This window comes from Protomyctophum bolini (assembly GCF_963924005.1).
Source record: "Protomyctophum bolini genome assembly, chromosome: 19".
Taxonomy (NCBI): domain Eukaryota; kingdom Metazoa; phylum Chordata; class Actinopteri; order Myctophiformes; family Myctophidae; genus Protomyctophum; species Protomyctophum bolini.
In genome coordinates, this window is record NC_137880.1 from 31,300,017 (window position 1) to 31,363,148 (window position 63,132).

General features: G+C 41.1%; 4 protein-coding genes across 6 annotated transcripts; 2 read left to right on the plus strand and 2 right to left on the minus strand.

Annotated features, from left to right (window-relative positions):
* The first annotated feature begins 6,001 nt into the window (after positions 1-6,001).
* rpl7l1 (ribosomal protein L7-like 1) lies at positions 6,002-11,554 on the plus strand. Its single transcript, XM_080791710.1, has 6 exons — positions 6,002-6,077; positions 7,164-7,272; positions 7,429-7,589; positions 9,988-10,125; positions 10,348-10,463; positions 10,954-11,554. The coding sequence occupies exons 1-6, from the start codon at positions 6,064-6,066 to the stop codon at positions 11,160-11,162; spliced, it is 747 nt and encodes a 248-aa protein (XP_080647836.1). The 5' UTR covers positions 6,002-6,063; the 3' UTR covers positions 11,163-11,554.
* Positions 11,555-12,409: 855 nt separating this feature from the next.
* slc5a6a (solute carrier family 5 member 6a) lies at positions 12,410-39,034 on the plus strand. 3 transcript variants are annotated; one of them, XM_080790918.1, is made up of 19 exons: positions 12,410-12,446; positions 12,872-12,941; positions 23,036-23,157; positions 23,997-24,249; positions 24,468-24,689; positions 25,703-25,768; positions 26,607-26,658; positions 26,895-26,962; positions 27,604-27,758; positions 27,867-28,007; positions 28,731-28,860; positions 29,021-29,109; positions 29,694-29,806; positions 30,197-30,264; positions 30,378-30,464; positions 30,819-30,994; positions 31,362-31,465; positions 32,962-33,089; positions 33,339-39,034. In XM_080790918.1, exons 4-19 carry the CDS (start codon positions 24,124-24,126, stop codon positions 33,504-33,506), a joined length of 1,893 nt encoding a protein of 630 aa, XP_080647044.1. In that variant the 5' UTR covers positions 12,410-12,446; positions 12,872-12,941; positions 23,036-23,157; positions 23,997-24,123; the 3' UTR covers positions 33,507-39,034. The 3 variants fall into 3 exon arrangements, with proteins under 3 accessions (XP_080647044.1, XP_080647045.1, XP_080647043.1); XM_080790919.1 differs by lacking the exon at positions 12,872-12,941; XM_080790917.1 differs by lacking the exon at positions 12,410-12,446 and having other exon boundaries at positions 12,808-12,941.
* Positions 39,035-48,958: 9,924 nt separating this feature from the next.
* ephx1 (epoxide hydrolase 1, microsomal (xenobiotic)) lies at positions 48,959-58,257 on the minus strand. Its single transcript, XM_080790233.1, has 9 exons — positions 58,119-58,257; positions 56,226-56,425; positions 55,548-55,728; positions 54,828-55,046; positions 53,613-53,742; positions 53,103-53,314; positions 52,625-52,733; positions 51,359-51,481; positions 48,959-50,943 (listed from the first exon to the last, which is right to left on the minus strand). Exons 2-9 carry the CDS (start codon positions 56,412-56,414, stop codon positions 50,742-50,744), a joined length of 1,365 nt encoding a protein of 454 aa, XP_080646359.1. The 5' UTR covers positions 56,415-56,425; positions 58,119-58,257; the 3' UTR covers positions 48,959-50,741.
* Positions 58,258-58,983: 726 nt separating this feature from the next.
* srp9 (signal recognition particle 9) lies at positions 58,984-61,207 on the minus strand. The gene is made up of 3 exons (XM_080790955.1): positions 61,011-61,207; positions 60,798-60,866; positions 58,984-59,875 (listed from the first exon to the last, which is right to left on the minus strand). The coding sequence occupies exons 1-3, from the start codon at positions 61,080-61,082 to the stop codon at positions 59,756-59,758; spliced, it is 261 nt and encodes an 86-aa protein (XP_080647081.1). The 5' UTR covers positions 61,083-61,207; the 3' UTR covers positions 58,984-59,755.
* Between the last annotated feature and the right edge of the window lie 1,925 nt (positions 61,208-63,132).

A 63,132-nucleotide genomic window follows, 5' to 3' on the forward strand; every position in this document is an offset into this window, starting at 1 on the left:
CATGTTTATTGTAATATTGTGTAATGACTTTTGCTGTTTAACGTATCAGCATGAAGGACACACTAGAAACCATAAGAAAACAGTGCTACTGTAGCTATAGCCTAAGTGTTGTTCTTATCAAACATATGGGTCAAGAGGTGCACACACAACTGTAAATTGGCTATTTAGACGGGTGCTAGATCAGAATAAATAATAATGTGGAGAGAGAGAGAGAAGGTTTGCACACCATTATAATGCTCCCAGAAAAATATTCACGTCAATCACTAAAAGAGGACACCCGGCCACAACGGGGCGCAGATGTTGGTTTCCGACATGCACTAAGATTCCAACACCACCGCAATGTGTAATTAATCACAAAACAGACAATTGGGTAACAAATGTATATAGTCAGACTGTGAGCAGATACTGTACACAAGCCATTATGGTTCCTACAGTATATAGCCATCAGAAAGAAAATAATATAATACACACATACCTACAGACATCAAGTGTCCATATACGATACCTGTCCACAATGTGTAAAAACAGCTTGTGTCATCAAGAGACACATGGGGCAGTGTTTTGATTTAGTTTTAGTCATAAAACTATACTATATAACATTCTGTTTAGTCATATTTTAGTCATCTGATATGTTTTAGTTGACTAATAAGATTTTAGTCACCTTACTAAATCTACAGTTTATTTTTATTTAGTCGGCCTAAATGTATTTTTGGCGGGCCGTGATGCCATAGAAATGGCTGATTTTCACTTAGCTGCATGCCGGAAATAGCTGATCTACAAGCTCACAGCGCATCGCGACTCGCGCTGCGACACACCTGTGCACACCCATGATGACTTGACATGATGAAAATCAACACTGACTTGTCACTTGGGATGAGCTACTGTACTTTTGGCGTGTAACACCAATCAATGCACAAATCAGGCTTAGGACAGTGGTGCGCAAACATTTTCAGCAATGACCCAGAAACGGGTGGACTGGCCACAGAACGTACCAGGCATGCCGGCATACTGGTGGGCCAGTCTGGGCCAAATGTTAAATTAGTTGTCTGTTGGTACTTGGTTGTGTATCATTGATGTTGTACTGTAAGTGTGGATGTGGTGGTGTTAAGGGCTTGTATTTGTATTGTTTTTGTATGGGCCTTGACCCGAAAAGACACGTCTCTGTGGAGTATCTGCGCGCTGGTTCTGGTGGGTCAGTCTGGGACAAATTCTGCGAAATTATCCGGGCCGAATTTTTGTGTCTCAGTCCCAGCTTTGCTTTTCATGATGCTACCCAGTTTAATTAGGCTAACAATTAAATGCTGACATTGACAACAACCATGTTTTCGATAAGTAATGCTAAAAAGGGATAAAGCATGTTTGTCCTGTGCACTGAGGACAAACAATATTATTTGACCAAAAAATATTTATAATAAAATAATGTTTTCTAAGATTTGCATGTAATGCAACACAAGCCAGTAAACAATTAGCTAATTATATTTAAAAACACATACCCAACTGTTATCATCTAACATCTATTGTTGCTGTACACCATTTCTGTTCCAACTTTAAACAACCATGTGAGTAAGAACTACTGATATTCTGGGTTTGATTTGTAAAATGAAAATTTGTTAACCACTTGGGCCCAAATAATTCGACTTAGAGCAATAAATAGCACATATATAAACTCACAATCACAATACATCACATCATGATGCATTGTGATCTTGTAATCTGCTAGTTTCACTATTTTCAACATTTAGTTTTATTGAAAATATGGTTAAACATTTTTAATTATAGTTTAAATGTGATAATATATAAGAGAAGGAGCAAGTCTGCATACCGTTTTGAATACTCGCAAAATAATTTATTGCCAAAGCGGCCAAAAAAAACACACAAGCTTTCGGCCTCTATGGCCATCGTCAGGTATACTCGAAGATCTATTATATATTACTGGGGGAAGGTGGGGGCCGCCAGTTGCCCGTGCCCATGTATGCCATATACTGTATAGGCTCTGATGCAGCCTATCGGCAAGTCCTGGGTTCCATTCCAAAGCTTGGCTGACCTTTGCTGCGTGTTACGCACTCCCTGACTCTCTCCCTGTTTCCTGTCAATCTCCACTGTCCTACCAAAATAATTAAGGCAGAAAAGAACTCTATAGATGACCTAAAAGTTGATTAGTACTTTACTTTAGAATCTACTGTATGCATCAGATGAACTGTTTACATAAGATATTAAAAATATTAATAATAAATAACGCAGTACAAATCTGCCCGTGTTAGTTCAACACTCAAACAACATCATATTAAGGGCTTACATGTCAATCTGAAGCTACGACATATCATATATCATATCATATTATTAAGAAATGTAATTCATATATAAAATGTTTATTTAAATTTTTACCTGTCGTACTTTTTTACTCTGCCTCTGCCACAAAGGATGTTGCCGTCAATGATGCACAATCATGATTGCATGCACAAACCTCCGACAATCATCAACGTACAAATGGCTTTAATACTTTGACGTAGAACATTCTTTGTGTTCCAGGAAGTTGTACAGACACCAGTTCAGCAGGTTATTATTCATCCTTCAGTTAAAATGATATAACCATCAGGAGGCTCATGATATATGTGTCTGTATGTAATCACAGATACATGCGTTTTCTTAATGGTGAATGTTTAGATAGGCCTGTGTATATGTGTTTGACGAATACATTTGGTGAGCAGCTGAAATTTTAACTTGAACCATGACGAATAAGATGGCAGGAACATGATGGTCGTAATTGGTGTTATAATTCTGTCACACGATAGATTACAGGTATAATACTATACTATACTGTCCCTTTTCATTCCTATTAAAATAACTACAAATTTACTTCAACTTCAAATGTATTGTCATGTTGCATGTTTACAGGTAAGAAAGAAGAAAGAGTGGGTGTATTTCCACATTGAACCGCTGATCTGGAGGGATACTGTGATTGGCTTGGCATTAGTGTTGATTTTGACAGCAAATTTAGATTTTTGTATATTTAGTATTTTCTTTGGAATGAAACTTCATTTAGTTTTAGTCATATTTTAGTCATCTGAAATGTTTTAGTATTAGTCTAATTTTAGTTGACTAAATATCATAAGATTTTAGTCGACAAAATTCTACAGTTGATTTAGTAAACAATTTTTTATTTTGGCAGGCCTTGATTGGGTCGTTGTGTCTGATTTCTCTTTCAGTTCTACTGGTCTACTAGTCCCTCCCTAACATTTTCTAGTTTAGCCTAATTTGTTGACAAAAGTGTCAGTACGGTATTTTAGTATTAGTTTTAGTCATCATAGCTTAGTTTTTATTTTGTAAAAGAAAACTGTTCCTCATAGTTTTTAGTCGACATAGTCAACACTACTTGGCATGCCACATATGGGGTTGCAAACACAAAAATGTATTCTGCAGTTCCCCATGCCATGGCATGCCATGATTAGTTTCAAACTATCCAATGGCATGGCATGGCACCTACAGCTGCAAATCAATCATCCCACCCCACCCCACCCCTCTTCCCCGTCACTGTGTGACTAAATGTTCAGATTAATTTAAAATGGTGGACCCTATTGTAAACAAGTGTATAATGCTTTATGGTGTCGTCCACAGTTTGTGCTTGAAATCAATCAATCAATCAGTCGGCATACTGATACTACTACTGTATAAATACGCCACGTCTCTGCGTGCGTGTGTGTCTGTGTGTGTGCGCGGTTGTAATGCATGTAACACACGCGTTCCACACCTCCGCAGGGAGTGCAGTGCCCTGACTCGAGTCGGTCAGACCCACGGTTCTCCAGAACCACCACAAAAGGCTCTGGTCAGGCTCTGCCAGTGGGCCTAATCAGCCTAAATCCCCTCACCTGTGCAATTTCCAGCCTCTGCCTCAGCCAATTGATTGCCATGGCAACCCCACACTTGCCAATTGATTACTTAACCAGTCCACTCTTCAGACACAGGCAGACAGACAGATACAGAGATCTCCATGTGGGACACAGACAAACAGTTAAAATGGGTGGTATGGGTATGAAGGGTATTGCATACTAGATCTCCATATACAGTATGGGCACAAAAGGGACAGACAGATAGTTAAAACGGGTGCTATGACAACTGGTATTATTAGGTTCCCAAGTTGCATCGTTCACAAGTAGGCCAGTGGCCGACGGGCACGTACAGGTCTAGTCACATTCAAATGTTCAACACAGAATAAATTATGAAAGTTTATATATTGATATATTGGTGACATTTTTTAGGCGTCTGTCCGTCCGTGGACAGCTAATCTCTGCAGCCATACTCTGCACACACACTCCCTGAATGCTACAGATGAACCTCTGCCCCAAGGTTTTCACATTGGCCTCCAGGAGGCCGCTTTGTGCAAAACAAGTTTTTGGACAAATCTGTCATCTACAGATTTTGTCCAAACATCACACAAATTGGCCATTCAACGAAACGGGTCTTTCAGATTTTTCAGACTCCATTCTGATTGGCTAAGATTGGCTTCCAAAGTTCGCAGGAGTGCTCAGTTTCAAACAAAATGCTGCAAATCATGAACACATCGTGTGATTTCCGTGAAATTGAATTGTACATACACATTCCCACTAGGCCGAGGAAGAAATGCCACTTTAACATTTTCAACTCAGCCTCATGGTGGCGCTATAACTGGCCGAAAAGTGTTTTTACCTCTAACTGCACGGATCTGTGTATAAATTTGTATGCCAACTCCCTAGAGGCCATGGAAAAACCTTTGCCTGGAATTTTTCACATCTGCTCTTTATAGCGCCACCAGGAGGCCGACATATGTAAAACACATTTTCAAATATTATTCCTTCAGATTTTATTCAAATTTCACGCAAATCGGTACACTTGCTCTCCATAGTCATGTGATCAAGACGGGTTTGTTTGAGTGTGTGTGTGTGTGTGTGTGTGTGTGTGTGTGTGTGTGTGTGTGTGTGTGTGTGTGTGTGGGTGTGTCGCTAGCTCAAAATTCCATTTTCTGGCATGTAGGACAACACATACCCCTTTCTTATTTTGCAGTGAAAGCTTCGCCTCATGCAGTGGCTTTGATGGCTTGGTACTTTTTTCTTCTTTTCAGGAGATTTTCGGGAACCAATTTTATGACCCGTTTCGCTCTAGAACAGAAAGTTGGAACAATCAAACACTGATTGATACAGTAGAGTAGATAAGTCATTCAAACAAACATTCACTGTTGATAGGCTGTACGTCCATTTTATGTATTCATTGTGGGTTTTGTCCTTAAAGCCTATATATACTTAGTTGATCATATTTCCCTCCTATTTTTGCATTACAAAGATATGTTCACACAAAATAGCCGACCAACAAGCGCACAGAGCGTCACATTGTAAGCTTGAAATTGGCTATTTTTGCCAAATGTTATCCCCAGAATACGGAATGCTATTGTTCAAGACAAGTGGTTAATAATGAGATGTTGGTTAATAATGAGATGTAGACTGCTTCCAGACAGTGTTCCTAAATGTAGTTGTGAGACATGTGAATCCCTTGACTCCTTCAAAACCGCTCTCAAAGGGCACCTACGGACGGCTGCAATTCGAAACTGGCCCCCGTAAAATCTGAATCCCCCCCCCCCCCTTTCCCCTCACTGTATATGTTTCTTTTCCCTTTTTGCTTCTTTTATGATGAATTCCTGTTCTGTTCTTTAACTATATAGAAGTGTCTATATTTGTACGTCTCTAAATGTTTTGATGAATTGAACATGGTGGACCCTCTTGTAAACAAGTGTAATGCTTAATTCTGTCGTCCACTCACAGTTAACAAGTCTTTGTACTATTGAGTTTGTGCTTGAAATGTAGGCTACTGTAATTCTCTGTAATTCTGCAAACTGCAAAATGTATTTCAATCAATCAATCAAAAGCCAGTACTTCTTTTGGCAGATATTGATATACTGAAAGTATGAGGTTACGGTTACGCGCGCGGCTGTTTCGGACGCGAGCATTGAATCCCCGCCCCCACACTGAGTGTAGTGTCGTGTCGTCATATTCTGTGCGACCGAAGGCGCATGCTTTAGCGAGAGTCCCATTCACGATGGCAGAATCTGAGTACGTATATGGTTTTGTTATGATTTTAGATTAGTTATATCTATATCCATCCGTCGCTATTTCCATGTACTTTACATTTGTCAGTGTTTTTATAAGTCAGCTAAGGATGAAAGCATACCATCAAATCTTATATTTTGTATTTTAACAGTAGGATTGTGGAGATATCCAGCGACAGTTTAACATGGGCTTTAACTTAGCCCCATATGTGGGGCTATAGCTTTAACTGTGTACTTACTGTCTTCGTAACAACAATTGGGCTATAGTATTTACTTTTGAACACCGTCGTGTGTTTGTTGAGGTCATTTTTTAATGAATCTGCGTGACTGCGTAAATGTTGCGAGCTTGTTTTGTTTTTAGCTTCAGTTGTAGCCATGGTGCGCATGACGCTCGTACTCAGGGCTAGCTTCAGTTGGCTCTTGATGTCTAGGCCAATTCTAGCATTGGCACTTCAGTGCTGTAAAATTCTTACATACCTATACATGCAATGCTGGGAAACTGAGCTAGATGCATGCTGTATGCTTGGAACAGATATTTGTCTTTAGTCCATGTTCAGTGTAGAAAGGTCCAGCTTCTTATGTAGTGAATTATCCAGCCAAATATAAATAAACAGTGGTGATGAAAACAATATACATTTAAGGACTGTATTTAAGTTTTTAAATGGAAAACCCTTAACTGAAAATGACCATACTCTTAACTGTGAGATTACCACTTGAAAGTGAGTGATGGTTATTCATGTTCTGTTCAATAACTGCGAGCTTTGACATCAAACAAATAAACACAACTTGTTTCTCAAACAATTATCACTGTCACTATTACTCACTGAGATTAGAGAATAACTCAAAACATCTCAGTCTCGATGTACATCCAGAGATGTCGAAACTTGGTTAATGAGAAACACAGAACTCTACTACTACTAGTATCATCAGCTTTATCAACATACACATAAGGAAAAAATGCAGTACATTACATACTATTGCATTCTGTTTTACTGTAAATAAAATGCAGTCAGGTGACAGTGAATGTTTGTTTGAATGACATTATCTACTGTATCAATCAGTGTTTGATTGTTCCAACTTTCTGTTCTAGAGATAAACGGGTAATAAAATTGGTTCCCGAAAATCTCCTGAAAAGAAGAAAAAAGTACCAAGCCATCAAAGCCACTGAGGCGAAGCTTGCACTACAAAATAAGAAAAGGGTAAGTGTTGTCCTACATGCCAGAAAATGGAATTTTGAGCTAGCGACACACACACACACACACACACACACACACACACAGACCCTGTGCACACAGCAGAAAAGTCGCCTTAATTGTGCAATTGTTGTTGCTTATGTGTTTTCTATTTTTTTCTAGGATTCAAAAGGCAAACCTTTGAAATTCAAACGCCTGGAGTCCTTCTTGAAAGACAGCCATCGAACATGGCGTGATGAAAGTCGCCTCAAGAGGTTGAAGTGCAGACCCGCTCCCCCAGTGCCTTCTAAGAACAAGCTGGGCTTCGTTGTTCGTATCAGAGAGTGAGCAACTTATCTACTCGGTTTCCTTTGATTATCTATGACCTCTCTTTCTTTCTCGGAAATAGAGATCCACATGGGAACAGCGTAGCTCCAATGTGGATCTTGCACTTCTTGTGGCCAGCCTGTGACATCAGACATGTCTGTGGAGTAAAACACTATATTTGGGCAAGCTTTCAGCTGATCTGACCTCCATTGACTTTAGTTTATTAAAGTTAACTATTGTTAAAGAATATGAAACATAATGTTAAGAAAATGCTTGAAGCTGCTTTGTTGGCCTACTGGCATTGTGTGCGTTGGCTTGTGAGATTAGCTGCAGACGAGACAAACACACAGTAGATATACACAAACCTAGACAACTATTCAGTCTATTGACTGCCTCTATGGGAGAAAAATAAAAAACTCAATATAAATGGTAAATTTATATAGCGCCTTTATCCAAGGCGCTTTACATAGATTGTGCATTACATTCACCCATTCATACACCGATTGTCGCGGAAGCCATGCAAGGTACCAACCAGCACATCGGGAGCAATTTCGGGTTCAGTGTCTTACCCAAGGACACTTCGACATGTAGACAGGAGGAGCCGGGATTCGAACCGCCGACCCATGGATCATTGGATGACCTGCTCTACCGCCTGAGCCACAGTCACCCCCATATATACTGTAGTTATAGTATGGAGTGTTACCTGTTTGTTTGTGCAAGTGTGCAACATTCTTCATTGGGTAGTGACGTAGCTCAGTGAATTGTACTGTTGCCTCACAGCAGGAAGGTCCTGGATTTAAACCTGACTAGGGCCTTACTGTGTTTGCACAGGGAAAACCCCTGTGTCTGTGTGGGTTTCCTAGGAGCTCCAGTTTCCTCTCAACCAAAAGACATGCATGTTGGGGACCATAGAAAAAATGTATGCCTCATTGGCCGCTGCAGTTCGTTAGAGCGAAGGAGGGGCGGAAGAATTTACACTGGGGAAGGTGGTACGCCGGAAATGTGGAAGGCACGTTACGTCACGCTGCCACTCAAGTGATTACTGGCCAATCACAGCGCATCTTTTCCGGGACTTACAGACCCGAACATGCACTCTGTGACGCACGCTCATGCTTCCGCAGTGCTTTGCAAGGAATCTCGGGAAAGTTTTGCCCTCCCGACCCTTGAGGTCTGTTGGGGACATCATAGACATAAAAAGGTCTCTTCTGGCTCTGGGGCCAATGCTCTCAAGGGAGGTCAAGGTTCTGTGTCGGTGCTTTACAGAAGCTTCCGCGTGCATCACAGAGCGGATGTTCGGGTCTGACAAGTCCCGGAAATGATGCGCTGTAATTGGCCACAATGGCCAGTAGTCACTTAAGTAGCAGCGTGGCAAAGTGTGCCTTCCACACGTCCGGCACACTTGTTCCACCCTCCCGTCGACACACATGGCTACAAAGCAGCCAATGATGTATTTATTTATATTTATATATATATATATATATATATATATATATATATATATATATATATATATATATATATATATATAAATAAATAAATACATCTATGGGGGACATACTCCTGCCAGGGTCCTTGACACAGGCACTGCTTTAGAGCTGGTCCCTTGGTGCCACCTAGTGGCTGCTCACTGCTCCTAATAGTATACTTAACCCATTTAGAATGAAGGATGTCGGTTATGGCCCCTACAGACTAGGGGCTGTATTTTGCGTGTCTTAAGTACCCGGTCTTATTCCCTAACTTGAGTAAACTAAAGACCTGGAGGCGTGATCAATGCCATTTGGTTATTCTGAGTGGCCAAAGAGCATTGACCACGCCTCCAGGTCTTTAGTTTACTCAAGTTAGGGAATAAGACCTGGTACTTAAGACACGCAAAATACAGCCCTAGGAGTTTTAAGGTTGTCGGCGAGTCATCAGATTGTTATGTATTTCACACTACAGGAGTCTTTAAAAAAAAAATAGTCATATCTTTGTGGCTTTCACACTAAACAATTGATAGCGGAGTAGAGATTACACACTGCAAGAGTTCATCAAGATGCGATCCAGACCTGATACATATAGGCTCCATAATTTGTTTTTTATTCCTATTCATTTTGACATCTCACATACGTGTACATTTATTTATTTTTATTTTTTGAAGTACTGTTATCCATAAATCAGGCTGTTAACAATCAAGAGGGATATTGAGAGATTATAGTGATGTTCACAAAGGATGGAGCTCAGTACATCTGGTGTGCCGGTTCTATCCTTTGAGAACGGAACCCTCTTTAGCCCAGCACCCACCAGTAAATTCTCTTTCAGTTTTATAGTGTTGGGAAATAGATAAGCGATGGGAAAAGTGAAAAGATGTAAGCTACAAGATCGACAATGTACCAGTTTAGCTTTTTACATTGAATGTATTTCTCCTCCCCTGTGTAGCATCAAGGGTATCAGTCCAAAAGTGTTGAAGGTGGCACAGATGTTGAGGGTGAGGAAGATCTTTAGTGGCGCTTTCGTCAAAATCAACAAGAACTCCATGGCAATGATGAAGGTTATCGAACCTTATGTGGCGTGGGGGTAAGTAACCATAGTCATGCATAGAAGATGAGCATGTGTGTTAATTTAGGAAAACTGCGATTATAATGCATATTATTGGTAAAATACTAGCAGAATTAATGGGAAACTGAACTTTATTGAGATAGACCAACACAATCACCTGGCACATGTCAAAAGCATACATTTCATTAAGAGTGACACAAACTATACAGTGAAATTAAACTTATTGTACCCATTCAACAGTTTTCCCAATCTGAAGTCAGTCCGTGAACTGGTCCTGAAGAGGGGGCGCGCCAAGATCCCCGGTAACCAGCGACCAATTCCTCTCACTGATAATGCCTTCATTGAAGAACACGTGGGTAAGTCTGCATACATACATACCTGTATATTGCCTCTTGTATATTCTTCTGAAATGTATGTTTTACGTTTATTTTTATTTGTAGTTATTTCAATAGTTGTGGAATCTAAATTTATACTGTGATTTTTCTTTTGTCGAGAATACATGTCAACCTGTTTGTTCAATACTCATTCACTTTACTACATATTGTTGCACTGTCAGGCGTATTTCATATTCACCAGCACTTATATTGCCAAATCGATATGAACAGGACGCAAAGTTGATTGGGTCGGGTTAGCCAGTCAGGGAACATAACAAACACGAACTATTTTCAGCTGACAGCAATAACTTTAGTTGGGTTTGCCTAGTTATTTTACCTGCATGTCTTTCTTTTCCTCCTTTGTTGGCTGCCCCTTTCCCACTTTCCACCTCATTCTTTCATCACTTCGCCATTTTTCATCAAATTTTCTTCCTCCACTTCACTAATTATATATCTTTTCACCTTTCCTCAGGCAAACACGGCATCATCTGCCTGGAGGACCTGATCCATGAGATTTACTCTGTGGGGAAAAACTTCCAGGTTGCCAACAGTTTCGTGTTGCCATTCAAGTTGTCAGTTGCCCGTCATGCCACGAAGGACAAAGCCGGCATTCTAAAGGATCTGGGAAACCCAGGATTCCGCAGTTCAGATATCAACTCCATCATCAGGCTGCTGAACTGAGGCGGATCACCGGCGAGATGGACGCTCTAAACTTCAAGGATGCTTCATCCAAAAGTTGACCAGCCTTTGAGACTTTGGCTCACGAGTTTTGCTCCAAGGTGTACTTTTGCAATTTAGGGTTATCCCATATGCCTGTTCTACCGTTCTACCCTTGTTTCAGAGTTGCAAATAAACTCATGCGATTTCAGGACCAGACCATTTTCTAATAATTATGGGGTCCGTTGCTTTTCATATGCCATTTTTAAATGGTGCATTTTCATGGTTTTAAAAATAAAACCATGTATAGCACCTACATTGGACCATGTTGGAAGCCATTGTTTCTTTTTTTTGGATAATCTTTAACTAGCTTTTTGTGTTGTTTGCCAATTATAATAAAGTACCATTAAGAGTAAGCTAATGTAGCCTGTTGGTACTATGTGTATGTGCAGTATTTCTCAGTTTGTCAGAGGGATGCATCAGTGGTTACAACATACAGCAAGATTAATCTAATAAACCTGCTACATGGGGCTCTATCAGAAATAGCGCACTGCAATGCAAACTAATAGTGTGCTCCGGTGTGGTATTTCCGAACGCGCCTATGGTGTGATGTGACACCAAAGCTCTATTGAACCAATGGGAATTGATTTGCTATTGGGTTCAATCAAGATTGATGTAAATACTGTTGGCATCTGGAAGAACAATGTTCTGGAATTATTGGGGAATTTGTATTAAAAAAAAATTTATAAACTAAACTGACTGTTGTCATGTAGGGTGCCAATGGCCAATTGGTTATATTTGCAATGGGTGGTGGCATGTCTGAATAGTGAATATTGTGCATATTTAAGATGCAATAATGTCAATGTCCATATGTCGTGCATAGGGCATGGCATAAACCCATATAGAGTAGCACAGCTATTTCCTTATTGTTGATTAGAGGTAAAACTTGTCGTAAAACTGAAATGGTTTTGTTGAGGCTGATGTTTCTGTACACAGTGTAGTTGTACCTTTCCCCCAGCGGGTGGCTTTTGTGCCACCACTGGGAGGACATCGATCATGACTCATAAAAGGCAGGACTCAGGAGGAGGAGGAGAGACCAAAGAAAGGGATGCTGCGGCGTGTGGGTGCGTGTTTATTTTTCAGAATACAACCAAGGGACGAATTGCAGTCGTGCCCTTGAGAAATACTGACTGATGTTTGTTGGAAATGTTGGATACATTTGGCCATATCCAAACGTAATCCAATGGAGAACCTGGATCATCATGACCTTTTTTTGCCTGGTACCCATTTTCCAACCAGCGGTGACGGGTAAGAGAAACTGGTGGCAGTGTTGATGCGACTGCACGGTGCCACTGTAACATGTAAAATGTGGCAATGAAGCCAAATAGCCAAGGCAATGACGAGAAATTGAGATTCTCTTGCTAAAGTCAATGTGCTCAATGACAAATCGGGCAGTTGCGCAATTTGATCAGCACATGTTGACACGATGGGCTCAGATCTTATTTCACGTACACGTTTATGGCTGTATTAGACATAATTGGCCTAATATACTCTCATCAGGCGAGGGTGAGTGAGATGAGAGGGGTCGGAAATGTATGTGACAGTGACGTGTTTCGCTTGTGGCTATTTCTGTCATGCGTGACGCGACACCGCCGTCCGTCCTACTGGTGATAAATTAAGGAAGTTATGGATTTGCACATCAATAACTATCAGTTGTGACTGTGCTCTGTCAGCCAGTAATACTATACACATGTGGAGAAGAGGCGGTTCGTTGTTTGACCTCATTCATTCCCCCCAGGCAAGGTAAGAAGATATTATCCCAACTTGCTCTTGTGAGTGTCAGCCATTTAATGCTAATATTGAACATAATTTGAATAATATTCTCTCTCTACGCTCCTTCATTTGAATGCTTTGTGAACTCTTGCGTCAGATATATAGATAGGTCACGACTCGATCAATAAACCAGAGTTAATTTATTTTAGGCAATAGTGTGAGCCCAAATTGGCGCTCCACAAAAATGACATTTACAAATTATTTCTTTGCTCGGTTCGTTGAATATACGCACTTGTCATTGAGCGAAAGGGTCGCGCGACGTATACATTTATCGATAAGGCTCTGTCTGCTGTAACCTAGCCATGAAACGTGAACGTCATGTGAACCATGGCTAACTCACTGTAACCGTAAATGAGGACCATGCGGACGTAAACACATGGAAGGAACTTAGGAAGCGAGCTAACTTGAGGTTAGGTGCTTTACTAGTGTTTTGTCACTGACTGGGCAGAATATCGTTCTTCTGTGACAGCTTAAGGCCCGTGGCAACATATAACTGGACAAGGACAACGTCACGTTAAATGCGGATATTGCATAGCATGTTGCTAAGGAGCCGGTTCGGCTAACGTTTTAGCGCATACCAAACACTACTCCAAATGAATGGCATGCTGCCGGAGCGCCCATGTGTCATTAGTTAACTTGGCTTGTGAGGAGGATGTTTGACATACGGACGGTAGGTTTCAGTTGTGTAGGATGGTTGATGCTTGGTGTGTGTGTGTGTGTGTGTAGGACGTGACCTGTCAAACTGAGGTTACTGAGCACGTGTACGCAAACCGCAAACACAGTCTGTTGGTTGATTTGGGCCAAGTCACGTGTTGTACTGTACTGTCTCAGTCTCAACTTTGTGTAGTGTACTGTGTATCCCCCAGAGTAGGGACGTTGGCTGCGACCCGTCCCCCCCCAATCTGAAAATGTTACTGCCAACAGTGCCATGAGTCATGACCCTATGACTCATGACCTCCATTATACAAGATGTGTTGTGATGAATGTTGCAAGCTGTAGATCCCCCTTGGAGTGGGGTGTCCTGGAACCAAAAATGAAAGATATGTTTGTTACAGAAAGTTTCAGTGACAGATATTACTACTGTATTACTTGTATCTGCCAAGTGCTCACAAATTGAAAGTTTTACAGACCAGTCAAATACCTTGATTATTTAATAATACAGTGCTCACAAATGTACAGAAGAGCACACAATAACCTTTGCCGTACACTCTCTCATCTCACGCTCTGTTATAGTAGCCTACTATGTGCAGGCCAGAGTTCAGTTTGTGGTTTAATGATTACTCGAATTGTTACCCTTTTGGGTTGCTAGGATATACAAATCCCAAAGAAGATGCCAGAGGGGGGGGGGCGTGTGCGTGCGTGTGCGTGCGTGTGTGTGCGCGTGTGTGCACGATGGCCTTACTGGCCTACTGCTGTTTAGTCATTTGGCAAAAAGACATCCTGGATATAATAACCTGCCATTCCACATGGCTGAGTATGTAAAGATCTGTTTATTTTATGTAAATGGTGATAATTGACCAACAGGCACTCATTTGTCACATCTCAGGTATCATGGCTCCATTTGCATCCACTTTCTGTTTTGCATGCTTTAATGATTTAAGACCCATTTCTTTCGAAGCTCATTCATTGTAAGTTAATGTGAAGCTGAAATCTAGGACCACCCTGTCAAATAATGTCAGTAAGAATGTCTACAATGCCACAAATAACTATTGACTATTGAAGGGGGAAAAACATCTAAATACACGGGCGAGACATGGTGAAAATATTTTTTATATATATACTCTAGTAGTGTGTGTGTGTGTGTGTGTGTGTGTGTGTGTGTGTGTGTGTAGTGTATAAAGAATCAGTGCACTTCTGGCCCACACCAAGTCTCTGCTGCTTTGGCCATAACATGTAATAAGTAGCCTACCGTAGGCTACTATTTGTATACAGTGTGTATCGAACCAGATTATGTTGAAAAAGTCAAGTTTTTTGGCTTTAACCTATAAATACTTCTGCTTGAATAGATGCGATAGCTATCGCAGGAGTGGGAATGGAAAAGGTCTTATGCTGAGCCAAGCTTATGTTTCTTACGAAAGACAGCGTAGCACAGGTTTAAACAATCACATTGAATATGTAACAGGAGCAGAGTTCTAATATAGCAGCCTCCTGTGCAGCTGCAAATCCTCCCGCACGGAAACTGCTATCCTCTACAAATAGGGAAATATTTGTGTAGTTTCCACCTTTTGGAAGATAGAATGAGGGTGGCATCAAAGCCATCATTTCAGCCCTGCCCAACAGATGTAAATCTACAGTCATTGTCCCTGTATTGCAAGGCAACTAACCTTTCTCTATGAATTTTTTTCTTTTCTTTGAATGCCACCCCCAGGCCACAGCCCTCCTAAAGTGGGTCAAACCTCAAAACAGATCTTTGAGTGTCATATACCCTCTTTGTCATTCCTCCTTTTAAAAGTATTGTCTTTGATCTGCCTCTCTGTACAAGGCTACAAGTACAGGACCCCATCCCCTTCCCCTGGCTATGCTTATACTCTTATAGATCGGTAATTTTTGGCATGCAACACAGAGCTACAGCAAGGTATAAAGCACTGCTGCAAACATCAATTATTTTCTGTGAAGTGTCAATTCAGTTTTTTCATCATTATTATTATTATTATTATTAGTATGATGACGAAGATCTTTGTCGCTCATGTATTCCGACTTTTTTTTGTGTAGGAGTTTGGGATCCCAAAAGGTCCCGCAGGACCCAACCTAAAGCTCAGGAAAACCTTGCGGGTCCTGCAAAAATCTCACAATGTCCCACAATAAACCAAGATGTAGTGCACCTGAAACATGCAACAGTGTGGGTGCCTGTGGAGCACATTTGCAACATAAATTAAGTAAGGAATGTAATTACTAATCCTGTCCCTAACCGCTAACCCTAAATCTAACCGCATGCGGAAGCCACGTAGTTGGGATGGCGGTGTGTCGGAAATTCGGAATGCCACTCTGTTCCCGCCGGATGTAGGATAGGGGTGGCAGTGGCTCAGGGGTAGAGCGGCCGCTTGTGAACCGGAAGGTTCCATTGTTCCAAGTTCTATCCTGGGCTCCCCCAGAGTTGGTTTCGAAGTGTCCTTGAGCAAGATGCTGAACTGAGATAATCGCAATTATTTTGTCATCGTTTCCATGTAAAAAAAAATGCCATACATTAAAAAAAGCTAAAATAGCAGATCTACAAGCTTGTAAGCTTATAGATCAGCTATTCCTGCTTTTTCTTTTTTTTAAGTATAAAATATAATATAATAATATATTAATCTGCAACTTAAATTTGTAATCGTGACAGCCCTATAGTTAGGAATTAACTGTGGGCACCAATGTGGCTGTGGCAGAAATCCAATGGGTGCGGGAAATGCTGGGCTCACTCTACGGTGGGGTATTATTCTGCAGTGTGAGTGGTTAAAAAAATAACCTTCTGATGTGCTCACAGTCTACTCTACAACCCTGGCCCTGGTTTTTCCCTAATGGGACTGATCGAGGGTAGCTACTGGGACGTAAATCGGGACTTGATCACCCCGGCTGGGTCACCTGAGTGAGGGGTATGATGTTGGGAGACCCGGCCGAAACCCCGATGATCTTGGGATACATCACTGAGGATACGTCCCAGGTGCATCCATGCGATGCATTTTTGTTTTACAACAGTATATAATGTGTTGTGTCTTCCCAGACTTGCCATTACCGTAAGAACCGTTGCTTAATTGCCACCACAAGTTTAATAGGCGGTGCTGTTTACATCTGCTTCCATATGTGATCACACAGTTAAGTCGAGGTTCTGTGTTTTCATAGCTCCGGCGAGCCCGATAATTGTAATACAATCCTGTAGTGAACTCTACAGCATGATGTCATAATTTTAAAATCTTGTACTGTGTGCATGTTTAAGATAATCTTCTAAAATAATCTTAGAAGATTATCCTGTGTAGTGTGTGTGTGTGTGTGTGTGTGTGTGTGTGTGTGATGCAACCAGATTTCCATTAATGTTTTTAAAACTCCTGTAGTCTTAAGCCCTGCTTGAGAAAACAGTCCCACACAGGGCTCTATAGTCTACTGCAGGGGTTTGCATGTGGTCCCTGACCATACATTTAGTAATGTAGGATTTGTTGATTATTATTATTTGTTTGTATATATTTTCTTTCCACTAGTTTAGAAACCGTGAACTGAATGAGCTGGTGACTTATGATGACCGTACTGACAAGTTGGAGGACAAGAAAGGGAGTTTGAATCTCAATAGGGGCGAGTGCACCGGATTGTCTGGTTGAGTCATTAATATTAGGAAACTACTAGTCAATGGACCATTGGTTGAGAAACAGTGGGATGTATGTATATACACATAACACATGGGATGCATAGCAAGTGTTACAAAGCACTAATCCTAGCCCATATCCCCACCCAATACAACAGTGGTCCCCAGGTTGATTCTAAGTCAGGGTGGTGGTCCCTCGGTCACAATCAGTTGAAAACCCCTGGTCTAGTCTACTGTATAGTTCTCTCTCTCTCTCTCTCTCTCTCTCTCTCTCTCTCTCTCTCTCTCATAGGGCCTGATTCATTAAAAAGAAATACGCCACCGTTACACTGTGGCGGAAACAGATATCGTATTTATCCGTCCGATCAAGCTACGTTGAGATGACGTGGTATTCAGAGAAGCTGGTGTAATCACTTCATTCATGCGGATCGCTGAGTGTATCCTTTCCGCATTTACCCCAAGCGATTCGCCTGGTGTCGCCTGGTTAGTTGGAACATCCACGCCCATTCTACACCATATAAGGCAACAGGAAATCTCGAAATACGTCATCATAGCCGGCACAGAGGATTCCCAAACTTTAAATTCTATACAACAGCGCGATGAGCTTGTAGAGTAGTTAATTTTGACAGGAGGTTCTCTGCACGGACAGATCTTCAAGCAAACAGCGCGAGTTATATGTATATAATTATAAACGAAACTTGCCAACTTGGCACGCATTGCTTCACTCGATCCTTAAATGTCAGAGTTAACTGATATGAGAAAGAAGTTAATTTGTACTGTTCACCACACGACCAAATGCTATATTACAACTCGGCAATGATAAGCCCTTACTGATGAATGCACCTGAGGGTTATAAAAAAAGAAAGAACACTCGCCTGCAGAAGTAAATAGATATCCGATGTATCAGATGTAAATTAATTTCATGATGTCGTCATATTAAAATGATTCGCGGGACACGGCAAACTTGATTCATCTCATGATGAGATCAATGTAGTAGCCTACAGCATATAGCCTACACAGCTACAACAATGCCCATATTATAATTAATTAAGGTGAGCTGGCTTAAAACTGACTGGCCAAATTGCACGCGCTGATGCCATAATGTGGATTTATAGCCCTCGTCGTGACTGCTGTCTGTCTGTCAGACCGGCATGTCTGTGAACCATAGAATGCCATATAGATAGACCATATAACAGTCGGGCCGGGCCGTGTTCTGTCCTTGCCGGGCTCACCGCGCCGTTATATTAATTTTCCAATGTAAATTTCACCCAGATTGGACCCCCCCCACACACACACACACACACACACACACACACACACACACACACACCGACAGTCAGAGAACTGACTCACTAAACAACACTAACACACACTAAACAACGTTGGATTCGTACAGTGCAGAATGCAGATAAAAGGCCCTATGTTCTTATTATAACTGTGAGTTTGTTTTTTAACATGCAGCGCGAGTCCACGGGAGCCGATCTACAAGCTCACAACGCGTTGCACTGCGAGTAGCCTAGAGAAGGCTGTCAAGTGAGCAGCGCAATCGCGCATGCTATAGAAATATCCTAATAAATAAAATAAAAGGTGTCGCTTGCAGGGGCAGTTTCCTTATGGGACTTGCCTCTAGAATGCATGCATAGGCATACAAGTGCAAGTGCACTCGGCTTTTATATATCATTTTTTTATGTGCTGAACAATGTTAGGGTCGGGACACATGCCTACATATTTTATCTGCGATTTGGGAACTATTTATTGATTCAGCATGAAGACTAAAGCCTTCTGAATATATCCGTAAATTCGTCCGCCACCTAAAGAGGTCCCGTGGGATTTTACGGAGTTTCCGACCAACCTACGTGAGCGTCAAGTTCACGGCCATTTCCATGAATTCCAAATTAATGTGGGAAATCCACGTAAATGCCTTTCCGCTAGCTTCACGTCATTATATCAGCGTAAACGCGTTGAAGAATCAGGCCCATAGTGTTTATAAATGACTAGATCTGGGTTTTCTGCCAATCTATCCTGATGGAGTCATCTTATCCCTAGTCTGTTCTATCTCCAATATCTTCCCTCTTCCCCATTGTGTTTCTCTGCCTCGTTCTTTATTGTGATGAACTCTCTCTGGGCCTGATCTTACACTACCCATTCTGACCTGAGATCATATTCTAAAAATGTCTAATACATCCTGACAGTTTTCATTCTGACCTGAGATCAGATTCTAAAAATGTCTTCTATGTCAGTTGCTCTTCGATTTTTCAAAAATAGCAGACCTACAAGCTCGTAGCGCGCCGTTTTTAATGCAAGACGGCACTCTGCGCAGCAGCGACAACACGGTAATGATTTTCACACCCAGTGCCCACGTTGTACAATAGAAATGGCAAATGTTCTTCCGCCCATCTTGTGCCTATGGCCATGGGTGTGTTAAAATGATGTGTGGTCTGGCACAGTGTAGAGTACAGTCAAAAAAGCAATTTGCGCTTTAGACCTGCCCAGAGCTGATCTTAGAACCAGCACTAGTGTATTTCTCTGCTATTTAATACAATGGCTTTCAAAAAATTTTATGTCAAGTACCCCCAAATGCCCAAATGCCTATTTGTCTGTGGACTCCCATGGATAAGAGAAGATTTGTCAAAATATAATATAATTTATTTTGGAATAGCTTAAAAGTAAAATGTAAAGTAAAGTGTTTTAAATTGTGTCTTGGACATCACATAAATGAGGAGACATTGTTGGAGGTACTGTATATGTGACTATTTGCGTGCCCCAAATGCCAGTTTACTGTAATCCCTGTCTCCTGAAATCATTATCACATTGTTAACGCTGCTAGATGGTTGGTCACTTTCAAGCAGAAATTGTCCATGTCTCCAACGCATTGTCTAAATAGTGCCCCCTCCCCATACTTATACAGTATGACTAGCCCTGGGGTACAATTGAATGTAGTCTGACTGAACAAGAAGAGTCTGTGTTTGCTTTTAATGAGCTCACACAGGAAGGATAATGATGCATGTAAAGTTAACAGCCCTTGCCTACACAAAGGAATATAACCTTTTTTGTTTTTAGATGTAGTAATGGTGGGCTGTCCGTTCCAGATACTAATAATAATAATAAAAAAAAAAAAATATATATATATATATATATATATATTTATATATATATTTGTTTGTAAGCTAAAACCCAAAATGCAAGAAATACTTTGTTTTCAAGAGTGTTGCGCACAAACATCAGTAGCATTACAATGTTATATACAAAAATAAATATTTCTCATTCCATGTGCGTTTCTCTTATGCAACACCAGCGCCGCTATTCCAAAGCCCCCTCAGGTACATTTCTTTAACCATTTTCAGCAGTGGGAGAATATTTCCTTTGACGGGTAGATCTTGTTGAGCTGGTCATAACAGCTCTCAAGTAAAGAAAAGGTTTGGCACCCCTGCTCTAAGACAACATAGTACTGTGAGGAGGCTATACAAAAACATCAAATTCCCCATGCAATTCTTTTTTTAAACAATCTCAATAGTATAAACCAAGAGGTGTGTAGGGTAAATGGTAAATGTGCCATTTTATTCAAGTACATTAGCAAGTGCATTCTAATCATTAGAATTTCACTCCCTGTGGCAGCCTTTTTAAATGTCAAAGTTTTGTTACTGGGATACTGTAGAACTGTAATAATATCAAGATAACCCGCATAATTTATACTAAAGGACATTTTGTAGCACACATGATAATAACATTTGTACATTTTAATTCTTTCACTTGAAGGCAGTGTAGGAAAGCTACCGTATGTGAACTTATCCACCAATCTGTCATTGAGCTATATGGCAATAACAGCTGAAGGAAATACTAAAGCTCGCTGTTTAAGAGGCCTGTAGGCCTAGCAAGGCTATGCATGTGCTAAACAAACATGCTGTTAGTCTTAATTATTATAGTCTTATTCTTTAGCAATAGTTGAATGTGGAATAGATTAGTCTTCATTCATTACTGATGAAGGTCTGAGGACTGAAACACTTTATTCTTCTCTCATTAATGTTTTAAGTGCAAGTATAGACTGTCTGGGGGAGTATAATGCCCCTCTATGCAGTACGCACCTGTTTCTTCTAAGGTGTCACTGTGTACAATAGGGCTGCAACTATCTTCTTTGTGATTATTCAATTATTGCACCCGCAACTAAGAACATGTTTGTATTGTTGTTTTGTTTTAGGGGTAGTTAAGTTTACAATATTCATGTTGGACTGACGTGTGAGTCTGAAGCCTTCCGAACCTCAATAAATGGGCCCTTTAACTCTAATCTTTCTGACTCCTACTACATCAAGGCAGGTATTTTAAGTAGGTTTACTGCCTAAGTCCCACACTGTGAAGCAGCTGTGAGTGTGATCCTGGTTTTAAACTATTGAAAGGAACATAGTCCAACCCTCCATTATAACATGTTAGAAAATGTCTTCTTAATCCATAACGACCTTGATGGAAATATGCTTTATCTCCTTGTATTGCATCTAGTGAAAAGAGGCGGTTCTTTTCTCGGTTCTACTCTTACCCCTGTCCAGTAGGGGATAATAAGGAGTAATGAAGTGTTATTAACTGACGCAGAGGACCTGGTTAGGCTTTGATCAGCCAAACTCAGGAGAATCACACAGACAGTCATGTGACTGTCAATGTAGAACACCACTTGTATTTGATTAGCATGAGTGCATGCTCGATTGCGTGCGCGTGCAGCCGTGCACACACACACACACACACACACACACACACCTTACCGTTCATTCATTTTGCTCATCCAGATTCATGAAGTTGGCCAGGGGTTTGAACCATAACCCATTGACCTTCAGGTCATGGATATGCTTTCTTAAACACTGTAATGACATTTGCAACTTCCAAAATGAAGGAAACATTTCATGCCTCCATAAACAAGGCATATCATTTCAGTAAAAGTGTTGTGGTGACGGATATTGAAAGCAAATGGTTAGCCAAGTGAAGCAATCATATTTTCACATTATGGTTACATTTCTACTTTTATTAGCCAATATACTTAATCATTGACAGCACAGGAATTATAAGAGACAGGAATAGTCAAGTAGAATAGCGACCACGTGCGTGGGGCTGTTAATCTTGGAAGTGTTAACATTGTTCAGAATGAGAAGGAGTTTAACTGTTGTCCTTGTCCATCACAATCTGTGATGTGAATGTGTGACTGCCAACCATGCGGTTTTATTGTCTCCACCAGGCCGAAAGCATGGGGAGAGAATATGTTTTGCACTCCATCAGTCCGTCCGTGTGTGTGTGTGTGTGTGTGTGTGTGTGTGTTTGTGTGTCTGTCTGTGGACAGCTAATCTCTGGCACCGTTGGCTTGCTCAGAGCCAAACTCTGCACACAGACACAGTGTTAGAGGAAAGGCCACGAGGACATCCATAGTCAATTCCATTGCAATCCAACTTCCAGTCCCATCCTACGGCAGTTACTGTCTGTCTGTCTGATAATGAGCCCTCAGAGAGATCTGTTAATACTTTGAAAAGAGCTAGCTGTGAAACACTGGGCATAGTTACGTTTACTTTAATATGTGAGCTATGCAACACTGTTACGGCACTCGCATGAACGCAATGGGAAGACACCGATATCAGCAAGAATTATGTGAGAACGCTGCATCTCGGTTGTGACTCGCTTATACAAATATAAAATGGGGTCGGGTTTTGTTTGGGTTAAATGTTTTCAGGAGTGATTGTTTTGATAACTATGTCTCTCATAAGAGTAACGTGACATGCCATTTTACTTATCTTCCTGTGGTGTGTGTATTATGTTGTAGATCTCAGCCATTGCCTTCACAGCAGGCGATGATTGGTGGTCGTGGGTGAGGCACTCCCCTTGGCGGAGAGTTAAGTCAAAGCTGTCTGGGACAGCCAGCCCACAGCCGACACTACTGAACAGGTAAGACCATTCAAGTCATCTGTCTATCTCTCTCTGTTATGCACAGCTTATGCTCCGTCGTATGATGGAACTCTGTGTAGAGTTGTTGTTTTTTGTTTTGTTTTTTCCCAGAAGAAAAATGTGATTATCCTCATATGATGGGCAATGAGTTTGAGGGCTTTTGATGTGTCTACTGTAACACCAAACTACTGTAAAGTCTGAAAAATGTGATGCCAACACTTCAGATGTCTGAGGTTTCAACACGATAAACCTCTACCTCATTTGATGTAAAACCACCATTTTCAATACTTAAATAAGAAATTACACCGGGTAGCAGAATCTCTGGCTGGCTGCACTAATCTATTGGAAATGTCATTAACTTAGGACTAACTATACATAATTGAATTAGAGTTTTTGTGATTGTGTGTCTTACAGTAGACAAGCTACTGTATTGAAGGCACGTCCCCGATGCACTCTGAGCTACATACGAGGTGTGTGTGTGTGTGTGTGTGTGTGTGTGTGTGTGTGTGTAATGTCCAACTGATTAACTTTTTTATCGTCTTTTCATAGGCTGGAAATTTCAAGGGTATGTTGTTGCAACAGTGTCAAAACACACTTTGTTTAAGAGCATAGAAACCTTTGTACTGCACATGGAAGCTAAACGTCTCTCTCTCTCTCTCTCTCTCTCTCTCTCTCTCTCTCTCTCTCTCTCTCTCTCTCTCACACTATACAACCCTCCCTCTCATACTCTCTCTCATTCTATCACACTCTCTATTCCATTGTCTCTCACATACACCATGCTGTCTTTTGGCTCAGTCTTTCTGCTTCTCTCTCTCTCTCTTTCCATGTTGTACGTCCAGTGTGTGTCCCTATGGATGAAGCACTTCCCTCCCCTCGTTGATAAAACCTAGAGGCCTTCAACAGCCTCTTATCTTCCACCACTACCCCAGCCTCCCCTGCCCCCCCCCACCACCACCCTGTGGCATCATGGGAGACGTAGTCCAGATGCACTTTACCACGGTGGACTATGTCATCTTTGCATTACTATTGGTGGCCTCAGCTGGCATCGGCCTGTTCCACGCCTTCACTGGCGGTCGCCAGCGTACAACACAGGTGGGGTTTTTTTAAATACATTTTATTATCATTATTTCGTTTATCCATTATTTTAGTTTATTGTTAGATGTTGGCCACAGCAAGCATTGTTGTTATTTTATTTAACTTTATATTACAATATTTAACACTATGCATACGGTACTGTTCTAATGATAATGCACCACCAACATTGTTACTTTACTTCAGTGTCTTTGCGTCAACATTTCCTTTGCCCACAGGAGTTCCTCCTGGCCGACCGCTCCATGAGCTGCCTGCCCGTCTCCCTGTCACTACTGGCCACGTTCCAGTCGGCCGTGGCCATTTTGGGAGCTCCGTCCGAGGTGTATACCTTCGGCACCCAGTACTGGTTCCTGGGCTGCTCTTACTTCTTGGGACTGCTCATCCCAGCCCACGTCTTCATACCCGTCTTCTACAGACTGCGACTCTCCAGTGCCTATGAGGTACACACAGTGCTTGTAAAGATAGCAATGATAATAAGAGCTAACCAGGGTTAGACGTACATTTGCACTAATGAATAGAAAATCTGAAAGTCAGGGTCACAATCCTGGTACAGTATCTGAACCAGCTAATATTATGAAAATACATTGGCTGGTGACAATTTATTGTATATTATTGCCACTGTAACCAGCTGATGACAAAGATCTATTTGATGCTCTGCCTTGAACCTATTGTTGATCTGTTCCACCCCTCCCTGACTGCATTTGTTCATTATATCATTCTTTATCTCTGAAGTGTCACCTCTCATTTCAGGGAAAACGTATTCTCGGCATTCTTATTTATTTTTTAACTAAATCAGCAATCTTTATACCACCGTATCTAATGCCCAAATTTGCTGTGCTGAAACCTAGGGAAGCGTGCACACTAGCTTCAGTGTACAATATAGGGAGGGGATGATTGAATGTGGGTGTGTCCCTGGGGCCTATCAAGTACACTCCATTCCAGTTCTTAACCAACTGAACCCTACTGTACTTTGTTGTAAAAATAGCTGATCTACAAGCTCACAAAGTAATGTGTTGTGACCGAGAGCTTGTAGCTCTGCTATTTTTGGCAAATGTTCACCTATTAATATGACATGCCCAGAATAGTTCATGAGGTTAAAGAGGCTCCGAAATGAATTCTGGTAACCACTCTCCTCGAAGTTTTGCACTGGTCAGATCTTCACTAGGTATTTTTTGCTTGGTTAATGTGACCTTACAGGCTGTAGTGTAATGGATCCACACGCGATGTACTGTACAACACCATCTGGTCAGTGCAAGGAGCCAATGTAACACACATTCACCCAGTGGTACGACATGTCGTGACCCTTCAAACTAGAAGGTTGATTAAGTGTGACAAGCTTTTAAAATGTCTGCATCAGAGTTGACTGCAGACAGACAATGATGCAGGCTTGTGGGAACTGAAACTGTACTCGGCCTCTTATCACTTAACTTTCCCCTTCTTTTGCTCTCCACAGTATCTGGAGCTGCGCTTCAACAAAACCGTTCGCATACTTGGTACTGTGACCTTCATCTTTCAAATGGTAGGTGAATGTGTGTTGCATTATTTCATAGTCTCTCAAGCCAGACGAAATCTTCCACAATCTTAAGGGTCTGTAATTCCATCTGGTAAAAAATTGAGAACGGGAAGCCATCATCTGCTCATCAGACTAGAAGGGTATTCGACCAATCAAGAGCTTATTTGTCCCTCACTCATGCAGGTACAAGCAGTAAGTAGGACAGTATGTTACTGTGATGGTGGCTGTCCTTCACAGTCCTTTTTGCCCTGCTCTCATATGCGTGGGAGGGAGCTCACCGCAGTGTGCTCAGCTGACCACACAGACTTCCATAGCTAGTTATTCCCATGCCATATAGTGATGGCCCCCTTCAGGGTGCTCTCGGTGGTTGCAGAGTAGATAGATTCCAGGACCTTCTCTAAGGCCTGAATTTGTGCCATTTCCACGAAAATGTATTTTAAATATTGTATAAGGCCTGAATTTGTGCCATTTCCACGAAAATGTATTTTAAATATTGTATGAAATATCCATTGTTATGTAGCAAGTTAGCAACTGGACTTTGACTAATTTGGTTTAAGCTAGGATTTATTGGACTGCAAAGGAAAAATGGAGGTGGGGAAATTATGTGAAGTCCGCTTTATTTTCTACTTATTTTCAGAGCTTTTGAGGTATGGAAACATTCGGAAATTGTGAGAGCCAGCACATCTGTGTTGAGAGTGGGACTACGTATTTCATGATGTGTGTGTCTGTAGTGTTTTAGTTGTTAAGAGAGTGTTATGAGTCGACCAACAAGCATTAATCTCACCCTGATGTTGCCACAGTTATGGGCCTTTCCTCTTCTATAATGTTTTGTTTGTCTCTGCAGGTCATCTACATGGGGGTGGTGCTTTATGCTCCTGCCTTGGCTCTCAATGCAGGTAAAGGCAACAGATTAGCTTTTTACAAGTTGCAAATCAACAAACAGAGTAAATTGTTGGGTTGTGCATTTCTTCCTTACGACTAAACAATATATAATATTATCTAGATGTATGGTCTATGATTCAATCGATATGATTGATATGATACATTTGGATACAGAATGAATTGGTGCAAACGAATCACAGAACTCATTGTTTTAGTCAATATTTTATTAAATCCTCATTTTCACTTGCAGTGACAGGTTTTGACCTCTGGGGAGCAGTGCTGGCAATGGGTCTGGTTTGCACTCTCTACACTGCTTTGGTAAGACATGAAATGTAGGCCTTAGTGTGTCAGCTATTAGTTCCTTCCATTCTCTCCTCCTTCTGTCCTTCCTTCCATCCCTGTCTTCCTTACCCTCCCTCTATTCTATCCTTCCATCCACATACTACTTGGCCAGCTGTCTCTTTCAACTCATTACTCATTTGACGTCATCCTCTCCTCCCTGAAACATTGTCTGAATCTCCCACTTCAGTGTCTTCCTCCTCTACTTGTTTGAAGTGCCTGTTCAACCTTTTCTTTTTCACTTTTAATTCCTGAGTCTTGTCTTTACTCTACTGTGCATGCACAGTGGTGTAGGTTTTCAATGTAATGTGGGTCCTGGGACCCACTGAGGGGTGGTGTAGGGTCCCAGGGACATTTTATGAGTCCTACTTCAACGACGTTAGAGTACAGTACTGATGGCTGCAGGATGCAGGCTATTTGCATCACTGCATGGCATGCATATATTTGTAGAAACACTGGAGTATGTCAGTGTCCAATGGGTTACAAATTGTTGCCATATAATGATGGTGATCCAAGAATGTAAGCGTGTCAATCAGTCACAGAGTCTGAACAAAAGGGTTGGTAAATGCCTCACATGTAGATGTGAACCATCTGGCCTGCTGTGTGTCTGTGTCTACCAGGGGGGTCTGAAGGCGGTGATATGGACAGATGTGTTCCAGACCGTGGTGATGTTTGCCGGCCAGCTGGCCGTCATTGTGGTTGGGGCGAGCCAGGCCGGGGGCATGGCAGAGGTCTGGCGGAAAGCCACGAATGGCAGTCGCATTGCCAGCCTTGAGTGAGTAGCTAATATAGTCTTAACTCAATGTTGTAGAGATCAGTGTTGTTGTTGCTGCCATCCCATTGTCTGTAGAGGACTACTAACCTGTCTAACCCCCCCATCCAGCCTGAATCCAGACCCAACAGAACGCCACACTTTCTGGACGCTTGGCGTGGGTGGCATCTTCCTGATGCTGGCGTTGTACGGTGTCAACCAGGCCCAGGTCCAGAGGTACCTCAGTGCTCGCACAGAAAGAGAGGCCGTCATGTAAGTTCCACTTTTCTGTCTTTTCGTTTCTTTCTTTTCATGTGTGATTTCGTCAAGTTTAATACCAGAGGTATCACACCAGCCCCACTTGTGTGTAAAATGATGAATCACACATGTGTAAACATTGGTAAACTAATCTTAACATGTATATGAATTGGTCTAAATATAAACAAAACATAGTCTTTGAACTGTTTTAAAATGGGAACGCATTTCTGGTAATATGTTCAGCACGGGGCTGTAAATCTATCAAAGAATAAGGGAGGGGTTGGAAAAGGGTATGTACAGCCAGGTAGGTAACCAGATAGTGTGTTGACCATGTTATTGTAATGTCCTCTGTTCACATTCCTTCACCCTCTGCCCTTGCTTTCCTACTGTCTATTATCTTATCTAAATACACAAGAGACGGTCTAATAACTCTGAGATTATGAATTTGGGAAAAAACATATTACCACAACATCTTTTATGGGGATGTACTTAGTTTGCCTACCAGCAGTGTGCACAAGAACGCAAACACTCTTTTAGTGGACTTGTCCCCTAAGAGCCATGCTATTAAAAAAAAAATCTTAAAACTGTTTGCCTCCCTGTCCAATCGTGAGCTAAGTTACTATGTGTGCAGTTTGTGAATGAAACAGCTCAACACACTTTTTTTTTTTCATTCATAAAATAACCCCTAAAAAAGTAAAAAATAAAAGATCCTTAAAACACCCAACCCTCCTGCTGTAGGTCTTGCTACGTGGTGTTCCCCTGTCAGCAGATTGTCCTGTGCCTGGGCTGCCTGATGGGCCTGGTCATGTTTGCTCGCTATGGGGAAGACAGCCCACTGGACAAGGGTTATGTCAAGACCAACGACCAGGTGAGCTGCGCAGCACATGGGGAGACTAAATATTACAGAAATGATGGCAAGGTTTGCTATAGAGAAAAGTTAAGACGTAACATATTGTGTTTTCTCTTACTGGCTGAATAACAGCAGAATTTCCCTCTCTTTGTCCTGACGTCCTGTTTTCCTGCTACAGATGGTGTTGTACTTTGTGATGGATGTGTTCAAGGACCTGCCTGGGCTCCCAGGGCTCTTTGTGGCCTGTCTCTTCAGTGGAGCACTAAGGTAAACGCTCATTTGAAAATAAATAAGTTGGCCTGGGCCGTGGCTCAGCGGTCCAGGCACCTTGGCTGGTAACCCAGTCTGGCAGTGTGCCGCGGGTTCGACTCCCGATCCCGACGGCCTGTACTGCATGTCATCCCCCCCATCTCTCTCCCCATTTCCTGTCAGCCTACTGTCTGTCCCTCCATACAAAAATATATAAAATAAAGTTCGAAAGCCACAAAAATAAGTTGCGGCACTGCTTTTTGTTTTTCCAACGAACTATAAAATAGGGCTCAAGTAGTTCATTTAAAAGTGGCGTGCCCCCCTAATAAAAAAAATATACAAATAAATAGTATTAGCGGTACTAGTAAACCACGGTTAGCCTGGGTTCCATCCTGAGTCGCTGCCTTCCGTGGATTTGTTTTGTCACTCGCTACTGACTAGCCAGTGACAAAACGAATCCACGTAACGCAGCGAATCAGGATGGAACTCAGGCTACCAATCCGTGGGGGGAGTTGGAAGAGACTGGAATCAAGTGTTAAAACAAACGCCATCAAATGAATGATTCACCTTGTCATGTCCCTCTCTCTTTCTCTCCCCTACAGCACAATCTCCTCTGCGTTCAACTCCCTAGCAACTGTAACTATGGAGGACCTGATTAAGCCTCATTTTCCAACTATGACAGAAAGCAAAGCCACACTGCTGTCCAAAGGACTAGGTAAGACAAACAGTCCATTTCCCAATACAAAGGTCATTATTGTAAATAAATATTTGTTCTTAACCAGATAAACCCTAGCATCTCTTTTCTGGGCATGCCTTAATAATGTTCTTTATTTATATATTGAAGTTTAATATAGTTCATATACTAGTCTAATCTATCAAAGTTATGTTGTTTATTTGTATATATTCGTTTGCTTATGTTACATATGAAGTTAAGTGTTCTGAAATAGAAAATAAATCAAAGTTTTTCGAATTGAGTTTTTTTCATAATTTCCAATTAGTAATCGGTGGTCTAGGAATCTCCAAATTCAGGATCGACATTAGACCCACAAATGTGGCATTGGTCGGGCTCTAGTTGTTTTACAGCCCTTTTCTCTCTCATCCACAGCCCTGGCATATGGTCTGGTGTGTCTGGCCATGGCCTACTTGGCCTCTCTCATGGGATCTGTGCTTCAGGTGACTAATCGGCGTCATTTGCAGGGTGACTTTGTCTCAACTAAATGAAGCAGGACTGTCTTTTAATATAAATTCTTGTGACGGGTGTTCTCCTCTCCCCCTATGATTTCCAGGCAGCCTTCAGCATCTTTGGGATGGTGGGGGGTCCTCTGTTGGGAGTCTTCTGTCTAGGACTGTTCTTCCCCTGGGCCAACTCCATAGTAAGTCATTACTTGCTGTTCTTAATTCTTTCTTTTGTTGCTGTCGTTATTGTTGCTACTATGTAGAGGAACCGAAACCAAAGTATAGTGTTTTACTTCTGTGTACTCGAGGAGTACCTAATGAAGATTCTTCAAGATATTTAATTGTTACTATTAAAGATCTTGAATTTTTATTAGTCACAGGCTCATCGCAGTTAGTATATGTCGATCAGCTCATCATGGATTTCATGCTCATAACATACAGTACGATTATTGCATTATTTTGGTGTTTGGGATCATAAGTCGCTGTTGGTACCAAGGTTTTGCTGTGAGGCTGCCCTTCAACTGTTCTGTTCTGTTCTGTTCTCCTCCTAGGGTGCTGTAGTGGGTTTGATATCAGGACTTGTGATGGCGTTCTGGATAGGCATCGGCAACTTTGTGATGCGCATGAACGCCAACTCCCTGCCGCCAGCAAACACCTCAGCTCCGCTCTTGTTTGGTAACATGACCACGGCTGTCATGACGACGCTGGGCAACACAACAAGGCCAAGGTAACCTCCATCTGATCTGAGTTGTCATTTCAGGCATGCCAGCATTGACCAGTGTTCGTACCGTGCTGCTGAGTGCTAAACTTCAAGCCCCCTCCTTTGTTTCCCTTACACCATGGGCTCCATCTTTTTTACTATTTAGAAAATCATTTTAAAATAGTTCAACTAGCCGCTATCTACATCTACATGTTGTGAGCTTGTAGATCAGCTATTTTAAAAGGTTTTTTTAAAATAGTAAAAAATGGCAAATAAGTTTAGGGATAAGGGTTAAGGGGTGGCGCAAGATATAGCCCCAAGTCTCTTTGTCGATCAACAAGCTCTGAAGCTCTTTTCCTTCATCCTGCCTCCAACTGTCTTTGTCTTCCATCAGGCCCACAGGTGTTGACGCGCTCTACTCTCTGTCCTACATGTGGTACAGCGCTCACAATTCAACCACAGTGGTGGTGGTCGGACTGCTGGTCAGTCTGCTAACAGGTACATACATACAGTTAGTACAGTGGTGGTGGTCGGACTGCTGGTCAGTCTGCTAACAGGTACATACATACAGTTAGTACAGTGGTGGTGGTAGGACTGCTGGTCAAGTCAGCCTGCTAGCAGGTAGATACTGTAGACTTGACATGAACTGCCATATGCTCAAACTGCCGTTTTAAACTATTCATGGGTGACACGACTTGGAGAAGACAACCATTGCATTGCCTCCCTGTACTGTGTTCAGTTATTGTAAGTTGCTATAGTTTGTGAATGAAGCAGCACTAATCACAGTGTGGTGTTCAGTGGTGAAGCTAAGATATACAGGCGTGTTCATTTTGATGTGTGGTGATGGTCCGACTCCACATCTCATTTTGTCGAATGGAAATGGCAACCTTTATAAATACTTCACCTACAGTACGGAAAGGCTTCACAAGAACAATGTCGGTGTAACTAAATTATTAATTGAAAAACTAAACCTAGGGTCTACTAATGACGTGCCCTCCCTGTCCAATATTTAGTAGTTATTTAGGTATGTAAATAGGTGTGCAGTGATGTGGCATGGGAACTTAATTAAAGTGTAATGTGTTAGTGACTTAGTGCCAGAGAATTTAAGCTCAGGATATTTATCAGGCTGGTTATATAGTGTCTGTTGTGGGGGGAATCAATTGTGATACTCAGCTATGCTGTGTCTAATTTATTTGCACAGCCCTTCCCCATTTTGACAAACTAGAAACTTCTGAGCATGTTGATTACTACTAGTATGACTCCTTTCTGTTTTGTGGTGTCATGCACATAGCGCCCTGTTCTAGATGCCATGATTATCTCAATAAAAGTCTTAGAATAGTTTGCCTTCCTATGTATTCCTCCTATGTATATTTTACTGTGGCTGTCCATCAAGGTAAGCCACAGTAACCATGCTAAAACATATTTTAAAGTGGTCTCCCTAATGGGCTAAAATGTTGCACAATCAAGAGTTTGAGAGCAACAGTATGTATGAAGCTGTGATATGGTTATCAGCTAGCTTGCAGTCGCCTCCATTCTTCGTCTCTCCACTGGTCAACAGATGATCGTCCACAGTGTACACAAAGAGAGGCAACACCAACGCACCTCTACTTCTCGTTTAGATCGGGGTTGATTGAATCAAACATGGATTGACTTGTAATCTAAAAGGAAAATTGGTTGACGGAAATACCAATAAAAAAAGATAGCAGAATCCTCTAAATAATTTTGACATCTTGAATTCAGTTATATCTAAAATATAGGGGAGACACTGGTACAGACACACAGTCAGAAGGCAAACCAATATCTCTGTAGGCAGGCTGTAAACATGCAGAGTGTCATCCAGGCACACAGTGACTGACTCACTGTGTGCTCAACTACCAACTACCTTCCTCTGAACAAGTTCAAAAGGTAATGCAAAAAAAAAAGTAAATTTGGCATTCTGGTCCTCAATCAGGCTCCTGCATTAATGGTATGTATTGGGCCTGTTTTCACTGTAGGTCCTATGAAGGAGAAAGACCTCACCCCTGGTACAGTGTATCCTGTCATGGGCAACCTGCTCTTCTGGCTGCCTCAGCGCTATAAGGAGAAGCTCTGCTGCATCACTCCTCTGGGGCAGAAGGTCAAGGTAGTTCTTCCGCAAAGTGAATTTACAGTCTGTGGACAGGATTTAAGTTGAAGGCCTACCTGTCAGACAAAACAATGTTAATTTTGTTTTCAGCAGTACATATAACGCAATGCACAATATAAGATCCATAAACACAATGCACGATACCTGGTATGATGGGCGGAAAGAGGCGAAAAATGGCTGATCGGATGGTGATATCATACTGTATGTGGTGCTTCCCCTGTCTTTTTTCCCCCTCCCAATTCTTAGACTTACCAGATGGCCAAGAAGGAGAGCAATGGACTAACCTACCCCAAAGAACAGATTATCACTGAAGATAAGGAGGTGGACGAGAGTGAGAAGGTGAAGGAAAAGAAAATTGATGCGGGCGGAGGAGAAGACACAGTGGCTCACACAGTTCAGGAAACTGCGTTGTGATGTCCTCCTGCTTCTAGACAAATGTACTGTATACACACACACACACACACACACACACTCACGCACACAAACACTACTCTAAGCTGTTTAAAAGGACATTTGTGAAGCTGGATGAAACACTGAAGGGTTTCATGAGCGTAGGTTTGATTTGTATCATTAAGACTGTGGTGGGAATTTTAATTCCTCCCGCATAATGGCAATGTTATTTTAAATGAGAGACAGAATCCCTAAATGACCACGGCAGAAGAAGCTTGGCGAAAGGAGCTCATGGCCACCTTGACTAGCCAATAGCCATGGGTAGAACATATTTGTGTCGAAGGGGATATCTTCAATGTATTAGTGCATACTTGTCGGCAACAGAGGACCATTACTTATCTTCAGTGATAACCAGACTCCCAACTTATAAATACTGAAATGGCAATGGATACCATCATGACAGCAGTGAGTCAAATGACAACAACAAAACATAAATGGACACAATGACTCTACCCTTCATCGTTCTGCGTTATCTGCACAGATGTCCCTTGACTTAATCAAACACTTTCATGGTTTTGTCACATGTCAAAACTAGTTGGTGAAGGTTAACTTCTGCACAATGGAGTATGGATTGCAAATCATTATGCTTGACATAAGTGAACGAATCAGGTTATGAGTAGAATAACTGAGATGTGTACATAAAACGTACTATTATTTTTGTAGAGATAACAGACAAACAATGTATATGTAAGAGAATATAATATAAAAAGATGATTACGTCCCATTTGACTGAAACTTGACTGGAAGCACAACATATTTTGATGTTATTAGGACAGCCTTGGTTCCTGTGGTGTGTGCTTGCTTTACATGGCCTTTGTTCATTGTTCATTGTTCATTTGGCCAGCTGCTACAGCATTTAAAAGAAACCACAGTACATAAAAGTACATAAATGCAACACCTCAAAGTTTTCCAATAAGGGCAAAAAGGGCGTGCCAAAGCTGCAAAAGTCGGTTAAAAAGATATGGCATCTCATCTAACATGAAACAGGAAAGTACAGTATGTCAGGAGAAAGCTTGAGAGACTTGGAGAGTGTGCAGTTTGTTATAGACAAGAGACGGCACGAAACGGATTACTCTCATTATCTTTGTCATATTCCAACTTCTCAAGTGCTAATAAGTAGCTAGGATAGGAGGAGGGATAGCTATGTTTATTACACAAACTGACTAACCATCAACACTGGTTTGTAGCAGATCATGATGAACAAGACAACGATAATGCCTTGAGCAATTTGTTCAAGGTAACACTGAGGACATGCTACATGCTCTCTCATTTTAAGTTGATAGTTGCTAAAGGTTACACTTACACATATTTCACTTTGGGTCTCTTTTATGACACACAAAAGGCTCCTTGAAGTCCAAAATTACCCTATTTCACAGCCACAGCCCATGGTTTGACAGTTCAGTTAATTTTAAGTAAATTAACCACAGTCAAGGTGTCAAACCTTGAAACATTAATTTGACAGTTTAGTTTAACGTGATAAGTAACCATATCATTCAGACTCTGTATGTGTCTTTGATTGCCATTAAGCCTGATGTATTTTGTTTGCACACTCGTTGTGCACCGAAAATAGCAGATCTACAAGCTCACAACATTAGCCATTTTGTGACCGTCTAGATCACCGGTTTTCTGCAACACAACTATATCAACTATAAATCAAACATTGGCTTTAGAACTGCAGCACAAATGGCCTGGCCGCCTCCGTTGCCCTGGCATTGGACTTTAATGTATGTTGCTGCATGTAAGGAAGAATGCCTTTGCATTCTTCTTTTATATGTGGTTAACACTGGAATGACTGCTCTCCATGAAAGCATAGAAGAACACCGCATGTCTCAAATAAATAACAAAGCCAAGTGGCCATCTCAAACCATTTGGCATGGACCTAACGTACTTAAATTACATTTGACGGTTTCTTGCCTACTATGATGTCTGTGGTGTTGTTAAAAGAAAAAAGACTTATCCACCCACCTTGAACCGGAAGCGGTTTGTACATGTAATATCTTTGTAAGTGCCAGTCTTGACGATGTATTGCCAGTGTCTGTATCTGTGATTGATTTGGGTAATGATGTGTGCGATTTGAGCGTGTACTGGTACATGTGAGTTTATTTTTCTTATTTTATGAACCTGGGGCCTGCTGGGCTGAAGGTTTGTATTGGTTGTCATTTTCAGCGTTGTCATCTTCGTTAACACATTTTTTGGAATCTCGTAGAATTCTAGACCAGCTTGGTCACCTGTGCCCCATGTTACATCTGCCATCCCATGCCTAATGTAAACGTATGTAGTTGTACACGTACAGTATGTGATGTCTTTTGCTAAGGTGCCATAATGGACCCCGATGCCGTTGCTATTCACATGTCTTACCATGGTTTGACCTCAGTAGTGACTAGTTGTTTTTATTTTTATTTGTATTCATGCCGTGGAGGCCAAACTTGCCTTGCTGTACACCTGGTCCCCAAAGAGTTCACTTTACTTGAGTCCTTTGACCTTATAATGTTCATTGTCTACTCTACAGTTATACATCAGCAGAGAACCTAATACGTAGTGGATCTAGAACCTGTTTAAAACAAATGTCATTTCAAGACAGCTGTGCTTATTTCAGAGTTTATCGAGTTGATCTCATGTTTTATTACGTGTTGTATTAACATACACCTGTTAAAGAATGACACGTTCCAAACTAGAGTTGTCATGAAAACGGCACATGTTTTTCTACAAGCGTTAATAGTAATGTAATGTAATGGACCTTTGGTCCTGTGGCCAAAATGCCTTAATTTGAAGTGAATGTGTATGTATTTTTAAATGGAGAATTGTTGGAATTGTCCTTCCGCCATACCCATCATGGTGTTAGATTATAACAGCCGAGCTGGAGATGAACATAGTTGTTTACTTGGTCTTTTGTCAGATAGTTGTGCCTCCTTACAGTCTCCCAGTTTGTGATCTAAAATATTGCTAAATCAATGCTGAACTTTTTTTTTTACATTTTAAGGCAAGTTTGCTGTAGTGGACGTGCTACAGTTAGATCATTGATACTGGTTGTCGCACTCCTTACGTATTTATAAGACTTTATACTTTATACTACATGTGGATGGAAGAAAACAATGGAAAAACATTAGGACATCTATCCCATTTTTAGTGCCAGTCCATTATGTAAGCAAAAGACATGCTTTCATTTATTCCTTCATCTCAAAATGGAGAAATATACCTCTATTCTTCAAAAGCATATAGAATATGAATGTCATTTCATCAGTTTTTTGATAGTCATGTTTTTTACCCAAAAGAAAATATATTGTTGATCATATTTTTGTAATATATTTTCACGTAAAGCCTACTGTACATTTCAATAGTTGAAATGTTGTTTCAGTCGTAAGATTCTATATGCAAGAGCCATCAAATGTTTTATGTGAATGAGAAAACGTAGAAGTGGTGTTATGGCTACTCACAGAACTGCCATACTGTTGTGTTTTTTCCATAAACCAAATTACCCAACATTAAGGCAGATGTTAGTCAGCTATTTTTAAATCAGGGCTACACCATATTCTAGCCGTCGCATTCACAGTCAATCAAAACATTTTGATGCCAGTTTTAAGTAGTTTTTTAATTACATCCTGTATCAATTTTGTACTTGTGTTAGTTCATTTCTTTGGATACAATTTCATAATATTGAATCCTTCTTGATTTTCTTTTCTTACCTGAAATTACTTGAAGTGTATGCCTATAATGCTACTGTAATGATACAAGGACGTGATGGTCATTGGTCACTGCCCCATCGTTAAATGCTGAGATATACACTACTTACTTTTATCAATATGTCATGGCGCCAAGAGATAACATTTTACGATGAGAGATTGGGTTGAGCACTGTGACTTTGGGAAATTGAGGTACATGGCATAGCACGTGTATGTATCTCAATTACCAAATTATTTTAAAATAATTTCACAGAAGCCATAATTTTATTAAAGAAAAAGTCAACACATGCACTGAACTAGCTTGAAGTAATATTTAACACAATCGTTTTTCTACGAATTATAGTTTTTTCTTTAGCCAATCAGTTTGGATTACAGCTGATTAAGAACTGACCTGAGGAAAGCATGGCACTTAGTAATTTCCATCGATGATAAATATCATAATCGTGAATGATATTTATTATCTTGTCAATTTTGTTCTCCCACTCATGAGAATTCTTCCTTGTATGCATTCCAAAAAAAATGTACCCATAAGCACTGAAGCCATGATGGCTACTCTGCTTTGGCTGTGCCTTCATATTATGATCTCTGCATTGTGAAATTATGATTTTCTTGAGTTTTTGATGAAATGCCACTACAACTGCACAATAATTGAAGGATTAACCGCTCAAACCCTACTGTATGTACTTCCTTGACCATGGTCCCCCAGGTCTCCCCCTCTTCTTTTTCCCTCTACACACAAAGGGCCCTATTTTCATCAGCCTCCCTTAAGTTATCCCTAAACTTCTTTGCCTTTTTTACTATTTCGGGGAAAAAAAAACATTTTAAAATTGTTCAACTAGCTGATCTACATCGACACGTTGTGAGCTTGTAGATTGGCTATTTGATTTTGAACTATTCAAAAATGTATTTCAAAATAGTAAATAAGGCAAAGAAATTTAGGGATAAGGGGTAAAAATAGGGCCCCAAGTCTCTTCAGCGAAAATAGCCGATCTACAAGCTCACAGTCGTTTGTGAGCTTGTATATACCTACTATTTTCGCCAAATGTTTGCCTGTTTTTGTTGAACGGGGTTCGAGTTGTTTGGGCTCCCACAGACCTAGGGGCCGTTCACACCTAAAGAGACGGTCTCCTCTCAGTCCTCTGTGTCGCAAGCTCGCAATTCATTTTCAATGGGAGTCACATGGTTTGACATGGTTTCTGCCCTCCTCCCCCTCGTCAAACCATGTGACTCCCATTGAAAATGCATTGCGACAAACAGGAGACACAGAGGAGACAGCTGTCTCGTGTGAACGGCCCCCTACTCATGCATACCAGGATGCACAAAATCATGAGAACTTAATGTGGGAAGAATTAAATGTGTTTTAACATGTGAATATTATAGTAGGTCACTGACATCCAGTTTCTGGCGAGTTAGATTTTTGTAATATAGCAGTGTGTGATCTTATTAATTACTGACATAACAAAGAAAATACATAGCATAGAGAATAAAAAAACATGAGGCTTTTGCTATTGAGACAGTGATGAAAACACGCCATGCCCTCCATTATGCTGTAGTGTAAACGGACACGAGAGACCAAGCTGATCATTTGGCTGTCCAATCAAGTAAAATTCAAAATTTGAGGCTTTACAATTTCACGATTTGGAACTTATTGTGAGGAAGGTTTTCAGAAATTGTTGATTTGGAAATGAATTGATGAGGTGAGGAAGAAGGTAGGTAGCATGCTAAACTTGACCTTGGTTTGTTAGCGCCACCCAGTGGGCAGCGTTTTCAAATGTTGGCATTTTAATTGTCCTGTGAATATTCAGTGTCTGTGACTGGATCAGTAACAACTGTAAAAGACTATTGTTCTGTTCATGAAAAATAAAGAATGTGTGATTGGAAATGTTTTGATGTTAGTTGTCTAATCTGTAAAAGTTGCTCGGCCCTCTGTGCGTGCGTGCGTCTGTGCGTGCGTGTGCGTGCGTCGCACTATAAGAAGGGAGGTCACAGGCATGGTAAAATGAGATAGATAGACCCTTATCACAGAAGACATTTAGTAGGGTAAATGTTACATAGCCGATAGTGCAGGTGTTATCAGTGATACTAATTCATGCTCTGTTCCATTCAGGTCAAATGGATTCAGGCTCCTACTTTGTGCATGTTGGATCACTGGAAAGGGTGAGTGAACATGCACCATAGCAGCACCTGACTCAGGCCTGATTGGAACAGAGCCCATATCACTGATAACAAACGTCTCGTCTGTACAGGATGGAACGTTCCCCTACTATTATGGCTGCCCTGGAAAATGTCTATTAGTGTTTTTATGTGCTTTATCCAGGCTTTGACAAACATCACGCAAAATAACGGATGCCGTTAAATTTTCTTATGGTTTAATTGTGGGAAAGAATGTGAGTTGCTATTTCTATTTTCACGGTAGTAAAACAAAATCCACAAATGCACAAGGATTGTATTTCTTCAGGGGGGATGTTTTGGGAGACAGAGCCTTGTTCAGTCTCGGGGGAGAGTTTTATCCTCCCACTGGTTCACTCTCCCTTCTTTCCCCCCCGTCACTGTTAGGTCACTCTGACTGTGGCACTCTTGTCTTGAGGCTATCTTTCTGAAATTAGACCATCTGCTCCAGACAAACAGAGCCAGACTAATCTGGCCGTCTCAGTTCCAAATGATTATTTATCTTTTAGATGTCTTGTCCAAAAGATGCACACGTGTGACATTGTACTTATTACGCCAATTAATAAAACAAGGGAGTTTATATTACTGTAATAATAATATAGCCCAGCTCCACTCTGATCCATATTCCGTCTCAACAGCTTGAATACCCCAATGCTCAGCTTAACGTACTTCTTAGGTTTCACATGGCCAGTGTTTTTTCTTTGGCCGTAGTCATGTACCAGTAAATTATTAAGCTTCAAGTTTAAGTTCACAGAAGTTCAAACACACACGGCCAACTGCCCAGATCCCAACTGCCCAGATCCTTACTCTGACCCTAACCATACCAAACCTATACATAAACCATCTCTAACCGAATAACCCTTTTTATATTTTGTATAGGCATACCTTGCACTTCACAAGAAAGTGATCACTTGTCTCCCCTTGTAATTTCCCCCCTCATACTTGTGTTTGTTATACTCCTTCACACTGGCTGTCAATCAGAGCCTTTGATGTGCCACACTAGTAATTCCCACTTTCTGGTGTGTGTGTGTGTGTGTGTGTGTGTACTTTGATAAACATAACCTATTAAGGCCTATTCATAGTTGAGGGCTATAAGGCCTTTGGGGTACAGATTACAGAACTTGCCTCTGTATTAGTTTAGTGCTGATATATTCATGTTTTTGGATAGATGTGTATATATATACTGTATACCACGCAATTTGTCATCACCCCCTTATTCGCTCCACTCCCCTCTTCTTTCCTTCTCCATCTGTACTACTTTCACTTCTTTCCTCTTTCTGCTTCTTCCTTTTCTCCATTCATCCCTTAGTCTCCTCTCATCATCTTCTGTCTACCTCTAGTTCCAACAAGCAGGGGGGAGTGTGGCCATAGCAGGCCATAAATCCAGCCAGCAATCAGCATGTACCGAGCATAATGAGCATGAGATACAGAAAATATGCTGATTATCTCGCAGCATGGCGAGATGTAGGCTTGGAGACTCTCCAGTGGCGTACTTAGCTGTCTTGTACTACATGGAGTCATGGGCACAAACTAAAGGCTCCCACACACCTGTGTGTGCTGTGCATGTGTTTATAGTTTGGCCTACACATAAATGTACACAGTACAGTACAGGTATATATTTGTGTCAATTAGTGTGCATATACTCATATAGATGCATTACTCTATGCACAACGACATATTAGCCACATGTGAATTATTAGCATTATGTTTTTCTGAATATACATAGATAGATAGATGACTGGTTTTCTTCTATCTATACACAGTATCCAATGGTGTTTCTAGCCATCCTGTGCCTGGCACACTATGCGAGACCCCCGCCCCTGACAGTATCTATAAATGCCTCTGTGTGTACACTATGTACAGTATGACTATGAACTGTCAGGAACTGTCTTGAGAACTGTTCAACCACAAATCTCTATCCCTTTTATGCCATACAATATGTCATCAATATGATGACATGCTACTGACATCATAGACTGGCCTCCAAGTACTCACAACAGGTGCAACAGGTATTGCACTGAAGAGGCATGCGTTCCGAACGGGTTTGTCTTGTCTGTCTTTTAATCATGCCCACACCCCAGGTCAGGCTAGGCTGAAACTTTCATTTGCGGTGTGTGATGATCTGAGTAAGGTCATGAGCAAACTGTTTGATATGTTTTATATTTAATATTTAACTTTTTTAAATTGTTTACTGGAATTCGATTGGGCTGAAACCTTGCTCAAATATATGACGATGACTGACCTCACAGACAATGTCATAGGTTACTGACATCATAGGATGGCCTCCAGGTACTTTGTGCCAACACTGGGTGTCCTGGTTGTTAGTATTATACTGTATATAGGCCGGCCCGGTATACACTAGTCAGGAATATATTCCCACCTGTGTGCAATAACTCCTTTAGCTGTTGTAGTCGCTGTATATGTTGTGTCAGGCTGACATGTTGGGAGTCTCATTAGTGTAGCTAGCCTACAAACGGGATGCAAAGCTCAGCCAATCAGTGATGCAGATGGGTCGGGTTAGTCAATCAGGGAAGCAAGTGCCCACACCTCTCCCAAACACAGAGATTCAGTGCGTCCACCACACACCCGCGAACAGACAGATACAGACGTTCGTGTTTTCTATTGTTCTCAGAAACCTTTGGTCTGACCGAATTGCCACTCAGCACTGGTTTGAGACCTCTCAGTCGGACAGTGACAGAGTTATCCCCAGGGCAGGCAGAGACAGACAGTAGATTTTCATATCCGAAAGTGCAGTTTCGTGCACGTTACTTGTACTTACTGTGTGTAACTTGGATTCTCATACTAATGCTGATTGGAGGATGCCTTTCCTTAACCGTCCCTAGACCTCTCCTTTGCCTCAGTAACCTCTGCCTTAGCAGTCAGACTCCGGCAGCTCCAAATTAGTCATTGCTACACCAGGGGAATGGGGGTAGCAATCCCCCTGGACAGATTTATAGGCCTAGCCTTGAACGCTGCACTGTTTCTTGTGGAGCTGAGCCCAACTGACTGGAGTGGGGGGACGGGTTGAGCTAGGCTAGGCTCTCATGTGAGAGAGAGTAGAGATTGTGAATATTTTGATTTTCATCCTAAAATATGTCATGTTTTTCATCATGCAATTCATCATATTAGAGATTTGTATGTGAATGGCATCACAGTGTGCTTAATAGCTTATACAATAATAAAATATAATAACTTATGAGATGGAATGTGGAGAGACCAGAAAAGAGGAAGGATGCTGTTTTACTCACCTTGGCCAGGGGTTCATTTATTCAATCATTAATGTTATCTGTAAACGCTATCTGTCAACTAAATACGAGTGATCAAAAGGGGCCGGTGTTAACAATTAATGTTAATAATCATTTCGACAGTCACTGCAGTTGCCACCCTGAGAAAACCATGAGAAATTACTATTTATTCTGGGTCATAATTGGTTTTCACTTTTCAGCCAAAGTCTATGAGGTATCTTCTGTTTGCACGTAGCCATGCCCTGATTTGCTTCACTGTAGGATTCCATTCATTCTCCAAGGATAAATGTAAAATTGGGCCAATCGACAGGGTACTAAATACTTTAAGTATTTTTGTCTGATTTACTATTCTGCCAACTTCCAAATCATAGTTCCATCAAAGTTCCCGTCGCAGTAGTCTTGCGTTGCCAGACTGTTGCCTCTCGCACTTTTCAAATGCTTCCATCATACAGTCTGGAGCAACGGAAGAGCTATCATGAGTAAGATATAAAGTGGAAGTGGAGCCTCCTCCCCACTTCTGTATCATCTTTACAGTCGCGCAGATTTATCCTAATATAAATATAAATCAGCTAAGCATATATACTGTAGCTTACTGCTTATCAGAAAAGGAATTACAAAAATAAGATAATTTAAAATATATATTTACATACTCTGATTTCGGGAGGTGTAGTTCCAGACTCTAGCATTCAGAGATTGTGGATTAGTTGTTTGGCTACGTGAGACTACTGTCGCAGTAACAATTTTTAACTTTTAACTTCTCTCATGTTTTCAGTTGTATTGAAATTCAGGCTTAGTCCTTGGTGCAGGCAGGGTATGTTATGAACCTCCTTGAATCTTCAAAACACCTGTACACCTGTACATACAGTATGGGGGGCATGCTGCATGGGAGAGCTCTAATGAATGCTAAGTGGTCATTACTTCACAGATGTGAAATGGCCCAGGCTGCACAGCTGAACTCACCACTGCCAAGTGTTCCCATAACAAGCTCTCCCTTGCTGCTTGTCTGACCATCCTCTCACTCCCACCACACACACGTGCGCACGCATGTCGCATGCATGCGTACATACAGGTGTGAGGATCTATACTACTTGGGAGGACCTTCTACTGATTACAATATTTTCACAATTCTTCCTAACCAACTCTTTATCAGAGTCGAGCTAGCCCCAGAACTAGCTTGAACTCTGTTTCTATAGAAGTTGTATAGCAAGATCTCGCACGCACACACGCATGGACACAGACACAGACACACACACACACACACACACACACACACACACACATAATGAATGCCCCCCACACACACACTTCATCTTCAACTAAGAGCAAAATATTTCAAGCATACGCTGATAAAGATAGATTTTAATTATATTTTGTACAAGAAAGAAATACACAAGCCACACAGAAATCTTCAATGCTGTGATATCATATAACACTGTACAACGTTGTAATCCAGATAAATGGTTACACACTGTTCCTCCATATAGTGATTTGTGTTGTAAGCTGGTGTTATAAATAATAGCGGTGTAATATGTTAAGTGAAACAGGCCTTTTCATTCCCCTGTATTAAATTCATGCCTGACATCCTGCTGTCTGACGGATAGATAATGAGGGGATTTTTTTGTTTTCAGTGCGAGCATTTTCATGACATTCACTGCAGTTAGAGAATTATAATGTGCATGTTATTGTCGAGAGGGATGAGTTGAAAGAATGTCTGTGACCTCACTAATCTCGGGGTGTGTGTGTGTGTGTGTGTGTGTGTGTGTGTGTGCACACGCATGTGCGAGCGTGTGTGTTGCATGTTTCCAAGTTTGACTAGGCCTATAGAACCCAATGTCCGCACAAGTATTGTAGAATTTGACGTAAGTGGGTTAGGTTTAGTTATTTTTAGGATTGGGTTTATGGTTGGGTTAGGTTGTTGAGGGTTGTTTTGGGCCAGCAAGTTAAGTCAAAATGGCAATTTTAATGACATTGGTTTGACAGCCTCACGCACAACCAAAAGCATGTGTGACTGTGAGTGTAAATGTGAGTCTGTATGCACATCCAATTGTGTATTCACATGGATGCCTGTCCTAGAAGCATTCTGTGACATTATCATAGCCTGTGTCCCAAAGTCATTCTGTAACTAGAGCTGATCATAGCATTTTACTTAACGATGCATTATCATTCATATAATTGCGATTAACGATTTAATCGTGCTTTTGGCATTGAATATTGAAACATAATATAAATACATTTTCCATTTCCGTTTTTTTAGACCTCATAAACAAGAATTGCACGGGGCAGATATGACAAATAATTTAAATACACAAAGAAATTACTGACAATGACTGGTCCACATAATAAAAAAAACAGGCCATGCATTTAATCATTTTATACCTAAAACGATTCTGCCGATTACACAAAAATAATTGTGACAATCATTGCGACAGGCCTGTGACATCAATACACCCCCTTGTCCCCGAGTCATTCTGTGACATCATCTTACCCCCCCCCCCCCCTGTCCCCGAGTCATTCTGAGTCAGCAGCATCCGGGCTAGGGGTCAGAGGGTTGGGCTCATCCGGCACTGCTAATGGCGTCTGATTGGTTGGAACTCCTGTCAGCAGCTCTCCAACGCTGCCACAGTAGAGCAGGGATCTCATTGGCCATTTCTGGACACAGACAGAGATGACATAAGATAACCTGACCTGACCTTTAGTGATCCCACAAGGGAGAATCAGTCACCAAAGGCAGCACAGCAGTTAAGATAGAGTTACTGGGCAAGACAAAGTAGCTACTGTAGTTACATAATGTTTGATGGACAGACCCTACATCTGTCTACAAACCAGTTTGGTAGACACTGATGGCACACCCAAATCAACTGGTTGGTTGCATGTCCCCAAGTGTGGCTTAAGTCGGGTGTGTGTGTGTGCGTGCGTGCGTGCGTGTGCGCACACGTGCACTGAGGTTGGGGTTCAATTCCCAGCTAAGTCAAACCAAACAATGACTATAAAAATATATGTCTCCCTGCCACTAAACGTGTCGATTGGGGGTAAGAGACGTGATATACTAGTGTCTAGTGTCATGTCCAGGGAGTGTACGTTAACATCAAGCTGCCTCACACCAAGGCTACTTACACGCTCCCAGCCTCCCTATGTTGTCATATAGACATTTCATTCTTAGATACTAACTTGTTTTCCACCCTCACCTTAACAGGATGGAGGTATCCACCTGGCCTGGAGGACAGCGTGTGTTCTGCCAGAGCGCCTCCATTGTCCAGTGTCTCTGTTAAGTGGGCGATGTAGTTTGTAGCCAGAACTAGCACGTCCAATTTAGACAGCTTGGTGTCAGGAGGGACCGAGGGCAGAGCAGCCTGGAGGGGAAACACAGCTGCCTTCATTTATCTCTTTAAGATTCCTTCAATTAAACCTGAGTTAGGCTACTTGACAACAAGATTCCTGAGATGTATTATGCAAGGATGTACAAGTACATGCACTGTGAAACATTTAGGTTGAGGGTGCTCCATAATACAAAATAATTAATTTGTTTTTTATTTAGCTATTTTTTTTAAATATCTTTTCAAATGAATGAACATTCAAATTAAAATGTCCTCAGCTCTATTTATTATTATCAAACTTATAGACATATTGGTGTATATGCTGCAACTAACCATTCTTTCCTTAGTGATTATTCAACAGCATTGACTACTTTTTATACAGTACTATAAATAAAGGTGAAATAAATAATATTTAAATAACCTTATCGATTAATTAAAATGTATTTTTGAAAATTTAAAACCAATCCACACAATTCTATTTTATAATCAACTAAATTGATAAGTCTGATCCACCTATGCCCCATTTTCGAATTCATTCTACAAAAGTAACAATTCATACTGTAAAGTGTTGCAATGTGAGATTGTAGATCAGCTATTTTAGCTTTTTCTTTTTAAATACAATTCCTCCCAATTCCACCCAAAAATCGGTTTTATCCAAGTTGATAATTTCTTATAATCAATTTAACTGATTACTGGAGTATAATCGGGTCGCAGTTTAATGTATAGCTATTGAACAGACATCATAGAGAGAGAGAGAGAGAGAGAGAGAGACCGACCTGCAGAGTGTGGAAGGCCTGTCGCAGGTTGCGGACTCGGCTCCTCTCCCTAGCAGCGTTCTCTGGGCTGTGTTGGGGTCTCATCACCTTAGCCTGGATGATGGAAGCACATCCAGAACCAGCGCCCGGCTCCCTACCAGTCCTGCTCCCACTCCCACACCGCACCTGGGTTAACTGTGAGGGCTCCATATGTTCACACCGTATTGGCTCGGCTCACGTTCGCTTCATGTTTTTAATTTGAAAGTATCTTTTTTTTGCAATAGCAATGTGGAATATTCAAATCTACAGTGTGTTATTTACATTATTTACTTATAACACATTTTAAATATGGTGTGAAATATTTTGACTCTCAAGATTAAGGTGACTTAATATGCCCCAAAAGTTTACTCAATTAAAATAATTCCCTGGGTCTTGTCAAGTATTAAAGTGGATCCAAAAACATACAATATTACATTGAAAGGAAAGAATCACAGATTTAAATAGAAGACATTTATTGTGTATACCTAACTTTAAAGTTAGGTACTAAATACTAAATACTCAACGTGACGTGATTATCTGTTTCTGTATAATCGGCCGTAATCAGCCGTAATAGGAAAGTGAAATTATACACTGTACTACAGGTATATAACCTTCATAAATTGACCAGCATTTAAAGTAACACAACACTGCTACTATTAGTAGCTGCTGATAATGATAATGTGAAGTAGATAAAAGATCCTTTAGGACACTAAACTAATGGGGAATAATTATTCTCTATTGTTTTATTGATTTTTTTTTACCTTGCAATGTTAACCTTACACATAGTTTACATACATACTGTACTCTGTTGTTTAAGGTTATAACTTATATTCTCCTTTATAAATCAAAGCCATTTTCCTACGCACATCAGGGAAGACAGACTCACCCACTTTCTTGGCTCCTGGCAGCCACGAAGCCCCTGTCTGTACCCGTGCAGCTGTGCTTGGTATCTGGGCTGACACGTCTGCTGGCTCTCTGGATCTGTTGTGGCCGTGGTTCCACAATCCACCGAGATGGACATGAGACCTTTTAGAGGGTTCTCAGCCATGGACGCTGCGTTAGGACCCCCGTAAGCAGCTGTGCCTGAAGCGTTGATGTATTATTATGATTCAATATCCTCCCCGTCCAGAGTCCTGTTTCACTGACCGTCAAGGAGACCTGGGTTTGCTTACAGTCCAATACCCTTGTTATCCGACCTTGATCTTGAAGACTCACCACTCATCCACTTTTCCTAGGCAGAAGTATTGTCTAATGAAGGTTCTTTGATGTTCAACCTATGGAACTCGCAGTCCGAACGCATCCTATAGGTGCAATGCAGTCAAAAGTGTTCAGACCGTTAATGATTAACGATTTCAGACATGATTAGTATGCATTTTATGTTGTATTCTTCAAGAGTTCTTCTAACATGCATCATCAGGCCCATGAAGAACACCTGGAGGTCTGTGGTACCCTGGTTTTGGTATTTTTGTTTTTGCCAGGTATCTTGACTAAGACAACTGCTGACAACTTTCCACCGTCAATCCAATGCAGCAGCCTCTTCCTTCGATGTTTCTCTGCGCATCAGTGTCCGTTCAACACCGATTCCTCTAAGTTTGACCATCTCTCTCTCTCTCTCTCCTCTTGTTGCCTTATCGGGTGAGGTAATGTGTGGATCTTCAAGTGGTTCTTATCTACCCCGCCTGGTCATCCAGATCCTCCCCTGGATGTTTGACTGCCAAGAGGAGCAGGCAGGCAGGCGGTGGACGGGCAGGCTGGCCTGGGGGAGTACGAGGAGGATTGGAAGGATGTTGAACCAGGGCAGCGAAGGGGCTTGGGAAAGGCTAATGCCTGGTAAGGCATGGATAAAGTGTTGGGATTGAGGGGTTTTGTGGTTGGTTCCAAATCAATCATCACCAAAGAAAGGTGTGGTAGTTTAATGGTGGCATTGGTGGGTGAAACTTTGGGGTGCACATGATGTTATTGGGGTTTAGCCACATCCTGGAAAGACTCTTAAGAGGTTATCACAGTAGCTTAGCCTTGGAAGGTGGGTTTACACATGGGGCGGTGTTGGATTGTACTGGATTGAATATTTTAGAGAATTGTCTAAAATGAATGTTTTAAATTATGTATTTCTTCATTTGATTATTTTAGCATAATTGTTAACATGTTATTGTCTTTTCTGTATTCTCTAACAAAGCGACTCACCACACAAAAACAAAAAAATACACAGAGATACTTCAATATATCAAATTTATTCAGACACAAAATTGGTTCTGTATATAATTTTTAAAATTAAAAAAGGATGTGCCATTTCAGTAACTTTGGAATTATTATCAAACACTGCAACTGTGAATATATGTATGTGCTATAAATGTCTGACATTGTTGAAAACAGAATTCCAATCATTTAATCATCAGCGAGTTATAAAAACTAATATTCAGTATGTATACTATCTAATATTTCACCTTGAACTAGCTCTTCGTAGTAAAACAAAACGTGGTCCAATTATAATTTTCAGACACAATTACATTACTGTTGGTAAGATTGGCAAAATTATATGCATAGTGCGTCACAATCTGTGCCAAAATTATATGCATAGTGCGTCACAATCTGCGGCAATCTATAATGTTATTTATGTGTCTCTGCTCATTTCTCTGGAGAAAAGCTTTGGCTAAATGGACAAAATATAAATCTCCAAACTTTTGTTTAAGGCACTTACCGTTAACACAATGTTATTATAAGTGTATATGATAGTAACTCAATCAGTGATTTCCATTTTGAATATTGTAACTCTTTGATTAATTTAGTCGACCTTTGAATTTGCATTGTATTGTTCCTTGATATTTTATCGTAAGTCTTAAACACTAAGTACTGTAGAGGTATATAAACTGATAACAGGGTGTTAAAGAGATGATAAAAAATATCTTCAAAAGTAAAAACCAAACAAGTGCACAATGTAGTTTATGGTGCTTGAAAACGCATGTACACACACACACACACACACACACACACACACACACACACACACACACTACTAAGATAGTGTGTAATTAGTTGTCGGTAGCAGATCTCGGTAGCATTTGCTATGCATCCCGTGTCTATAATGCATTAAAAACATAATGCATTATTGTGAGCCTCAATTCTACATAATTAAAAAACATACATTTTAATGATTGACTGAAACTCTGAATGAATTCAAGCTGTAGTTTTCTTTTAAACAGGATTTCTAGGGCCATAATAGTTTCACAAAAACATAATAATAATCATAATAAAAACAACACTACATTCTGATGGTGCAGAGTAGACTAATCATGTGGCTGTGTGTGTGTGTGTGTGTGTGTGTGTGTGTGTGTGTGTGTGTGTGTGTGTGTGTGTGTGTGTGTGTGTGTGTTTAGTGGGAAGATGTGTGGCATTATCAGTAAGAGGAATGTCTGAGATGCTGACTATGTTGTCATCACAACAGCACCACATCTACCCTGACCTCCCATCTGCAGCTGCTGAGTAAACTATAGAGACTGACTGATTCACAACAAGCGCATGGTGCTGCTGGGTCACACAGCCCAGGAAAACCCCTTCTGAATAATGCTTTTGGACCAGGCTAATACTATCCTCCCATACTCCCATACAAAAAAAACATATATTTGTACATTTATTTTTGCCCAATCAATATATCAATGCTGTCGGGTGTTGGTAAATTGTATTTAAACTTTTTATGTTTTTTTTGTTTTTAAATGAATGCTCTTACTTAGTACTCTAAGTAGTGAAAATTATTTGTGAACCAGTTTTATAGTGAAAGTGTGTCTGTGGGCTTTATAAATATGTAACCAATGAAAGTATTACTAAATAATAACTACTGCACTGCACATTGGTTCCATTGGAACACAGGTTCTTTTCCCTGTAAAGTAATGGTTTTGGAGAAGTTTCCACCCGACAGTGACAATATATTTTCAATCCATGTACCCATCCACTCACCCACCCCTGTTCATCCCTCCATCTATCGATCATCATGCATCAATCTCTACTTCTTCTCCAGTGTCTTGACAAAGTTCTGGATGTCCTCGGCCATTAGCTGAGGCTCTTCCATGGCTGCGAAATGCCCTCCGCGGGCCATAGGTGTGTACGTCTGCAGTTGATGGTATTTCTGTTTCACCCACACCTTGGGCATGTGCATGAGCTCCTTGGGAAAGGAGGCGAAGCCAGTGGGAACATATACCGGTATCCTGGGAAGAGAGGACAGGACATAAGTGGTTTAACATGGATACGTTTGAATATTGTTATGTTGTTTTTATGTTAATGTTAACTCCTTGCTTCCATAGACATACTGGGCATACATGCACGTTTTAGGAAGCATGGCTTGACTGGATCAATATTGCGACCATGAAAACACATCACGCCAATGAACATCAGCAGCCAATGAGGTATCTATTTGTATACAGAATATATTTGTAACATTTCTCTCAAAATCCGATTCACTGAACAGCAAATGGATTGGGAACAGTGGGTAGCGAACTTGGCCTGGCGGAGATCTGCACTCTTCTAGTTTAAACATTAACTTGGTTGAGCCCCCATTGTTTACACTTCTATTTGAAGTCAATGGTTACCACCATGCATTGAGTTGCTTCCCTCCACTCTTACTTGTTGTGAGGCTGGTTGAGACCCTGCCTGAAGTTCTCCTTGTAGAACCTCATGGAGGAGACGATGCAGCCAGACGTCCAGTAGATCATCACGTTGGTCAGAAGGTCATCCAGAGAGAACTGCCTGCAAACCAGCACACACACACACACACACGTGCTACAACGTCAACACAGGTAAAGCACATCATGGTTGCCGTATTCCAGTGGTTCAATTTCAAGAACCTCCATTACTCTCAGAGTTACAGACCCGTAAGGGTTCTAGAACCCCCTCAAGGAATCCTGAGGGTCCATGAACCACTGCCCTAATAATGATAACCTATCACCTTATCACGATTACCTGTAATAGTGATAATGTACTACCACTACTGTGATGTGACTGTTACTATTGTTACTACTACTTATATTATTTAATATTTATTTTGAGATAAAATTCTGTTTGGATGCGAGAATTGATCAAGGTCACGTTCAGTATTGTTTAGAGTTATGCCACTAAATAATTTAGAATTTATTTTTGTTTTTGTTTTACTTTGCCAGTTTGAGCTTAGGTTTTGCTCATATGGTGTGACTGAGTTAATATCTAATCACTGAAGGATAGTGTCAAAGTTCACAACACCTTTGTGGAGGTCAGTGAGAGTCTGTGAATGAGCTACAGTAAATGTGTGTTCAAGTTAGATTTGATCCCATTCTTTTAGCCACAGTGACCTCACGCCCTAGTATGAGCGAATAGGGAAAAGGAATCGACATCACATGAGTGTAATGGAGGCCCAAATAAAGGTGCTTCTGGTGTGGATTTGACACCAGAAGCACTGCTCTGGGTTATGCCCCTTCTTCATTTTTCACGTTGCATGTCGCTACTCAATGATACTTGACCATGAATTTGCATTAGGACAGAAAGATATATCACTCTATACCCAGGGGTTCCCAAACTGTGGTGCACGAACGAAATGGTGTTATTTAGCACAAACGGCAACATCCGGTAAACCACTGTTGTAAGTATGTATAGAGCAGCTGCGGGAGTATACATGTCTCTCAGTGCAGTGACATTCTGTGATTATCTGCCATAATAATATTGAAAATGTAACATTTTTGGCTAAATGCAACAAGACTTAGTGTTGGGGGGTGCATCAGCTAGGTCTGGGGACGGCTGCTCTATACGATCCAGCTCACAATCCATAGCTACACACCTGTGTCTCAAAGAATACAGATGTGTAGGTTTACTGATGTTTGAATCAGATGGCATGGCCAAAGCTAACGCTCCTTTTTCTACCTGGTCAATCCTCCGTCATCCAGGTTCCTGAAGTCGGGGTCAGTCCAGGTGGAGAACTTCTCCAGGATGTAGGCAGCCAGGCCCACTGGGGAGTCATTTAGACCTCGTCCTGCAAGTAGGTAAAACAATACGCGCATCATGACTTGAGGCTTCTGTAATATGTAGCCAATACCCATCCTTGGTTATGCATCCTAGTGGTCAGACTGTGTGCATTTTCAGAGATTGTTTGTTCCAGTATTGATCAATGCAATTAACATAGTATACGTTATGCTCTTATTTATCTGTATCACAATTAAAACTAATTATTGAAGGTTTTAAAGACAGAATACAAAGAGAATTGTATTATATAAATGTATTATCCTTAAAAAAGGATTTTGTATTGCCTCATATCATGGGATCCATAATAACATATCCCAATCAATCGATCATCCACCGCAACATCGTAATGCTGCTTCACCACTCCTTGTGTAGTCCTTACCAACAGTGTCGGGTTTGGTTGCCTGGATGTGCATGTAGCCAGATTCTTTGACAGGCTCCACTAGCAGTTTGTCCATGAGGGGGTAGAGGCGTTGGATGTCCTGCTCAGTGAAGTCAAACAGGGTAGGGAATCGACGGCCTAGCATGAGGGACAACGTCATGGACAGCCCTGCCTGAGGCGGGGCAAAGTTCACGTGCAGGCCTTTCACTATTCTGGAATGCACATGAAAAAGACATATTTTTTAAATATGGTTAAAAATGTGTTATGCTAAACAGCGGTTGTTCAATGTTTGTGGTGATTATAAAAAAGGAAATATAGCTGTTGCTGTTGATAGTGATATTTTTGGTGAAAACTAGACATAGTCATTGCTATAGTATTCAGTCATTTCTTCAACAATTTCATGTGGTCAGGGTCACCAATTTCATCCGACCAGGAGAGAGTACTGCTTATAAAGTACTACAATAGAGATTGTTAAGCAGCGTGGTTACAACTGTATGGCGGAAGACTTACTTGGGCTCCAGCTGAGCCATGTTGGTGGTGACCTGCGAACCCCAGTCTCCTCCGTGGGCGTAGAAATGCTGGAAGCCCAAGCGCTTCATCAGCTTGTGAAATACATGTGCTGCACACACCGTATCAAAACCTGGACACAGGGAGAATGCACGCTTACCTCTACTAGTAAATGATCTCTGGCTTTGTAATACAATTAGACATATTTGTCATTAACCAGGCAGGCACTCACCATCACATCATTTTACCATCACAAAATTCTCTCAGTGCCAGAAGAAAACAATAAGGATGACATTGCATAAATAAATGTATTGTGTGTAATAAATGTAAGCTCTTGATCTTAGCCTGGCTAACATAAGTTCTGGACTGACTCCAGAGTCTGGGAAAGCCTTCTTTGATCTTGTCAACAAATTACAGAGATAATGAAGGGATTGTGTACTCAGACCTGAGTACTACTGTACACTACGTACGCACCACCTAACAAAATCATGGGCCACCTATTTGTTCTTCTCTAGTGGGGGTGTAGCTAACTGAATGGCAGACCAGTGACATTGCGGATTCAAGTTATATTTGTCATGATCAAATCAAATCAACTAATCCAATAATTCCCGAGCACAGCACGGCTGCAGCTCACCACTGACAGAGATGGGTCAAATACGGAGAACACATTTCACTGCGGTAACGTGTGTGACAAATCGTACGACTTTGACTTTGATGATGCAACACTTTGTGAACTTGTAGATCTGCAATTATCTTTTTTTTTTAAAGACTTTTGAAAGTCTTGATTAGTTTCATCAACTCTTATGCCCCTACACTGTACCACAGAGGACAGAGGTGCATTAGCCCACCCTGGCCAAGACCTACGCTGTAGAGGCTATCATTTGTTTGGGCAGAAGTTGCAGGATTTTAACGGGAGTATCGTCCAAGGTAATGACGAATGCAACAAACAAGTGTTTGTGATTGGTTGGGAAAATATCGTATCCGGGGGAAATACATCTGACGGATGTTCCGGACAATACATCCACCGATAGCTTCTCTGCCTTACGTTGGGATCAGGCTTTTCTTTTCGCAGATAAGTAAGCCTGGGACCGAGGCTAGCATTAGGCAGGCTAGTTAGATCTCACAATATAGTGTTAGTCTACACATACAGTATACTGTAATGCTTTAACTGGCCTTGTTAACTGAACCCAACCTGTGAAGAAAACCCCCTCGGCTGACCTTTCTTATGTGGTGCTTCCGAGTAGCCATAGCCTGGTATGGAAGGACATACCACCTCAAACACCGGGCCATCTGGGTCAGATGGCTCCGTTAGCAGTGGGATCATTCCGTAGAAATCATAGAAGGAGCAAGGCCAACCGTGGACCATCATCAGTGGAATGGCACTGGTCCCCTCTGCGAGGTTCTTGGGTTTCACGTGTATGTAATGTACATCGATGCCTGGGAAGAGATTAGAGAGAGAAAAACGGATAGTGCACTTTGCTTACATTTATATTTATATGCCTACCTGCTAAAGGCTCATACAACACACAAATTCCGGACCCAATTGCAGAGGGCCAAGCAAGACTCAAATTTCAAATTTTAAACCAGTTGGGATCAAATTCCTAATCCTAGCAGTGTTGATAACATGCTCTATCTTCTAAACTGCACAGAAAGCCTCTACCAACACTGCAACTTTCAAGAAAAGCGATTTTCCCCTGACATACAGTATCAAGTGATGATGTGACCATATATCCTTTAACCTTTATTAACCCTGGAGGGTTTATTTGTAAAAAGATATATTATATTTTTCACCCATGTGCCAATGGTTCCTGCACGCCTAAACGCGTCTGTTTGGTTTGACTGCTGCTGCGGATCCTACATCCTACATCATTATTAAACAATACTCCTAAAGACTATTACTGAGAGTGCAGATTTTATTCTCCTCCTGTGCCTCCTCACCTTCGATCCTGGTTTTGAAGTGTGGGTACTGGTTGAGTTTGTCCACCTGTGTCCTCCAGTCAAAGTCATGTCTCCAGTAAGACACTACCTTCTGCAGATAGGTAGAGTTGAAGCCGTAATTGAACTGGCTGTCTTCCAGGGCGGGTACAGAGCGAGTCTGGTCTATCCTCCAGTACAAGTCCTGAGGGCAAGAGTGGAGTAGAACAGATTGGTCAGCTTGTTCCGCAGAGGAGCATAATTAGGGAAAACCAAACTATACATTTAGGCCTACATGCACACTAAATTTACTGTAATACCAAAATTACATTACATGGAAATAATTGGATTGAAAATTTAAAATGTGTATGTATATGAATGTGCGCGTGTCATATCCAGACGCACGTTTAGAAGCCCCAAGCACATCCAACAAAGCGTTTGCATGTCCAAATAATAAAAGAATTAATAGAAAGATTGGGGAAAACAAGACAGTCTTAATCGGTTTTGCTCACCCCAATTATGGAAAACAGATAACTGTGTTTATATCACCATTTCAATAACCAGAATATTGCCTTGATGAAAAAAATGTCATAATTGGTGTTTATTAAACACACTCATTGTTAGCACTATTTCCTCTCATTCTCCGGCGTGACCAGTGTAATTGAATTTGATCAAAACGCCACCAATAACACTGGTTCTAACCTCTAGTTCTTCATCGCTGGTTGTGACCTTGAAGGGGCGGATGGTGAGGTCCTCTCCGTCATCAGAGAGGACATCAGAGCCTATACCCCACCAGCCATCCTCGATCTTCAGAACCTGCTTCCTGCTTCTCTGAACTAGATAGAAGAGCAGCCCTCCTATCCCCACGGCAGCCAGCACCTCAATAAACATGGTGCCCCGGTCTGCATGGAGGGGATGTGAGAGAGAGGAGAAATAAAAGGTGTTAGGAAGGAGGAAGGAGAATGGGGTGAGTTAATTCTTCCTAAACAGTGAAAATTAGAATGAAATTGTTGACCGTCCTAAAAGGAAAATCCACGCGAAATTGTATTAGTGAAGTAGTGCATTTCCCAGCATGCTATAACCACCTTACAGGATAACCATATTAACCCTGGCATCCCTATTTTGGGAAACTTTAAACTCCCTTTCCCCTTTCAAAAATAGCAGATCTCCAAACTCACATATCGTGAAGTTTGAACTTCTGTTATTCTTTTCCACCTCTCCATCAACTTTGCATCCCTTCACCCAAACCCCCATAAATGTATGGGCATTGGGGCAACTCAAATAAATTATTTCCCAATTATCCCATGTCTCTGCAACTCAAAATTAAATTTCAATCTGGAAGAGGATGATTTCATTAAGATTCTGAATTCCATTGGACTGGATTAACAAAGTGCATGTGTTGTTGTGGCAGCTCTAAATATCCCAGTATGCTATAACCACCTGACAGGATTAGGTAAAGAATGGACTGGGCAATGCCCCACAGTCACAACTCCTGAGAGCAGAAATGCTGCATGACAAAGCTGTTCTCTTTCACGTTTACCACAACTAATCTATGTATTGTTCTTTTGTCATTTTCTGCACTTTTTCTTTACCACTTGTCTAGAGTAGACCCTCATACATATAGTAAACTGGGCCTAAGTTAGCCCTGCACTTGGTCCTGTCTTTAGTTTGTTTCCCTCGACACAAAATATCTTCACGAAAAGCCTATCTAAAAGTCCAGTAGTCCACATGTGTTGTGAGAGTGTATGTCTGCTATTTTTTGGTTAACGTTCACCCCAGAATAGGGAAAGGCGCCTACTGTGATCCAAGTGAAGTGCTTTAACAGCTTTTCAGACTTAATTCGAAATTCAGTACATAACAGCAAACAGTCAATTGCTTTTGTTAACTTTTATATCCTATCAATGTAGGCCTATAATGTAAGATGAATGGACTCATTTAAATTAGTCCACTGCTATAAAAAAAAAAAGCCCCATCAGTGATCCAGAGTTCCAGACAAAACAACCCTTTCTGGAACAGACAGCACACTGAGAAAGCATAAACAATCCGTCCTATTGTACATACCGCCACCTACTGCCCTCATTACCTAACTGCACATGACTCACGAACATTATTATAGCCTAGCTCTGGTCCAAATTAAGTCCATAGCCTTAATGCCGTCGTTGCATTAACGGCAATAAGGATATGGACCACTGACCAGAGCTAGTTATAGAGCTATACAAGTGAAGAACACGAGTTAATGTGAATAGAATGCGAATGCGTTTGAGATGGGTAACTGAACTTAATCAATCAATCAAACAATCAATTGCTTTTCACTGTTTGGAATTTACAAATTATTATGAATGGTTTCAAATGCTGACAGCGTGAGAGACGCACGTGTAGACCATGGACCTATTACCTATAGTTATAAACGCATGGACCGCACGAAAACATTTGCTCAATGACACATAGCCTTATTCACGCACGCAATCAATCATCCCCTGATCAAGTTGCAACACAGTTCCAGTTTCTATTATCGAGGAAGCGAAAATGAAACTAAAGGGTATGAGCTCAACGTTGTGCAAAATGTAAAGTAATTCGTAAAGTTATTGTAATTACCTTTTTGTTGTTAACTTGTCTCGCTAGGTAGAGCAAGGGGCAGCGACAGCAGGACAGGACCAATGTCCATCCGTGCCAGATAGCGCCGCGGCTCAGTGAATAGAGTTGACTGGGTCTGGACTGGACTAACCTCGCCTCACCAGGCTTTCCACCGCAGGTCTGGACAGGTTCCATTACAAAACGTAATTTCCTCTCTTGCTTTACGGCCACTAACGGTTGCCAGGCTTGTTCCAACATAGTAGCTCAGTGGTTTTCAACCCTTTTCTTATCAAGGCCCATTATGTATTCAGCATTTGAGCCACGGACCACCATTTGATTACATTTAGCCTCTGCGACCCAAACCTTAAAATATTTTGTTGTCGTTGGATAAGATTTTGTCCACATTCCATGCTGTATTGATGTTGGTATCCGTACCAATAGGAGATAACAGGCAACACAAATAACAATTCTACATTCTCTAATATATATTGATATAATATTGAGACTTGTAAATTAACTAATGCAGATATTTAACTCGAGTAAAAATGAAACCAAGGTTTTCATTTTACTCTCAAGAGGGGTAGTGTCAAATTCGTTTTTAAACAAGTGCACACAAGGTGGTGAATGTGCAGTGTCATAGTAAAAGCATTAGCTAATAGCATTTCTCTACTGTATACAGTATCAGTCAGAACCATAGAAATTATCCCCCCCCCCCCTCATGGAATTTGGACATTCAGCTCTTAACAGCTGAATGCCGATGGGGAATGCATGTGCTACAAAGTAATTAGGACATGTAGCCAACAAAACTGGCATCCATCTACAGTAAATAGAAATACATTACACCACATCCTTCAGAGCCATCACTGGTTTCACATTGGCATCCGTGTGGGGATAAATAACTTTTATTGGACATTTACAGTTATTTTTAGTAGACAAAATGGCAACATGGGACCTATCAACAAGTTGGTATGAAAATCCACATTCAATCCTGCTTCTTGTATGTGCCACCACCATGGTCTGTGATACCACATTTCTCCTTGCATGTATTCTCAAAAATTGTTAAAAAAAAAAAAGGATATAAAATTGAAACCAATGTGATCATGATCATGTATACAGAAATTGGAAAATACATGCATCTTTCCCTTCCATTGTTGTTCAAGTCCACCTTAAAACAGAAAATTAATGCAAGCTCTTATAAAGAACTGTAGGAGTTCAATCTGTATGCTAAGCAGCAGCAACACTTTGCACCACTATTTCCACCCCAGATTCTTTGAGCTCCTTACATTTCCACATCTTTAGCCTATCCCCAGGCGTCCTGGTTGCCCACACTGATGTAGCTAGTGCTACTAGTACAGTTAGGGATGTTAATTAAAATGTCAGAAAAAGATTTAAAAAACATGTGACTGTCCATTTAACATGAATAGGACATCTTAATTAAATGTGTCACAAAAAATGACATCTTGTGGGGGGAAAGAAAAAAAGAAAACACAAAAATCACATCCCTGACAATACTGAATCAGCATAGGTTGCTGGGCAGACTCCCATCCACAACTCTTCCATTCCTTGTCTCTCCGACTCCCGCCTCCGATCCATTTTGTGTCTCAACAACAGTTTTCAATCTCAGTCCAGGTGTTGTAGAAGACCAGACCCAGAACCTTTCAGTCCGTCTCCATGTCACCTTGATGCGTCTCCTTGGACACCATGAGCCTCATAAGTTTGCCGTGGAGTTTCTCGATCTTCTTTACATCTTGTGCCTGGTCTGTCTTGTACTGTAAACACTGAAGGAACAGATGGACACAAACACACACACACACACACGGGGTAAGTGCCATGCACAGTACAGTGTACCAGGTGGAAGCAACCGTTTCTCATAACTTGGTAACATCATGTAGACCGGGGGTCCTCACAGTAACTACAGCTGATGGAGTCTGCCAAATCTTTGTGTTATGGGGAACATTAGCCGAAAACAGCCCATCAACAGCTAACAATTAATTTGCAAGCTTGTAGATCGGATATTGCAAGCTTGTAGATCGGATAGTATAGACTACAGGGGGAAAAAAGAGCAGACCAAGTACAAAGCCAGTCAAGTTGACTAAATATTGTGAATTTGAAATGTTGACAGTCTGAAAATACACATTAGCGAATATCCAAAGATAATGTCAAACAAGTGACTTGTTTGACATAATATGTCAACCCCCTTAGCTGAGGTGATGAAGCAGCTAGGGTTCCCCACAAAATGGTATTATATGTGCTGCAGATTGAATTTTTTCATAGATTACATAATATGGCTTTGTAGACTATCCAAAGATAATGTTCACATATACCAAAACGTTCATAATTAGCCATACATAGTATTTATAATGATGAATCCATCAGATCTTTTTTTATTAGGATTATATGGCCATATTATTGTGCTTGTTTTTTGAGGGGATATTTGGCTTATTTCTCTCACGAGAGTTGGCAACACTGCACACCGCTTATAACACGACACACTAGTAGTAGTTGAACATACGTTAAGAAGAATTATGGAAAAACAACCCAAGCTCACAACACGCCGCGATTCACGCAACATGAGCTTTGTATATTTTCTTATTCTTTTTAAGATTTCGCATATAATGACGTTCCCAAAACTGGGACGCTGTGGTTTAAACCGAGTGTTTTTTTACGTGTGATCACTACTGTGGATTTAAAAACACTTACCACGGCATCGTCGGTTACTTTGATACACAGGTTTCCATCGCAGTGTCTGTACTTCATAACCACTCTGACCTGAAACAAGGAAAACAATCGGCTAAGTCGTGAAGTGATTGAAAACTCTGGGGATTCATATCACAAATGTGTGGTCAGTCAGTGCCATTAGCCGACAGGCTAGCCCACTAGCACGACTCACAGGGGGAAACCGTGTCGTCTTACCTTCATAGGATCTGTCAAATACAGTTTTTCGGCTGCACGAGCGAACTCCTCCCAAGTCTGATAGTAAGGCATGATCCCAGTTAAACAGTGAAATGTTATTCTTATGCGTTTTATATATTTGTTATTGTAGAAAAATCAGTTTCAATCTGTTCCTCTGGGTCGCTAAGTTCGGAACACCACATCAGCAGCAGCATGAAGCCAGCCAATCAACGTTAAGACACGACAACTGGGAACCGCATCCGGATCACGTTTTCAAAATAAAGCTTTCTGAAGCAATGTCATTTAGCGTGTATCTCGCTGCTTCAGCGAACCTAACCTCGCATCACCGTCCAGACTTTACAGCGAACCTATTTTGAATGAATAACGGAAATAAATACATCCTATTAAGTGGGAGTAATGCATTATAAAAACCCATCTAATGGAGTGGAAATGTCATTATTTGACAATACAATTTACGTGATATACATTTTTATTTCGAAAGATATTCACTTTTGTGGAAGACCCGGACATAAAAACTCAAATATAAATACACTGTGGATCCTGGATCCCATGGTGGGAGATGCTTATTATACCGCCCTCTGTCGGCTGTGTGCGGACACACACGCACAGTCTCTTGAACTGATTGATTGATTGATTGAAGTATTTATTAACAGTTTGGAGAATTACAGTACATTTCAAGCACAACTCAATACAAAACTGTTAACTGTGGACAGTGGACGACACCATAAAGCATTACACTCGTCCACCATTTTTTATTTCAACATTTAGAGACGTACAAATATACACTTCTATATAGCCAAAAACAGGAAATAATCATAGACGAGGTTAAAAAAAAAAGGCTGTTGGTACTGTAGTTTGTTTTGGGAAGTCTGGAGCCTTGTTTTAAGGGATTTTCAGGTGCTGTACGGTACCAAGAGGTGCATGACATAGTCAAAGAAACCTTGTACGAGTATAGGGTCTTCAAGGTGTTTTTATTGACCAGTGAGGAGATCCTGTAGGAATCTTGTTCTTTGGTTTACTTTTTTGATTACGTTGGTGGCCATCATACCTAGGTATATGTAATTTCATCTTTTCGTGTGATAATATTGTCTTCCCAGGTGTAAAGATAGTTTGTTATCAGCGAGCCAGGTGCAGATTCTACCGAGTTCAGAGGTGAGGACCTTTTCAACCTGCAGTTTGGACTATCTGGACTTGGGGTGATGGATCACACAGCTGTCCAAAATCTCCCATTATTATATGTTCAATTGGGTTGAAATCTGGTCACTTACTGTGAATATTCACGTAATTTTCATACTCATACCATTCAGTGACCCCTCGTGCCCTGTGGAAGGGGGCTGCATTGTCATCCTGGAAGAGACCGCTATCAGAATAGAAATGATATACGATAAAGGTGATTACTCAGAATAACTATACTTTGTTTTGAGTTGCAGTGACCATGACCCTTAAGCAAGGGACGACAAGTGGACCAAAAGCATGCCAGAAATAATCTCTTCAGTTTAACAGAGCCATTCATGCCTGTTTGTTGTTCTGGTGTAGCTACCAGGTGATCTGGTATGGCCACTTGTGTAGAATTAAAGGATGATTAAACCATCCATCCATCAATCTTCAACCGCTTATCCATAGTCGGGTCGTGGGGGAGAATTAGGTTCCACCAGAGAGCTCCAGACTTCCCTCTCCATTAGTAACTTCCTCCTGGGGGAACCCGAGGCGTTCCAATACCTTTTCCACATTCTGATCACGACCTGCATTGATTTTCAGCCACCTGTGGAATAGTTGGCTTTATGTTTTTGGCACTATGTGGCACTAATACAAGAGCCATCATTTGTGAGCTTAAACTAGAATTTCTATTTATCTATGGAATCTACTACATGTCTTTCCCATAGATCGCAATTCAGATGTCACTTTAATTTCTGTTCTAGGTCTGCAACCTTTTTGACATGAAGTGCCATGTTTTTAACTTCTTGATAGTGTGCCATATCAACATTACATGATCTAATACACCACATCAAAATAACATTTCCAACTGATTTTGATTGTCCATAGGCCTATCAATAACAACCTTTTTTAATATTTAATGATATTCTTTCCCATTAGCTATTGGACATTGTAATGATCATAGACT

Bases quoted from the DNA above. Each gene is read 5' to 3' on its own strand.
- rpl7l1 (XM_080791710.1), top strand. The intron at 7,590-9,987 runs GTGAGCAACTTA...TCCCCTGTGTAG, and splicing joins TTCGTTGTTCGTATCAGAGA to CATCAAGGGTATCAGTCCAA. The intron at 10,464-10,953 runs GTAAGTCTGCAT...ACCTTTCCTCAG, and splicing joins CTTCATTGAAGAACACGTGG to GCAAACACGGCATCATCTGC.
- srp9 (XM_080790955.1), bottom strand. From the start codon at position 61,082: ATGCCTTACTATCAGACTTGGGAGGAGTTCGCTCGTGCAGCCGAAAAA. The intron at 60,867-61,010 runs GTAAGACGACAC...TCCTTGTTTCAG, and splicing joins ATTTGACAGATCCTATGAAG to GTCAGAGTGGTTATGAAGTA. The intron at 59,876-60,797 runs GTAAGTGTTTTT...CTGTTCCTTCAG, and splicing joins AAGTAACCGACGATGCCGTG to TGTTTACAGTACAAGACAGA.
- ephx1 (XM_080790233.1), bottom strand. From the start codon at position 56,414: ATGTTTATTGAGGTGCTGGCTGCCGTGGGGATAGGAGGGCTGCTCTTC. The intron at 53,315-53,612 runs GTAAGTCTTCCG...TGTGCATTCCAG, and splicing joins ATGGCTCAGCTGGAGCCCAA to AATAGTGAAAGGCCTGCACG. The intron at 52,734-53,102 runs GTAAGGACTACA...ACCTACTTGCAG, and splicing joins AACCAAACCCGACACTGTTG to GACGAGGTCTAAATGACTCC.
- slc5a6a (XM_080790918.1), top strand. From the start codon at position 24,124: ATGGGAGACGTAGTCCAGATGCACTTTACCACGGTGGACTATGTCATC. The intron at 25,769-26,606 runs GTAGGTGAATGT...TTGTCTCTGCAG, and splicing joins TGACCTTCATCTTTCAAATG to GTCATCTACATGGGGGTGGT. The intron at 30,265-30,377 runs GTGACTAATCGG...TATGATTTCCAG, and splicing joins TCATGGGATCTGTGCTTCAG to GCAGCCTTCAGCATCTTTGG.